Genomic DNA, 55,022 nt, shown 5'->3' on the forward strand with positions numbered 1-55,022 from the left:
AAATGAACTATTAAGAATTTATATAGCGCATATGTCGTTTTTCATCCTTCTGATATTTGAATGGTCAAAGCAAGTGGAGTTGGGCACCAGTAATTTTTTTTTTGCTTTTAATTCAATTTAATTATCGAGAATACAAAATATAGAATCTTTAGTTTAGTGATGGGATTATGGTAACTTGTTGAATCACATGCATTCAAAAATCACAAGATAAGGTAAATGGTCTTCTGAAAAGTTTTAAAATCTTTAAAAGGTAGATTAGTCAAACGAACTAATTCTCTTGGAGAGAAGATGACGTCATACTTTTATAATTTTAATACTGAAACTTTGAAATTTTGGACATGCTTTTAGAATTTAGAATGCTTTATGTCAGTATATACTACATCTATTAAGTCACACAACTTCTTTTTTTACTCCGACTTTGCCAATATCTCTGACTAGTATGAATCATAGCAATTCTTGTATAGTTTCTACGTATATCAATTTTAGTTTTAAAATAAGTAAGAAACGTACTTGAAAATATGGGTTAAGAAGTAGATGTTTTGCCTCACGTGATTTCTGCAATTTTTTAGGACAAGAAAAATACACGAATGTATAGCTAAAAAGATTAATATTACTACTATATTTTCGAGGACATGACACTTGATAGGAACATGTGGAGGTCGAGTATTAAAGTTGTAGGTTAGTAGTTAGTTGGGTCTTGCCTTATGTCATAACTTTGTGGGATTAGTTTGGTAGGGATACTATTTGCTTTTGTTGTGTATCTTTCTTTTGGATTTCATGTTGTTCCTATTTTTCCTATTTTTCTTATTATTTCTGTGGTGTTACTGATTTTGTCTCCTTTTGTCTTTTTGTTCTCTTGAGCTGAGGGTCTTTTGGAAACAACATCTCTACTCCTTCGGAGTAGGGGCAAGGTCTGTATACATACTACCCTCCCCAGACCCCACTAGTGAAATTTCACTGGGTCGTTGTTGTTGTTGTTTCGAGAATTTTACCAAAGCATATATTCTCAATCACAGAGATTGCACATCCATATTTCTCTCCTTTTTATCTATATTTTTTATAATAATTTCAAATATATATATATATATATATATATATATATATATATATATATATATATATACTAAAACAAGAAAGTTACCATATATAATTGACATTATGGTTAAGCCAAGTGGCAAGCTAATAAATGTCAATAGTATATAGTAACTTTATTCTATATTTGACTATTTTAGTTAAATAAAATATAGTATATATATATATATATATATATATATATATATGGAATTTGAATTAAAAGATAATTTTGAATTTATAGGTAAAGTTCTAAAATTTGAATTTAAATTAAAAATTAAATTTAACTTTTTTTATCATGTATCATACTTAATTTGATTAATGATCATATGCAATTATGTTAGGAACTTTTGTTATTTTTTCTAATTATTTAAATACTACTTCACCTCTAGCAAAAAAAAAAACTACTCTATATAACTATAAAACTCTTTCACATTTAAAATCCTATAAGTATAGTTCTTTGAAACACTATAGCTAGATTTGGATAAAACAAAATTCTTTTAAATAAACATAATATATAGGGTATGTCTATGTTTATCTAAATAACAAAAAAAAAGTTTACAAAACCAAATAAAAGTTTACTTACATATATAATAAAGTAAACATACATGCTGGAGAAAGCAACATCATAAAATCGGTTAATATTAAAAAAAATATTTCTTTTTTCTTCTTGAAGAATATTTATTTGAAGAGTCAATTTGCATAAACGGATATCAAACAAATGACAAAACTTTGGCTATACAATTGCTATCATTAATTTCAATTTAGCACACTCAAGGAATTGAAGGATATAAGTTGAAACCCCTTCATTTAGCTGTAGTCAAGCCATATTGCAAGGGTATAATATTTTTTTCGTTGAAGAATATTAGTTTTTGAATCATTAGATTATGTGAAAGATTTTTTTTCAAACTCAACACGAGAAAAATTGCTTTCTAATTGATAGTTTCTATAGCGACTTTTAAGTGTAACAAAGAGTATATATAAAGAAAAAATTAGTATGACGTGATTTTTTTTTAATTTAAATAAATTATTTCGAAAAAACTCTTTACTTTTTTTAATTCAAAGATAATAAAAAGATAAGATATTTTTTAACATTAGTAGAGAGTTTTAAAATTATTATAATAGAAGTTATATCATGTATAAACTCAAAAAACCAAAATCTTATGAAATATTTACATAATACCAGCCATATTTATTGTTTACTTTTTATAGCTAATATAAATAGATGATATACCAACAACACACGATTTTACACATATTATATATGGATTATATATAAATTATACATCATTTAATTTTTAAATTCAAGTGGTCGGGTGATCACCTATTTAGGATGATTAGATAAAGCCAAAAGAAAAATATGAAATAATTTCAACCAAAGAATAAAAATATAATAAAAGTTCATATGTAGACAATTTTTATTAAAACTCATCCTTTTATAGTGAAATAAATTAATTTTTTGTAACAAAAGAAATAATGACATAAAAAATAAGATAAAAGAAAATAAATATTGAAAAAATATTAGAAAGATCTAAAAACGAGAAATAAAATATGAAAACAAATTTCTTTTTATGTTTCATCTTTGTTGAGTATAAAATTTTTTAAAGTTAATCTCATCGATTTCAAATATTTTTTTCAATTCAAATACATAGATTATAAGATAAGAATATCTTAGAATATTTTTTAAAATTTACATTATGTATCGTTTTTAAAAAATCAATATTACTAACAAATTGATATGATATTTGAATTTGAATTGAAATGCAACTTGAGTAGTTTGCATTGAGGTTAAGCCAAGTATGGTGTCGAAAAATAAACTACCTGACAATTTTAAGATAATATATGCAATATTTTATAATAATAATCAATTAATTTAACATTTAATGATTCAAAGAACAATTTTTTTTTTGTATATATAGGGTATTAAAAATTCAAATTCTAGGGCTAGAGATATCGATAAACTTAAAATGGAGTCATACTGAAATAAATCCGGTCAAAGAATCATTTAAATTTTTAGATAGCCGACTAAAGTGAATTTTAAATTAAGGATAATATCTTCACTTGAATCATTATAAAGATAATCATTATTATTATAATATATATATACAGTTTAGAAATTGAAATTTTAAAATAGAAATATTTTTTTAAAGATAAAATCATACCAAATAAGAGTTCAAGTCGTAGTATAAGAGTCACGTCGTAATCAAATAATAGTTTATATCGTGTCAACCTTTTTGCGTTGCCATAAATATGAGTTATTATTTCACTTTGTGACTATTTTTAGGTTCCAATGACACCTATGAGAATAGTGCAAAAATAAAATTATCACTACGAGAATTCAGAAAATGATAGTCTTTTTTCATGTAGTGTTTCTTAATTAATATCTGGCGATTATCTATAATTATTTAGAAAGTTTAAATGTTAAGGTTGCTTACATATAATTCAAATAACTCAGATATTTAACATGATTAATGTCAAATATCAAAATGAAGTAAAAAAATTCACTAGCTAAAGAATTTTTTATATTTTTAGATAACCAAATAAGACGAGTTTTGAATTAAGAATAATATTTTCAATTATATTATTATAAAATAATTTTTATTGAAAAATAATGTCGTAGAAACTGAAATTTTAAGAAAGAAATATTTTTTAAGAGATATCAACACACCATGTAAGAGTATAAATAGTAGTAAAAGAGTTACGTCTTATCCAAAGAGTCATTCATTATCTCAATATTTGATTGTTTGGCCATAAATATGAGTTATTATTTTGCTTCCTGACTATTTTTAGGATCCAATGACACCGACAAGAATGGTATCAAAAAAGAAAAACAGAAGAAATGGTTAATTTTTTTCATGTAGTTAATATCCAATGATTATCTATATCTACAGAAAGTGTAAATTTTAATATTATTTACATACAATCAAAATAACTTAAATTTTTGACATGATTAGTGTTCGCGCGTCCGCGCGGGTACTAATACTAGTATATATTAAAGGAATAAAGTTTGCATTTCATTAGGCCAAGTGGCTAGCTATTAAGAAGCCACTTGGCAAACTTAGAACAAAAAGATGATTAATTACTAAAATCAAAATGGAAACAAATTAATTCAAATTTTGATTTACCTTTCTTCCCTTTAATAATTAATGGAAAGAAGGAGGAAAAATAATTAACGCAAGTAATATTTAATCCAAATTCACATCTTTTCTTAAGTAGTTCAAAATCAAGTTTTACACTGTAAAAATAAATGTAATAAATATATTAAATTCAAAGATAAGAAATTTTGAATTAAAATTAAATAATTTGAATCTATATATCTATTAAAGAAATAAAGTTTTGCATTGTGGTTAAGCAAAGTGGCAAGCTATTATAAAGCCATTTGTAATTTAGAACAATATGTATAATAACATTTAATTTAAATTGAAATGTAAGATTTTTTTAAAATTTAAATTGAAATGTAAGATTTTTTTAAAATTTAAATGGAAAGATAGTAAATAAGATTTTTCTAAAGATACGACATGCTGATATCTATTAAAAGAATAGCATGTGCATTGTGGTTAAGTCAAGTGGTAAGCTATTATAAAGCAATTTGACAATTTAGGACAATATGTATAATAACATTTAATTAAAATTGAAAGGTAAGACTTTTTTTAATTTAAATGGGAAGATAGTAAATAAGATTTTTCTAAATATATGACCTACTGCCCTATTTCAACTAATAAATTTTTTAATAAAAAATCGAGTTTAAAGATAAAAATTGCCACACCTTCTTTTTACCTACACCCGCAAGGGCATAATGGAGTTTTTCCAATTAAAGGACAATCGAAACGGGATTTATTATTAAAGATTTAGAGTCGCCACTTGGGAGATTTATGGTGTCCCAAGTCACCGGTTGAATCCCGAATCGAGGAAAAGATTGACTCTGTATTACAGTCCGCGAACCAGAAATCTGAGTAAGGAATTCTGTTAACCCGGGAGAAAGTGTTAGGCATTCCCGAGTTCCGTGGTTCTAGCACGGTCGCTCAACTGTTATATTTGGCTTAAATTATCTGATTTTTTACAATTATGAACCTATGTGCAAATTTTAACCTTAACCGCTTTTATTCATTTTTAAAGAAAATTGCAACGTCATTAAAACAAGTCTTGAACCACGTCACATAAATGCCCCCGTGGTTTTTGGACATACTTTAACATTGTTGGGATTTGGATTTGGGTCACATAAATGCGCACCCGAGTTTAGGGAGGTAATGTTATTAAAATACGCGCCTAAAGAGACTAACGCGTTATTATTTTGGGGAAGGCCGTGAAATTCACTAAACGGCCCGTCCCGAAATCTAAGTATTTTAATATATACAATTATCGAGGACCCCGCAATTTATGTGTTTTGTTTAGCGAGGCTTATCCCGTTTTATTATTTTAAAGTGCAAACCCAGAGCAATCTATAGTTTTCTACTTAATTTATCTCTAAAATAAAAGAAAGGCCCTAATTAATTTGTTACTAGACTGATGCAAACTAAGTAATATTTTTGCACCAACATCCGACCATTGGGCTCCGATGTGAGCCCAGCAGAGGGAATTTAAAACCAGATATACACCATAAAATCGGCCAAAACAGACCTTGGCCCAGGCCTAAATGAGAAAGAGGCCAAAACTGGCCTGGGCCGTGCATCAATTATCCTGAGGCCCAAACGTTTAGGGACTAGCCTGTTAAGCCCTGTCTTTTACACTAAATGAAATTTCAATTTAATTAAGAGCATAAATCTGATGAATCTACTACTAAAATTAACTAGCAAGTAAAATAAATTCAATGCAACATTAAACATAAGTTGGAAAACAACTGATTTCAGATTTCATGACCCACGTAAACTGCCTATGATCACAATTTCAAACATGGTGCATACTAGTTCAAATTTCAAATTCCCTACTATGACTCATTTTTATTAAAATGCTGACTCATGAACTTTGATTAAACACTAACGTGACCACATATGAGAATTGAAACTCGAGAATTAAGGATGCTGGACGAAAATGGATTGCCTAAATTAACCTTACGAATTACATATCTCATATCTACTTTTAACTTTCTGATTTCGAACCCACACACAACCACTCAAACTCAGAATTATAGATTAACTCACATCATCACTACTAAATATAAAGCTCCCATGATCAGAAGAAGTATCACACTACTTTAACAGTCTACAGCCTAATTAATCACAGCTTGATAATACCATTTATATAGATCTAGGAAAATCGGAAATTAACTAAACTAATAGAAACTATTCTGTTAGTCCAGCATGGAATTATTACAACGAATACTCAACTAAACTCATATGCATTTCTAAATATCTAACACACACTTAACGGTTCAAATGCACAAACTTATAATTAACAGTCCATCAGTACGGTTATTACAGTATAATGAAAGCAGTAAATCAACAATAGGCCTCCACTTTAACAACAATAGGCCTCCACTTCATTCATTTTCAACTGGATATTTACATACATCGAGTTTCAGGACATGTACCTGGTATGTAGAACAAAAAAATGGGGTAAGCAATCAGCAACAACAAACAGCAAAATACAGCAGCAGAAATCCCAACACAGTAGCTTCAACACCTCAATCCACAAATCCCAGCAACACGGAGAAAACCAGTAAAAATGGAGAAAAAAAATAGTCCAAAAATCTCTCTTTGTTTTCTCTTTCTAGCTTTGAACTCTCTCTGGTGTTCTTCCGCTCTCAATATTTCAGAAAATTTGGTTCTATCTTTTTTACTCTCTCCAAAATGAATTCTGCCCCTGTATATCCAGTGTATCCAGAGTGTATATTCAGTGTATACCGCTCTCTCCGCCCCCTCTTTTTTTCTTTTCCTCTCTTCTTCTTTTCCTTTTCCTATTTATAGCAAAATTTTCGAGATTTTTTAAAAAAATAAATAAATTAATATTTTATTATTTTTTAATTAAAAGAAATCCCACTTACAAATTGCTTTTATTTTTTTATAAAAAGAAATCTCACCTTTCTTTACTTTTATTTTTTAAATTCCAACTTTAATTACTTTTATCTTATTTAAAATCTCACTTTTTTTACTTTTTAAAAGAGAATTCCACTTTATTTAACTTTTCTTAAAAAACAATCCACTTTCTTTTGCTTTTCTTTTAAAAATGCTACTTTCTTTTACTTTAAATTTTTTTAATTTTCAGATACCTTTATATTTGTTTTTTAATTCCAACTTTCTTTTACTTTTTATTTTTTTAAAATTTCCACAAAACTTTACTTTTATTTTTTTAATTTTCTACTTTCTTTTACTTTTTAAAAGAGAATTCCACCTACTTTTACTTTTATTTTTTTTATTCAATACTTCCCTTTTTCTATTTTTTAAATCACTCCTGAAAATTAAAAAAAAATCGGAATTTTTTTTTATTATTTTAAAATAATATAATATTAATAGTAATAATTCACCTTTTAAATTTTGTATTTTTACCCTATAATAAAAAGTGCAACAAAGCTAAAAATTGTAGGTTTAAACCCCTAAAATATTTACATAGAAGAAGTGATAAAAAAAATTAAATATTATCAAAAATTATGTGCTCACAGCTGCCCCTATTTGTTTTGAAACATGAAGAGTTTTCAAGCAAAGATAAGGTGAGCCATGTGACTAATTTTTGAACATATTATTATTCAAAAGGGAAGAAATAAGGATAAGAAAAAAGAGAAAGGGTGCAACCGAGTCTTGGTTTTGGACAACCTACATATTCCGGGTTATAGGGGAATCAGATTGCGTGTAGTTCAACAAGTTTGGTAGCTGGGACTACCATGAAATTGCAGTTTTACTCTTACTACTGCTGATACTACGTAATGTCCTCCTTATTACACCATGACAAAAATGAAGAAGCTAGACTAAGCTATAATTTATGCTTTACAAAGATTTATTTTCAAACTTGGTCTTGTGACTGTTGTTGCCTTGTTGATTTGCATTTCCCTCAGTCGTTCCTTCGATGCTGACTCGAATTGTATTCTTGAGATGCTCTCTCTCTCTCTCCTTCAGGCGGATATCTGAATTGCCTGTTCCCTTCGTTCTCCATGTGGACGCTTGATTGCTGAACTTGAATCGTATTCCCTTGTTCTCCAGGTGGACGCCTGATTGCGGAATCTTCCATTGCCCTTCCTTGTTCTCTGGGTGGACGCCTGATTGCTTGAGCTTGAATTGCTTCTTCCCTTCGTTTTTCCAGCGGGTTCCTGATTACTTGAAATCTGAATGGTATCCCCTTGTTCTCCAGGTGGGCTCCTGACTACTGCGCTTGAAAGTATTCCCTGCTCTCCAGGCGGGTTCCTGACTTCAAAATAGACAAACCAAGAATTTGAAAGCTAAAACTTAAATTATACTCCCTTGTTCTCCAGGCGGGCTCCTGACTGCTGCGCTTAAATGTGTTCCCATGTTTTCTAGGCGGGCTCCTAATCGCTGAAACTCGAACTGTTACTCCTTGTTCTCTAGGTGGACGCCTGATTGCCAAAACTTGAATTGTATTCCCTTGCTCTCCAGGTAGGCACCTGATTGCTGAAAATTGACTTGCTTCTCCCTGTTCTCCAAGCGGGTCCCTGATTTCAACAAAAATAGACAAAACAAAGAAAATTTTCTGCCCCTGTTTGGTAGCTGGGCGCATATGTGAGTGTTAAACTGAATCATATTACCAAATATTACTAAGAATTTGAAAGCTATATCCCATTATCCAGGGGGGTCTGGACAACTCTTAACTAAACGACAATTTTAAATCTAAGCTATATCTTTTAAAGGTATGACTTTCGCTAAATCTTGTTATCTAAGAGGGTCTTAAACTACTCCCCATTATCCAGGAGGGTCCTGACAACTCTTAACTAAATGTCAATTTTAAATCTAAGTTATATCTTCTAAAGGTGTTACTTTCGCTAAATCTTGTTATCTAAAAGGGTCGGTCTTAAACTATTCCCCATTATCCAGGAGGGTCCTGACAACTCTTAATTAAACGACAATTTTAAAGCTGAATTATATCTACTGAAGGTATGTCTTATGCTAAATCTTGTTATCCAAGTCAGTTTTAAACTACGTCCCATTATCCAGGAGGGTCCTGGCAATCAAAAATTAAGTCTTATCTTAAGAGTGACAATTTTACGGCTAAACTATATTACCCTACAACAGAACTTATGCTAAATCTTGTTATCTAATGGAAATCTTAAAGCTAGGTCCCATTATTCAGGAGGGTCCTGAAAACTCCTAATTGAATCCTATCTTAAACATGCAATCTTTGAAACCAACTTATATTCCTTTGGGGTACATTTATGCTAGATTTTTCTATTTATGATTGTTTCATTTTTTTAAACTAGGTCCAATTTTCTAGGAGGGTCCTGACAACTCCTAGCTGAATTCTATCTACAGAAAAAAAATTTGAAACCAACTTATATTCTTTTGGGGTACATTTATGCTAGATGTTACTACTCATGATTGTTTTGAATTTTAAACTAGGTCCCATTTTCCAGGAGGGTCCTGAAAATTTCAAATTAAATCTCACCTTAAGAGTGACAACTTCAAAGCTAAATCATATTTCCTAAAGGTAAAACTTACACTAAATCTTATTTTCTATGAAGGTCTTAGAACTAAATCTCATTGTCCAGGAGGGTCCTGAACACTTAAAACTAAATCCCATTATCCAGGAGAGTCCTGAAGAGCCGAGAATGAACTTACCTGAGCCATGCTTTCTTTCTGGAGGATGTATGCATGACGAACAAAATTCCTTGCCTCTGAACCATGCTTTTCCTCATGGAGGGTTCCTACAGATCGAACAAATTTTCCTTTCCCCTTCTCAAACCGCCTTTGTGCTGACAAAATTTGGGCATGACATTTGAAAAAAATTCAATCTTCCAAGCTTTGATTTGGACACAATATTTGTCCCTGTTTCAAACAAAGAAAACTTGTGAGTTTATAAATATGGTGGTTGCTTTGTGGCATTGACTTTGAAGGCGATTGCTCCTTCACTTCCCATGATAACTTTGGTTTCAACTTGAAAGACCTTGCCTGTTTATTGACTGACCACTTTCTGTGTCACCCTTATCACAGAAAATACCTCTGATCCGTTCAGACCCAATACCTTCTATCTGTTGCATTGCTCATAAACCGGCATTTACCAAACCTTTGTGTTTCACATGATCCCCACGGTATATTGATTATTACCAACTTTAATGTACACATTGTTCTTTCCCGATTTAAATCACTGGCCTTGGTCTTGAGGTCTATTGCTCCATTGCTTGCCATGATAGCTTTGATTTCTGCATGGAAGATCTTGCTTGTCACTGGTTTACCACCTTTTTTTTCCTTGTATTTCACATGGATCCCAACACATGTTGATTGTTACCAACTCAGTGTATATGCTGTTCTTCCTTGACTTAAACCACTGGCCCTGGCCTTGAGGTCTACTGCTCCCTCGCTTGCCATGATAACTTTGATTTCTGCTTGGAAGACCTCGCTTGCCACTAGTTAACCACTTTTGTCAATCTTAACATAGAAGATACATTTGATCCGTTCAACTAACACCCTCTATTTGTTGCATTGTCTATGGATTGATATGTACCAAAGCTTTGTATTTCACAAGGATCCCAAAGCAAGTTGATTGTTACCAGTTCAGTGCGCTTGTCGTTCTTTACTGACTTATGATGCTTTGATGTGTTAGCCAGATCTCATTTTGTGCACTTGGAAAGCTGGTGGCAAATTTTGAAGTCATTTCTCACTTGTTTGGACCAAACAGACACAGAAAAAGAAAGTAAACACGACAAAAGAAACAGAGTAAAGGACAAGGGAAAAAGATGATTCCTAACAAGAAAACTACAAATGAGAAACCTATCAGATTGGATACCAACTCTAACGACCATGACATGCACCTGTGGCCTATTCTGTCAAGTCTGATGTTCAACTATTGTTGTACCCTCTAAGCCGTGAAACTGGGCTTCAATGCTCCGATTATCCAATCTGATTTACAATCCTTATTCGACTTGTAATGCCCGAAGGGTTTTCACCATCAATCCTCTCTCATCTTGTTCTTTCTCTCAACTTATTGTCGCCTTACGGTGCCCGCGAGGGTTTTCACCACTAAGACTCTCTCATTTTTATTATTTCTCTCAGCTCTCATCGCCTTACGGTGTCCGTGAAGGTTTTCACCAATAAGACTCTCTCATTTTTAACATTTTCCTACTTGGACCAAAGTGTTGCCCCTGATATGCATTACCTCTCATTGCTTTACCTGGCATTTCTCGAAGACTGATCGGAAGGTCTTTCTTTAGACCGTAATGTGGGCTTTTGGATGGGGTTAGAAAGAAAGGGTATCAAAGGCTCAAAACAGTTTGACATGGGTTTAAAATTACAACTTTTAGAATCAGATTTCTTATATCAAACACAACTTCTGCCCCAGTTTCTTTGCTTGGGGACTTTTGGATTTTTATTTTGATGGGACCGAACCGTGAGGCTGCCTACGTATCCTTAAAAGGAATCAGGTCGAACGTAGTTCATGTCATAGAAATTACTTTGTTGTTGTGATTTTTCTTTTCTTTTTCTTCCTCTTCCTCTTCTTTTCTTTTCTTTCTTCCTTTTCTCTTTTTGTTATTTTATTGTTTTTTTTTTCTTTTTTCTTTTTCTTCTCTTTTTTTTTTCCTTTTCTTCTCCTTTTTCTTCTCCTTTTTTCATTCTTTTTCTTTTCTCTTTTTCCTTCACTTATCTTTCATGCTTGCGTTTCTGATCTTTGCTACTGATTCCGAAAGAGGGGTATGAAAGAAAATAAATAAGGCTCAAAGGGGTAACGAAGGATAAAATGTTTAGATAGCAGAATAAAATGCCTTCGTCATTCCAATCTCCAAAACATGTCAAGTGCAAACTACACAATTAAACAAACCAATGAAAACATTTGTATCATCTTTTGATTGCACCAGACTTGATAATCATATCCACGCATTCGCTTTCTACATCTGTTAACTACAAAGTACCATTGGACAACACCCTCACTCTCATTACCATGAACGACCCCTGTCAATTTGGGGCAAACTTGCCGTTGGCTTCAACCTGATGCGGCAAGATGCATTTCAATAGGGTTTCTCTATGTTCTATTTGCCCCAATTTCACGCAATTCGGGCTTGAAATGATCTCAAAATGCCTTTACTTATTTCCCTCAAATGTCCATATCATCTATAAAATTGTTTCATTGCTTTATGACTAAACTGACTCTTTTTTTTAAGACCAGGCTGAGAATTACGCATGCATGTCATGTCACTAGAGTCAACAAGGAAAGAACTGTAAAAAGAAAAGAGAACTAAACAAAATGACCATAAATAACAGAAAACGGAAACTTGCATTAGATAGATGGTGAAGTCTTTTGAACAACAAAACAAGCCCTAAACTGGGTTACAAACCTGGAACAACCTAGACAGCACTAAAGGAGTTACTACGACTAAACAAACCAGACAAAAATAAAAGGATATAAGGGTTTGAGTCACAAGACCATATCCGGATTACAACCCTTGGAATAATCCGGATAACAGAAATGAAAACAAAATAAACCACCAAACTCCTCCCTGGCTAACCAAGAAAAGAGCGTCTTTCCAATCACCAAACTCAACATCTTAGCCACTGACTTCTGCATCAACAATACTAGGACCTTCACAAGTCTCCATCACATTGTTCTTAGCAAATTTCTTTTGGGTTCCCTTTGCCTGCTCTTTCTTAGGATCAACCTCTAATAGCGCTGAAAGCTTTGTAGCATGTGGACCTCCGAGGTTCTCAGAAGAATTCTCATATTCCTTTTCAAAATAAATCATACCCATCATATGCGTCTCATTATGCATAGGCGATGGACTTTGGCTAGTGTCTGCTGCATCTGGATTTTGCACAACAATGTCGCATGCATCAATAAGCTTCTGAATTGCTTTCTTCAGATTCCAACACTTCTCTATGTCATGCCCCGGGGCATCTGAGCAATATGCGCACCTTTGAGAAAAATCAAACTTCTTTGGAAGAGGGTTTGGCATTTTTATCTGGATCGGCTTCAACATGTCCAATTGCTTCAACTTTTGGAACAAACTGGCATATGATACTCCCAATGGGGTGAAAGCCTTTTCTTTTTTCAGCAACCTCTCATTCTTAAATGCTTGATTGGGCCGAAAACCTGATCTAGGGTGTTTTTGATAGGCTCGTGGGGGTGGATAGGCATTTTGTGGAGCTGGGTACTGAGAGAGTGATGTACGATTTTAGGAGTTCCGTAGAGAGAAGTGGCATTGGGGAGGATCACCAGATACATAAAGATATCCATGGGGACGATGTTGAGGCTGGAAGTGTTGATCGAGAAAGCCCATCGGATCATCTTTTCTGTTTCTCTTTCTTCCACCCAAGCTTACTGAGATGTTCTGAATGTCTTTCGAACAACTCATGATTTTGCCTGACTTGATTCTCTCTTCTACTAGGTCCCCTATTTTTAACACATCTTTGAAAGGCTTTCCCAAGGCCGGGATCAAATGACTGAAGTAGGTGGGCCCTTGGGCTCGTAGGAAAAGCTCAACCATTTCTTCTTCACCAATCGGGGTATTGACTCGAGAAGCCTGTTCCCTCCATCTGAGCCCAAACTCTCTAAAGCTTTCCTCCGGCTTCTTTTCCATTTTAGATAGGGAGGAGCAGTCTGGGGTAACGCCTGATCTATACTGAAAGTATCGAACAAAATCTTGAGTCATGTCTCCCAATGTAGGCCACTTACCAACATCTTGACGAATATGTCAGTCCAAAGCTGCCCCAATTAGGCTCTTATTGAAATATGCCCTCAACAGGACATCTTTCTCTCCAACGCTTCTCATTTCACTGCAATAGACCCTCAGGTGGGCTACCGGATCTCCACACCCATCATACAAGTTAAATTTTGGCACTTTGAACCCCGCGGGCAGGCGAACGTCAGGGGACACAAACAGTTCTTTGTAAGCCATGCTACCCTGGTCTTCCCTTCCTTGTTTGTTCTTCAAGGATTTTTCTATGCCTTTCAGCCTCCTGGGTATCCCTTCTTTCCCTTCTTTTCCTGTGAACCTTTCATTTTCAACATGAAGCTTATCCCGAGGGCTCTTCTTGTATGAGTCAGGAACCTTGTAGGCAACCTCTACGGGGTAGTTTTGGTCATGAGCTTTAAGTGGATATTCATTGTTGGGAATAGTGGATATGATAGGAGGGAACTTTTGGGAAAGATAATTGGAGGACGAGTGATGGAGCTACTAGGGTGGTTGGGAAAGTTATGATAAGCGGGTAGATCTGGAGAGTATGGATGATCATCTGACATTGTGACCGGAGTTTGGGTAAGGGCAACATCTAGGAAGCTAGGTGGTGGCGGGGGTGATGCCTTCCCAGTCATCCAAGCCTGATATATGTCCGCCATGTGTTGTCTTAACATCTCTACCTCTTCAACCAACCCATTGTCCTGTTCAACCAACTGCTTTTGGGCACCGGTATCAACCAACTCAGTTCTGTTGTTGTCTGTCATTGCCTTTTGACTTTGTGTTGTAGAGAAGAGTTACCACTTTAAAAACCACAAACCAACCACCCTTCTGCTATGAATATAACAAAATGAGGCCATCACGTTAGTGTTAGAGCATTTAACAACAAAAATATCATATTGCGTGCAATGCACCTAGCCACAATTAACGGTTCTAGAATGACTTCGAGGGTCATAAGGTCACTTGGCATCATCCCAATTTGTTCATTTCAACCTCCCTTTTCTTTGCTTTTCTAGAACTTGCTTGATCATTTTCCTTCCTCTTTTTTTTTCTAATTATCACTCTTTTCTTTCCTCTCATTTCTCACGTCCCATAATTTCACCATTTTTTTCTTTTCTTTTTCCCCTTTTTTTTTCCTTCTTTTAAAAAAATAAAATGATTCGATCGAACCCTATGTAGGTTACCTACGTATCATGACGCCGCATGAATCAAATCTTTACGTAGTTCTGGAAGAACGGGAATAAAGTAAATAAACTGACATTCTCCTTTTTTTTTTACCTCCACAACTACTCTGATGAGAAAAGATAAATAAAACTAGCAAATCCTTTTTTTTTAATTTCTAGACTTAACGTTCTATGACCTATTCTAAACTCAAGCTTAACGGGCATGTTTTTTTTTATCCTTTTGAAACAAGTATTCTATTAAGGAAATACCCTAGAAGAGAAAAATATTTTTTTTTGATTCTTTTTTTTAGGAAGAAAATCTAAAGAATAAACCACAGAAAATTATTTTGAATTTTCCTTTGATATCTTGACGCAAGATTTTGAAACAAGCAAAAAAAATATTTTTGGGTTTCAATTTTGATTGCTTAAAAGAGAAACTCTGAAAATAAATCAAAGATAAAGTATGTTGTTGTTTTTTTTCTTCTGTGCACAATATCCTAAAGTTCTAATGAAAAGAATTTTTTTTCATTTTTTACTAATTTCCCAAAGAAACTTCTCAAAAGAAAATCTTTTTGGATTTTGAATTAACACCTTAAATAAGGCTTTTAAAGAAATACTAAAAGAAAATTCTTTTTTTTTTTTGAATTTTAGTTCTACTATACTTAAAGGAAACATAAAAACAATTCATTTTAAGTCCTAGATATTTATTGTCTAAAGGAAAAACAACCTCAGAATTTTTTTTTCATTTCTAGAATTAGTAATCTAAAGAAAACTTATAACGGAAATATAAAATGCAATATCTCTTTTCTTTTGGATTTTTGAGTTACAACACATTTTTTTCAAATATAAAGAAGAAAATACAATAACAAAAGACTTGACATTACTGTACAAAACTAGAAAGTAAAAGACGACATAAAATGAAGAACGGACTCAAAACATAAAAATAAAACAAATCTCCTTAAGCAACTCCTGATTGAGCGATCCTGACTAGATGGTCACGAGGTATCTGTCATGCTTAAACTCCGGTAAATAAATCCACACCTTTATGAGAAAATTTTAAACCAACACTATGTGAGACAATAACACTCCCTACTGGACACATGCAAGACATGATTGAGGCTATTTTTGCAAAATGGCTTATTTGGCCAAAAGGTGGCTAGAAGTGAAAAATTTGGCTAAGACCCCGCAAAGCCAAGAACATAATATTTACTAGTAAGACCGGACCCTATGTGGGTTGCCTACGTATCCCGCCCCGAGAGACGAGAATCAGGTTCGCGTAGTTCGGGCTGATAAGATACGAGCGAGAAGTAAAAATAACAACTAATTTAGAGAAAATATGTTTTTTTTTCTTTCTCTTTGTTTTTTTGAAAAAATGATGAAACATGTAAACTCTTTTTTTTATTTTTTATTTTTCCCTTTTTTTGATTTTAGATTTTTGAAAAATGATGAAAAGTATAAAAATCTTTTGAATTTTCCAAGCTCTTTTTTTTTCTTTTCTCTTAACAAAATGTAACAGAAAACATAATTAGGCCCCACTCGCTTTATCTTCACACTTCACTCTCTTTTTTTTTTCATTTGCCTTCAACTATCATTAGTCCGCCAAATGACCCTTTTACCCTCGAAGAAATGCAACATGTAGCACATAGGATACATCAAGATGGTCTGTTATTTTGGGTACACCTGTCCTAGATGGACCCCAACCCCTGTGTTGAGTCCCCAAAGTCAAAATGCACATGATGCAAACAAGCGTTCCTACTAAGGATTCGACATGAGGTATTGTTATACTAGGTTTAAAACCTAGGTTTATTTGTTCTAGACCTGGATTACCCGAGCGGACAACTCGAGCCGAGGGGGGGCTGCGTACCGGTAACCAAAAGATCATCCGGTTTTGCAACTTGTCCGAACCTCGTTCTATTTGAAATAGGACACTAACAGAAAGAAGTCACGACCAGCGTGCACTCCTCAAGATAGAGAAAAGAGGGATTTCGTAGCAGTTTATATATACAGTTCAGATAATATCAAAGCGGTAAAAGCAACATTTAGCACATTAGGCCCATACATATAATAAAATCAGATAATAAACAAAGCCAGATATAACAATTATTATAAGCTCGAATTCTGAACCCTGAACCAAAAGTTCTGGGTTCTTGGTCCCCAGCAGAGTCGCAGAGCTGTCATACCTCCTTTTTACCTACACCCGCAAGGGCATAAGAGAGTTTTTCCAATTAAAGGACAATCGAAACGGGATTTATTATTAAAGATTTAGAGTCGCAACTTGGGAGATTTATGGTGTCCCAAGTCACCGGTTGAATCCCGAATCGAGGAAAAGATTGACTCTGTATTACAGTCCGCGAACCAGAAATCTGAGTAAGGAATTCTGTTAACCCGGGAGAAAGTGTTAGGCATTCCCGAGTTCCGTGGTTCTAGCACGGTCGCTCAACTGTTATATTTGGCTTAAATTATCTGATTTTTTACAATTATGAACCTATGTGCAAATTTTAACCTTAACCACTTTTATTCATTTTTAAAGAAAATTGCAACGTCATTAAAACAAGTCTTGAACCACGTCACATAAATGCCCCCGTGGTTTTTGGACATACTTTAACATTGTTGAGATTTGGATTTGGGTCACATAAATGCGCACCCGAGTTTAGAGAGGTAATGTTATTAAAATACGCGCCTAAAGAGACTAACGCGTTATTATTTTGGGGAAGGCCGTGAAATTCGCTAAACGGCCCGTCCCGAAATCTAAGTATTTTAATATATACAATTATCGAGGACCCCGCAATTTATGTGTTTTGTTTAGCGAGGCTCATCCCGTTTTATTATTTTAAAGTGCAAACCCAGAGCAATCTATAGTTTTCTACTTAATTTATCTCTAAAATAAAAGAAAGGCCCTAATTAATTTGTTACTAGACTGATGCAAACTAAGTAATATTTTTGCACCAACATCCGACCATTGGGCTCCGATGTGAGCCCAACAGAGGGAATTTAAAATCAGATATACACCATAAATCGGCCAAAACAGACCTTGGCCCAGGCCAAAATGAGAAAGGGGCCAAAACTGGCCTGGGCCGTGCATCAATTATCCTGAGGCCCAAACGTTTAGGGACTAGCGTGTTAAGCCCTGTCTTTTATACTAAATGGAATTTCAATTTAATTAAGAACACAAATTTGATGAATCTACTACTAAAATTAACTAGCCAGTAAAATAAATTCAATGCAACATTAAACATGAGTTGGAAAGCAACTGATTTCAGATTTCATGACCCACGTAAACTGCCTATGATCACAATTTTAAACATGGTGCATACTAGTTCAAATTTCAAATTTCCTACTATGACTCATTTTTATTAAAATGCTGGCTCATGAACTTTGATTAAACACTAACGTGACCACATATGAGAATTGAAACTCGAGAATTAAGGATGCTGGACGAAAATGGATTGTCTAAATTAACCTTACGAATTACATATCTCATATCTACTTTTAACTTTCTCATTTCGAACCCACACACAATCACTCAAACTCAGAATTATAGATTAACTCACATCATCACTACTAAATATAAAGCTCCCATGATCAGAAGAAGTATCACACTACTTTAACAGTCTACAACCTAATTAATCACAACTTGATAATACCATTTATATAGATCTAGGAAAATCGGAAATTAACTAAACTAATAGAAACTATTCTGTTAGTCCAGCATGGAATTATTACAACGAATACTCAACTAAACTCATATGCATTTCTAAATATCTAACACACACTTAACGGTTCAAATGCACAAACTTATAATTAACAGTCCATCAGTACGGTTATTACAGTATAATGAAAGCAGTAAATCAACAATAGGCCTCCACTTCAACAACAATAGGCCTCCACTTCATTCATTTTCAACTGGATATTTACATACATCGAGTTTCAGGACATGTACCTGGTATGTAGAACAAAAAAATGGGGTAAGCAATCAGCAACAACAAACAGCAAAATACAGCAGCAGAAATCCCAACACAGTAGCTTCAATACCTCAATCAAGAAATCCCAGCAACACGGAGAAAACCAGTAAAAATGGAGAAGAAAAATAGTCCGAAAATCTCTCTTTGTTTTCTCTTTCTAGCTTTGAACTCTCTATGGTGTTCTTCCGCTCTCAATATTTCAGAAAATTTGGTTCTATCTTTTTTACTCTCTCCAAAATGAATTCTGCCCCTGTATATCCAGTGTATCCATAGTGTATATCGAGTGTATATCGCTCTCTCCGCCCTCTCTTTTTTTCTTTTCCTCTCTTCTTCTTTTCCTTTTCCTATTTATAGCAACATTTTCGAGATTTTTCAGATTTTTTCTAAAAAAAATATTTTATTATTTTATTATTTTTTAATTAAAAGATATCCCACTTACAAATTGCTTTTATTTTTTTATAAAAAGAAATCACACCTTTCTTTACTTTTATTTTTTAAATTCCAACTTTAATTACTTTTATCTTATTTAAAATCTCACTTTTTTTACTTTTTAAAAGAGAATTCCACTTTATTTAACTTTTCTTAAAAAACAATCCACTTTCTTTTGCTTTTCTTTTAAAAATGCTACTTTCTTTTACTTTAATTTTTTTAATTTTCAGATACCTTTATATTTGTTTTTTAATTCCAACTTTCTTTTACTTTTTATTTTTTTAAAATTTCCACAAAACTTTACTTTTATTTTTTTAATTTTCTACTTTCTTTTACTTTTTAAAAGAGAATTCCACCTACTTTTACTTTTATTTTTTTATTCAATACTTCCCTTTTTCTTATTTTTTAAATCACTCCCGAAAATTAAAAAAAAATTAATATTTTTTCGGAATTGTTTTTATTATTTTAAAATAAAAATAAAAATAAAATAATATTAATAGTAATAATTCACCTTTTAAATTTTGTATTTTTACCCTATAACAAAAAGTGTAATAAAGCTAAAAATTGTAGGTTATAACCCCTAAAATATTTACATAGAAGAAGTAATTAAAAAAATTAAATATTATCAAAAATTAGGTGCTCACAAAAATAATACCCCTATTTCAACTTATTTTAAATATAAAGATGTAAGTATTATAAGCCCCCTCCTTAAGTCAAGTGGCAGCCTACAAAAAAGCCACATGGCATAAAAAGTTAATAACTGGTTATTTAGTTATTGATTATTGTTTTTAAATTTAAATATCTATAAAATATTTAATAATAAAAAACATCTCTCTCTCTCTCTCTCTATATATATATATATATATATATATATATATTAAAGGAATAAAGTTTGCATTGTGATTAAGCCAAGTGGCTAGCTATTAAGAAGTCACTTGGCAAACTTAGAACAAAAAGATGATTAATTACTAAAATCAAAATGGAAACAAATTAATTCAAATTTTGATTTATTTTTCTTCCCTTTAATAATTAATGGAAAGAAGGAGGAAAAATAATTAATGCAAGTAATCTTTAATCCAAATCCACGTCTTTTCTTAAGTAGTTCAAAATCAGGTTTTACACTGTATAAATAAATGTAATAAATATATTAAATTCAAAGATAAGAAATTGTGAATTAAAATTAAATAATTTAAATCTATATATCTATTAAAAAAATAAAGTTTGCATTGTGGTTAAGCAAAGTGACAAACTATTATAAAGCCATTAGGCAATTTAGGACAATATGTATAATAACATTTAATTTAAATTGAAATGTTATATTTTTTTTAAAATTTAAATGGAAAGATAGTAAATAAGATTTTTCTAAAGATACGACCTACTGATATCTATTAAAGGAATAACGTGTGCATTGTGGTTAAATCTAGTGGCAAGATATTATAAAGCAATTTGACAATTTAGGACAATATGTATAATAACATTTAATTTAAATTGAAAGGTAAGATTTTTTTAATTTAAATGGGAAAATAGTAAATAAGTTTTTTCTAAAGATACGACCTACTGCCCTATTTCAACTAATAATTTTTTTAATAAAAAATCGAGTTTAAAGATAAAAATAATACCCCTATTTCAACTTATTTTAAAGATAAAGATGTAAGTATTATAATCTCTCTCCTTAAGTCAAGTGACAGCCTACAAAAAAGCCGCATGGCATAAAAAGTTAATAATTAGTTATTTAATTATTGATTATTATTTTTAAGTTTAAATATCTATAAAATAATAAAATAAAATATTTAATAATAAAAAACATAAATTTTAAAAACTGTCCATTCAAATCTATATCTATACATAAGATAAGCATATTATGTATATAAAATAAATTAATAATTCTTAAAAATATTGGTAGGTTTTTTATACAAATAATAAAAGGCTTACCTCTTTATAATTTTGATGAATTTAAAATTTTAATTTAGTAAAAAAAAATTACATTATTTAAATTATCAGTAACTTACGAATTGAGAAATTAATAAAGTATTATAGTATAAAAAAAAGGATGAAAAGAGGGGGATAAGGATAATTTTAATTATATTTTGAATTAATTAAAAAATAAAAGATAAATAAATAACTCTCAAAAATATTATTGATAAATTTAGACAATTGGAGAATTTTGAACGGTATAACGTAAGTTTTAAGAATAAAAATATTTCTAGAGTAAGAAAATATATATTCATGTTATATTAAAAGAGAAGTAGTATCAAAATATTAAGTCGATTGGCAAGATTATGAAAATCACATTAGTAAATAGATAATACTAAATACTTGCTAATTTAATAAAAAAAAATAAGGGACAATAATTTATTTGATTACTGTATGATGTGTATCCTTTGATTTTGTATAGATTTGTTATATTTCTGCATACTACATTAAATAAGAAAATAAAAACTAATATTTATTAAAATAATAAAATATATTAGTTCGTAATTTTATAAGATTAATATTCTATCAAATCATCCGCGCATCGTGCGGGTACTGACACTAATTAATACTAATATGCAACCATTTTTGCTATATAGTGTTGCTTTTAACGTGATCTAAGGAGAGACGGATTTACGTAGAGAGGGATGGGGTACATGCACCCATGCTCCCCTCCCTAGACTATGTATAAAATACTAATTTTTTTAATTATGTGGTTAAATATGTTTGTGGCCACCCATGCTCAAGTGATTGGTTTGGTGCATTGATGACTAAGCGCCCCTCTTATCTCTTTTTTGACCCCAAGGCGAGGGGTTCGATCCCCATACAATTCTTTTTGATTAATTCCTTTTATTATTATTTACAGTAAATAAATTTCCAATTTCCCACACCCTTTTCAATTAACAACATAATTCTATGCCCTTTTTTTTTTTTTTCAATTAACAAACAAATACATTTTTTTACTTCTTTAAAAAGAAAATACCTTTTTGCCTATGTCTTTTTTATTTTCTTCTCTTAATCATTCTTTTAAGTACAAAACTTTGAAATCCCTAAAAACAAAGTACTCATGACTCGTCTCTCTTTCGGCTCTGAGGCTCTCAGTGGATTCAAAGCAGGAAAACCCCGCCTCAATATTAAGCGCCGCTTTTAAAATCTTTTTTGAATGATTGTTTAGTTTGCTTTATAGAGTGTGAGATATTTAAAACTGTAAGTAATGATGTTATTATTGACCATTTTCAATAAAAACTCGTCGATGACAATTATAAAGTGAATGATATTTTTTGCGAATATAGTATTAATATAGTTTGCTCGTCAACTTGCCACCATCATAAAATTTTATATAATGGAACCAAATATCTATATTAAAGATAATAGTGCACCCATATTATTAAACTAAATACGCCTCGTGTATCTACGCTCAAAACCCGTCCTACATGCCGCAAGCACCTAAAACAACTCCAAACTAGAATTTTGAAAAATGGCGGGATCACATTCACTTTCATGGCCAGCAACAGCGGCCGCAGAGCAGTCGGAGCTGCCGCCGTCGTCAATGTCAATCGCCACCGTAACAAACCAGTGGGAAGCTGAATACGCTCGGTTCATCCTCTATCCTCCAGCTTCTCCTCATCCCTCTCATCCGTCTCTCGTCCCTCTTAGACGAAAGCACTGTACAGGCGGCAAATGGATCTCCTCTTCCTCCCTCGTTTCTCTCAAACTCCGCACTGATAGATCCGATCCTAATCGCGGTTTCATCCTCGTCCTCGCTTTCCGTCACACGATCCTCGTGAGCGCTCTCTGCTTCCCTCTGTTTTTACAACTATTTCGACTATTGAGAAATTCTAAATGCTCCAGAAAAAGGAAAAAAAAAGAAGAAATAACTGCTTTACTTTCGTTATATATTTTTTCTGGATCGTTATATTTATTTGCTATTTTCCCAAGGTGAAATTGAATTAGAAAATGAACAATTTGAATGTTAATTTCCTTTGTGACTTTTTTGATGAATTTTTTGTTTCAATTTGATGTGGCTTTGATTTCATAGGTAAGTTTACTTGGATTTGTTGATACTCGATTTTATAATTTGATCTCTTTATTCTTGCTGTTCCATCCTTTTCTTCACTCTGCGCTCACAGAGTCCTCGTGAGATATACTGCTTCTTTCTGTTTTCCCGCTATTTTACCTTTTTGAAAAATAATATGTAACTGCTTTGGTTTTGTTTTCGTTTTTCCTATTTGGATTGATATATTTGTTTGCAGACTCGCTCAAGGATGAGTTGAAATAGAAAAGGACAATGCATAACTTTTTGAATTTGATTGTTAGTTGTCACTAATTGTGAATTTATGATGTAATCTTATTTTACTGAGAGCTCTCAATTGTATAGTGTAGTTAATTTTAGTTTGAATTTGTTGATACTCGATCTTATGATATGCTTTCTCTTCTTGTCGTGGTTTCATCCTTCTGCTCGATCTAGCTCACAGAGCCACTATAAGCGTCTATTGCTTCTTTCCGTTTTACCGTTGTGTCTTGTCTTCTTTCTTTTTCTTTTGTATTGAACTTCTGTTTGCTGAATTTCTGAAGGATCTAGTTGAATTCGAAATGTATTCTGAAATTTATGATATAGTAATTGTCTTTTTTAAACTTAAATGTAACTTTGAGTTTTAGAGTCAATTTTTGCTTGAACTTGTTGATACTCGATCTTCTGATTCGATTTCACTTTTTCTGTGTTGGAGAGCTGGTATTCATTCTGTTGAATGCAAACGTTGTGTTGTGGAATTGTTTAAAATAGGCCGAGATAATCACAACAATGCTTCAGCGGAAGCAATTTCTTCGTGCCATTCTGGGCAAACAATAATGCTGTCTTTTCCCAGAGGGTAAATTACATAGCTGATCGTAAAAATGTCATGGGTACAGGGAAATCCATAGGTAATATGAATAGGTCAAGCGCACTGTTGAAAACTGTTGCAGGAGGGCCTATGCCAGTTTTTTCGTTGAGTACTGGGGACGCAGTGTACTCTTGATGTATTAGTTCTCTGTTTGGTAGCATAGTGGCACCTTTCTTACCCTTTGTTTGTGAGATAAACTTGTCTTACACAGCTTGAAGAGATTACACAGCTAAGCGCACGAGCATTAGTCTTGTGCATTATCAGTTCTGATTTTTAGTAGCTGTCTCATAGTTCTGCAAACAATGGATATCACTTGCTGTTGTTCATAAGCTCTTAGACAATGCTACAGTTATCAAGTTTTCTGCATGGAGAGGCTAACAGAATAGTTTCGTTTTTCTGACCTTTTTTGGTTTCATTATTTACTTCTTGCAGGAAGAGCATTACGTTTCGAGGCTGATGTTCTCATGGCCTCAGGTCTCATGTGTATCAGGTTTTCCAACAAGGGGAACTAGAGCTGTCTTTGTGAGCTATAGGGATTCTGTTGGCCAGGTGAGCTCATTAATTAGTCTTTGTGAAGTCATTAGTGAATTTCCTATAACTGTGATTATAACCTCATGCTCTCTTTAAACCCCCATTGTTTTCAGCTGAAACTTCTTCTTTCCAGGAAAACTATTGTGTAGAGAAGTAACGAGATTAAGAATCAGATTAAAATGAAAGTAGCTCTAGGGACAGGCAAGCCTCCCTCACGCTTCAAATATCCAATGTAAAGAGGCGAATGGAGCATTAAATGAAGTTAAAATAAGAACGAAAAGTTGCATGGAAGAAACTTGAAGTAGCTAGTTTTTCGGAGATACACGTGTATTATATGTAGTAAGCTAATTGTTCTGAACAAGTTCTTTTAGGTGTATAACTTGAAGTTTCAATACTATGACGTGGGAGTGATGACATCCTTTTCTTTAAGACTTTGAAGCATCTGAGACTCGGCTCTCTAACTTGACTACTGCATTTTATCCAAGCTCTGTACCATCTGGTACTTAAGAGTTAAGATAATAGACAGTCCTTCTGAGAGCATATATCATGGGTAACTCACTTCACAGAACTGCTACACGCGTTGAATCATTCACTCAAGCTTCCTAGTTGTAATGTTTGCTTTAGCTTTCACACTTAGGACATTATTCTATTGAGGCTTTGTCATATAAAGGGCACACTGAAAGAACTCAAAGTGGAATATATGATGGCCTGAGGCTTCTTTTCTGCTAATCCTGATACAGAGAACTATGTGGAAAGGTCCTATGATAAAACCACTAATGTTGGACTTCAATTTTCCTGTTATTTTTGCAGATTCAGAAATTCGTCCTGCGGTTCTTGACAATCTACGAGATAGAGAATTTCATGAATGTTTTAAAGGTGCATAATTCTCTATGATGCTCTCTACGAGTTCACTTACAATATACAACTTTCTTCCTTCACGTGCTTTTCGTATGTGAAATTCTTAGGGAAAGTTGGACAGCGCAAGTCCTCCTGCTCTTCCGTGTCTTGAATTTGATTCAGTGATATCTTCTCAATCTGAGTTTATTCCTTTCGGTGGAGCTTCACAAAGGTGAGATACTGATTACTGCAGTTGCTTTGACACATCCTCCTGTGAGTTTAGCAAATAAAGATATTAAAGTATAATTTACATAAGGTTTGATTTTCTCAGGTGTTTAACCAAAAAATGAAATTTTAGTCAAAGCTAGAATTTAGAAGAACACGGGTTACTGATAATCAAAAGAATGTATAAAAGGAAGTAATTTAGGTAGCAAGAGAGTAATCAAGAGAAAAACAAGTAAACCAAAGTTTATTCCAATAGTGTTTCGTGTCCTTATAATTGATCAGATATCTCCCTTTTATAGATATCTTGGAGATATACGTTTTGTCCAAATCATAATAAGGCTATTATGAGTAATTAAAGACATTGAATGCTACGTTACATAATCATTACATTCAATACAAATTCTCTAACGTATTCCACATTTAATGCATATTAAATGCCGTATCTGCACTCTTTTCTATTGTCAGATTCATTCCTTTTGATTCTCGGACATAAACGACTTAGATAGATACGGGCGCTAAGTTATTTGAATAACTGCCCGTGCCTCTTCCTCTGCCATTTGCTCGTATCTGTTGCAACTCGTGCCTCTTAGCTAGTTGTAATTCTTTGACCATTTGACCAGTTTACGTGTCTCGACACGTCACCTTTACATTTAAATACAAATTTTCCCAATACAGATAGTCCCCCCACTTTCCATTTATTCATCAGTTGAATATTTGGGAAGTGGATTTCATTAAAAGAGAATTTTTGTCACCATTAATACTAGGACAAAATTGACGCTTCAATTGTCGCTTCCATTTAATGCTCCGTACACTTGTCATTTTTCCATTGGTTCTGCAGTTTTGCAGCCCTTTTCAAGGCTTTTCTACGGCTCCACTATTCACGAAGTGCCAGTTATCATTATTATGGTCCTTCCATCACTGCACTTTTAACTTTGGCGGTTGCTTATTAATATAAATATAACTTCTTTCCTTGTCTTTTACCACATAAAGCTTATTGAACACTTAATTTCTCAGATCTCAGTTCACTTCTTCCTCACATTATTCTTCTTCGCCATGTCTTCACCAAACCCTAACCCTAGGAGAGTTCCCATTGTTGATACCTTCCCCAATGCCCCCATTAGTCATAGAAGGGGAGGTAGACTTCGTAGCTTAGGGTCTACTCGTGGTGGTGGTTCGTCTATACCTTCTCCTAGTTCTGGTCCTTCTTCTAGAACCAGAGGTTCCCTTTCTCACAAATCTTCTTCTAGTGGTAAAGAACCTTCTGAACCATTACGTGAGCCTTTAGTAGAGGAGATAGTCCCTACAGAACTATCTTTTTACCATGATAGGGAATCTCTTAGACACCAGGTTTCCGCTTAAGATCGTGCTGATGCTTACCCCACTCAAATTACAGAAGTTTTGACTCCTGTAGTTCGCAAAGACTATCATTGGAGTAATGATTTTTCCATTATTATCCCTAATCCAAATCATAGAATTACTTCTTACTTGACTGTGTTCTCTTTTGTTTATACATACCCTTTCACTTTAGGGTCCAAACTAGTTATTGACCCAGTCATTATTGAATTTTGCCGTTTCTTTAATGTCTGTTTGGGTCAAATTGGCCTAATCATATGGAGGGTTGTTGCCTGTTTGAGGCATTTAACCAATATGGCTGACGTTTCCTTTACTTTCCCTCACCTGATTCATCTTTACTCCCCTAGGCTTTTCCGTAATGACGTTTTTACCCCAGTGGCCAGGAGTAAGAGGGTTTTGGTGAGCCCTGAAAATGACAAGGACCGTGGCTGATATGCCCGGTTTGTTGTTGTCCCGACTGTTGGCTTAGTGGGTGAGGATAACGTTCCCTTCCCTAAGAAGCGGAATTTTGCACGTAAGTCTTTTATCCTTCTCGTGCCTTTTTTCTTCAAGTTTATCAACTTCTCTAATTTTGCCCTTTTTTTAGCAACCATGGAAGTTGTGGAGGATATTCCCAATTTCCGTGGTTGGGTAGATAAATTGCTGAAGACCGCACCAATAGATGGTAGGTCTTGGAGAACACTTTCTAACCGTTACGGTTGGAAAGTAAAGACTCATGGTAAGAGTTTTTATTTCATCTTTCACGCATATATATATTTTTCTTTATTGCTCTAACTCTCATCCTTCTTTTTATCAGGATTTGCTATTCGAGGAGTTACTGCTGAAGCAGTTGCGGCCTCTCGTGTCTCTTCGGGAACCCGTACTCCTTCGGGGACCCGTATCTCTTTAGAAAGAGCTCGAGAAATAGTCTTGGGTTCTTCTTCTGCGAAAAGGAAAACTGTTGAAGAGGAAGACTCTGAAGAAGAGGAAGATGGGGGCTCCCTGGTGACGAGACCACGAGCTAGGAGACGCATCGTCTCTGATGACGAAGCTGAAGTTTCCCCTCGTCTTTCTGTTTCTCTTACCGAACCTGTTGAAACCCCAGTAATAATTCCTGACGATGACGTCACTCCTCATGATACCCGTGAGTCTATTGATCAACTTTTCATCAGTGGTTTTGGTAGTGGAAGTTTAGGGCCTGTTTTAGATGATATACCCTTATCTTCTTTTTCAACTCCCGTGCCTGTGATTCCTTCCTTACTAGCCCCAGCTGTTTCTGTTCCTTCTTCTACTGTTTTCACTTCTTCTACCGCTCCTTCTTTGACAATTCCCCCTCCTATCGTTCATCATACGGAAGTGGGATCTTCAAGTAGAAGTGACGCTATGAGGAGGGTAACTATTGAAGTTCCTGCTGATAGCAGCCTTTTGAGGAAGTCAGGTCAGACAGATATATGGCTGGAGCCTTTAATTGGCCCAATTGAAAAAGCAAAGCTGGAGAGCCATAGTTTCCTGACTCTAATGAATGATATCGTGCATGCCACTTTGAAGGTATTTTCCTTCTCTCCCTTCTTTACTTTGTAAAATTTTTTTATCTTTGGGATTCTTATTTCCCTTCCTTTTTTTAGGCCAATCTTATCGGCACAGAAATGATGAACTGAATCCTTCAATTGGAGAAGGTAGCACGTGATTCAGAGAAGATAGCACGTGATTCTCAGTTGGAGGCGATCAATTGGAAGGAACAATTTGAGAGTGCACAAATTGATATAGAAGATTTACAAGAGAGCAAGAGTACCTTAGAGCAGTAGGTGCGGGATTTAACTTCAGAGTTAGCGGTTGTAAAAACTTCCTCAAGCCAAGCAGAAAAAGAAAAAGAACGTCTCGAATCCTCCTTCTCAGAGCAACTATCTAAGGCCAGTGAAGAGAACAAAGAGTTGAAGGATCTTTTGAGTCAAAAAGAAGTTTACGCTGGGGAGCTCCTGCAAAACTTAACTCAAGCACAAGAAGACCTTCGAGTCTTTGCTGATAAGGTGCGTGCTTTAAAGAGCTCCCATGCCTCTCTTCAAGCTTCTTATAACTCCGCCTTGGCTGAAATGAAGAGCTAAAGAATGAGATTGCTGATTGGGAAAAAGATTATGAGATCCTTGAAGAAAAATCTGCTGTTGAGGTAAGTTGGGCATTTTTGAATTCACGTCGTGATACCCTAATTGAAGCTGGCCAAAAAACTTCAATCTGGAGTCGGAGTTAGCTAAGATCAATGAAACCATTGAAAAAGCTCAGCAAACTCAGGACTTCCCTTCTCCCGTGGTTGAAGCTCCCGTGAATGTTGAAGCTGATACGGGTATCCCAACTCTTTCAAGCCCAATCGAGCCTGTTGCTGCAAGCCAAGTTGAAACCACATCTGTTGATGCACCTGCCCAACTTGAGCCCGCTACTATTGATGCTCCTGCTTTAGTTCCACAAACTTCTCAGTGACCAATTTTAATCATTTGAATGATTTTGTTTTTATTTTGGAAAATTGTAATCAAACCCTTAGCTTCATTTGAGGGTTGGTTTTGGAAATGCAAGTCCCCAAGTCTTTTATGGGGCAATTTGTATACAATTTCATAGTTTTATGACTAAGTTCGTACTTAGTCTTCAGTTTTTAAGTATTAAGAAGTTTTTCATGTTATTATCTTAAACTTCTGTCTGCTTTATTCTTGCCTTTATTTTTAAGGACTTATAGAAGAATTTGCATTTTTGTTTTTCGAAAATGCTTCTGTTAATCTCATGACTAACTAATTTAAACATGAGTTTTATAAAAGAGGACCCTTTTATATTTCGACACTTAATGAAAAAGACGTCTCAACTTCATAATGGTGTTATCATACAATAAAAGAAATAGGAACACACATGTTTGTTTGAAATAACTTTGACAAGTTTTGAATAATACTTTACATGTATTTGAATTACATCTATAACTTTCTCGTAACTGTTTTTCTTGTAATAGATTTTTACAAAAGAAGAATAATAGACACGGGGTTTTTCCTTATAACCCGTTTTAGTACATAGCCTTTACCCTAACTATAGTAAGGTTTTTCTTTGACCTTAGCTCGTGGCTTCATCTCGTGACTTTGTGACTTTTACTCTGCACTTGACTCTTTTAGGCTTGATTTTTCCTCAATCTTCCTTGCCTTCTTTATACACATGTCTGTGTATATTATGTAGTCCCCCAAGTGTTTGAGTGTTGAAGTATGAAACCTCGAGCACTTGATAGTTTCTCTCATTTGGTCCTTTTCCTGAAAAGGAAAAACATACGGGACTTGGAGGTGCAATTATAGATGAAGACTGCTTAACCCATTTGAATTTCTATCAGAATAATTGTAACCCTAGGCCAGGAATTTTAGGTTATTCCGTGTGCCTTACAGGTCGTGACTCATCATTTAGTGCGGGTTAGCTTTTTGCCTATCATCTAAAATCGTTAGTAAAATATTAACAATTCAAAAATTAAATTTAAAATGGTGATACCTGACCGTGGGTATTCCTTAGAAATAGTATCTCTTCAAATGAGCAGCATTCCAATGTGAAGGTAGTATCTTGCCATCCATTGTCTCCAATTCATATGCTCCCTTTCCTGCAATATCACGAACTTTATAGGGTCCTTCCCATGTTGGACTTAATTTACCTGCGTTAGCTGCCTTTGTAGATTGAAAAACCTTTTTAAGCACGAAGTCCCCCACTTTGAAGAATCTGAGGCGTGCTTTTCGGTTGTAATATCGTTCTATGACTTGCTTTTGTGCTGCCATTCTTATTAATGCAGCTTCTCTCCTCCCTCGAGTAAATCTAGATTGACCCGCATCTCCTCGTCATTAGATTCTTGTGTCGCCTGTGTGAACCGTGTACTTGGTTCCCCTATCTCAACCGGAATTAAAGCCTCAGCTCCATAAACCAATAAAAACGGTGTTTCTCCTGTACTTGTTTTTGCAGTTGTGCGATATGCCTATAAAACTCCAGGTAACACTTCAGGCCAGTTACCTTTTGATTCCTCTAATCGTTTCTTTAAATTATTGATAATAACCTTGTTCGTTGATTCTGCTTGCCCATTACCCACCGGATGATAAGGTGTAGACGTAATCGTTTTAATTTGCCAACTTTGAAAGAATTCCGTGATTTGAGCTCCAATAAATTGAGGGCCATTATCACACATGATCTCCTTTGGTACACCGAATCGGCATATGATATTCCGCCAAATAAAATCTTTGACTTCCTTTTCTCGCACCTGTTTAAATGCCCCTACCTCCACCCATTTAGTAAAATAATCAGTGAGTACGAGCAGAAACTTTACCTGTCCTTTTGCTTGTGGTAATGGACCCACGATATCCATTCCCCATTTCATAAATGGCCATGGCGCAATGACTGGATGTAATAACTCCGCAGGTCTATGCATATTGTTACCGTACCTTTGACATTTATCACATTTGGCCACGAAACTTTCTGCTTCTTCTTCCATTTTAGGCTAGTAATAACCTGCCCTAATTAAGGTTCTTACCAATGACCTTCCTCCTGCGTGATTCCCGCAATGTCCCTTGTGTATTTCTTTCATTACATACTCCGTTTGCGAAGGTTCGAGGCATCTTGCTAAGGGACCACCGAACATTTTACGATATAAATTGCCTTGCTTTAAGCAGTACCGAGCAGCCTTCTTTCGAAGCGCATGGGCTTTTTTCTTATCATCAGGGATGATACCATACTGCAAAAAAGCAACAATCTCGTTCCTCCAATCCCAAGTTAAATTATTAAAATTTACCTCATTCTTATCAGGATCGAGAACTGAATGAAATAAATGTATAACTGAGGCGTTTGCATCGCTTGCCACATCAGCTGTAGATGCGAGATTAGCTAGGGCGTCCGCTTCAATATTTTCATCCCTTGGTATTTGTATAACTTTCCAGGTTTGAAATTGCTTTATCAATTCCCGTACCTTTTCTAAGTATTGTTGCATCCTTGCTTCCCTAGCTGTATAAGTCCCCAACATTTGATTAACCACGAGTTGTGAATCACTCATGATTATAATCTGATTTATGCCAAGCTCTCGCGCCAATTCTAGACCTTCAATCACAGCCTCATACTCCGCTTCATTGTTAGTTATGGAGTGACATTTAATAGCTTGTTGAATGGTTTCACCCGTAGGTGGTACCAAGACAATCCCTAAACCTGCACCTTTTACATTAGATGAGCCATCAGTGAATAAAGTCCAAGTTCCCGGGTTAGCTCCATTGAATACCTGTAATTCTTTTTCTGCTTTTGATTGCATCCCCTAGCTAAAATCAGCCACGAAATCAGCTAACACTTGTGATTTTATAGCAGTTCTAGGTTGGTATGTGATTTCGTATTCACTTAACTCTATTGCCCACTTAGCTAACCAACCTGATAACTCATGCTTATGTAATATATTACGTAAAGTGTAGGCAGTTACTACAGCGATAGGATGACACTGAAAGTAAGGTCTTAACTTTCTAAATGTCATGATTAATGCAAGTGCAAGTTTTTCTAACTGAGGATATCGCGTCTCCGCATCTAACAAAGATTTACTAACATAATAGATAGGGGATTGTTTACCTTGTTCTTCTCTGATCAAAACAGCGCTTACCGCAACTTCCGAAACAACAAGGTAAATGAGTAGTCTTTCCCCAACCTTTGGTTTTGCCAGCAAAGGTGGATTTGATAAGTACGTTTTCAAATTCCTGAGTGCCTGTTGACATTCCTCATTCCATTCAAAATGATCATGCTTCTTAAGGGCTGTGAAGAATTTAAAACACTTCTCTGATTATTTAGAAATGAATCTTCCCAAGGCTGCAATTCTCCCTGTTAGTCTTTGAACTTTTTTCTTGTTTGAAAGTATATCAGGGATTTCTTCAATGGCCTTAAGTTGTGCAGGATTCACTTCAATACCACGGTTAGAAACAAGAAAACCCAAAAACTTACCTGATGCAATGCCAAATGCACATTTTTTGGGATTTAACTTCATATTAAATTTGCGCAAAATTGAAAATGTGTCAGATAAGTGTGATATGTGATCTTTTGAATACTGAGTTTTAACAAGCATATCATCTATATATACCTCCATAGTCTTTCATAAATGCTCTTGAAACATTTTGGTAACTAACCTCTTATACGTTGCACCTGCATTTTTTAGACCAAAGGGCATTACTTTATAACAGTAAGTTCCCCTATCTGTTATGAATGAAGTTTTTTCTTCATCTCCCGGATCCATTTTAATCTGATTATAACTTGAATGTGCATCTAAAAAACTTAATAGTTCGTGACCTGCAGTTACATCAATCAATTGATCTATGTGTGGTAGTGGAAAAGAATCTTTAGGGCAGGCTTTATTAAGATCTGTGTAATCTACACAAACCCGCCACTTACCGTTCTTCTTTGGAACTACAACAGTGTTAGCTAACCAGTTAGGATACTTTACCTCACGAATGGAACCAATTTTTAGCAATTTTTGGACTTCTTCTTGAATCACCTGATTCTTGAAAGTTCCTTGCTTTCTTTTCTTTTGCTTGACAGGAGGGTATGATGGATCTTCATTTAGTTTATGAGTCATCACCTCCGGTGGTATTCCTGTCATGTCAGAGTGGGACCAAGCAAAGCAGTCCACGTTAGTTTTCAAAAATTCAATTAACTTACCTCTCATACCTTGGCTAAGATTGGCTCCAACATAGACTTTTTTATCAAGCCATTGAGCAAATAACACGATAGACTCTAATTCCTCTATTGTTGTTTTGATATTTTCATTCTCTTCTGGCTCTTGAATGGTATCAGGCCTTGAATCTATATCTGTTTGCCCTTATTCAGTTGAGGTTTGTGTTGTGGTGTCCTCAACTGCCTTCTGTGATTGCTATTTACCTTCATTTCTCGTGCTTGTATCCGCAACAGAGTTGATAGCCCTGGCTGTATGTTGATCTCCACGAATTTGACAGATTCCCCATGGCGATGGAAATTTAATAACTTGATGCAAGGTTGAAGGAACAACATCCATTTCGTGGATCCATGGTCTCCCAAGAATCATGTTGTAAGCCATCTCCATATCTACCACCTGGAACTTTGTATCTTTGACGACTCCTTCAGCGAATGTGGTTAGTGTTACCTCTCCTTTCGTGAGGACACTAGAATTATCAAATCCAGATAGAGTATGCGCATTTGGTATCACTTTATCTTCAGCTTGCATCTCACGTAATACTCTTAGCAAAATAATATTCACGGAACTACCTGGATCAATCAAAACTCGTTTCACATTAGTATCATATACAATTAAAGATATTACCAGTGCGTCGTTATGAGGGGTTAATACGCCATCTGCATCTACGTTATTGAATGTAATGTTGTCTTCCTCTAAAACATGCCGCACCCGTTTCCCTTGGGTAATTGTTACTTTGGAAATTTTGTTAGCTGTAATATGTGATATACCATTGACGTCTTCACCCCCACTTATAATGTTGACAGTTCTTTTGGGAGAAGGTGGTTTTGGAGGTTCTTTCCTGTTCTTCATGTAAGCTTGCTTGCCTTTCTCACTGAACAACTCAGTAAGATATCCTTGTTTTAATAAATGATCAACTTCACTTTGTAAAAATCTGCAATCTGCTGTTTTATGTCCGTGGTCATTATGAAACTCGCACCAATGGTCAGGGTTGCGCCTGTTTGGATTCGATCTCATTTCCTTTGGCCATCGAACATTATCTTCCATGCTTCTCAAAACAGCTGCGAGCTCGGAGGTGCTGACGTTGAAGTTATAACCACCGAATCTTGCTTTTAAATTTCTATCATCATCTCGTGACTCATAGTTGTTTCGCTCGTTCCTGAATCTTGATGAAGAACCTGATTCTCTGTTTCTTGATCTGTGATCGTACCTTTGATTATCCTGCTTTGACCGTGAGTCCTTTCCCGCAGGTCCTATGTGCTCGCACCTGTTTTTACCGGATCTTTTTTCGGTCTCCGCACGTCTCGAACTTACCTTTTCTTCTTTTTGAAATCGTGGAACAGTATCTTCCTCAATCCTCAGCTTCGTGTTATACCTGTTATAAACATCATTCCACGTTGTAGCTGGGAATTCTCGAAGGCTTTCCTTGAGTGTCTTCGTAGCTTCCGAGCTTTTTTCATTCAAATTACTTGTGAAAGCTATAGCTGCCCATTTGTCAGGTACACGTGGCAATGTCATTCTTTCACGTTGAAATTTGTCCACGAATTCTCTAAGCAGTTCTGAGTCCCCTTGCTTGATTTTGAAAATATCCTCCATTCTTTTCTCTACTTTTTGAGCTCCCGAGTGTGCTTTGATGAAAGAATCTGCAAGCTCAGCAAAAGAATTTATAGAATTTTCGGGTAAAAGAGAATACCATGTTAGCGCTCCTTTGGTGAGTGTTTCACCAAATTTTTTGACTAATACTGATTCAATCTCCTGCTTAGTCAAATCGTTGCCTTTTACGCCCGTTGTGAATGCATTCACGTGATCTCGTGGGTCTGTTGTTCCATCATATTTTGGAATATCAGGCATTTTGAACTTTTTTGGAATTGGGAGTGGAGCAGCACTTGGCTTCCAGGGTTGTTGCGAATATCTATCCATATCTACCCCTTTGATTATGGGCGGCACCCCGGGTATCTGCTCCATGCGCTCACTTTGCTCCTTGAGCTGTTTCTGCAAGGTTAGTAGTAAATTTTGTAAATCAGAATTAATTACATTACCTGATTCTCTCTCGTGTGATTCACTGGGAGTTCCACCGCTGCCTGAGTTAACAAGCCCAGAACAATGGTTTTCCAAAGTGTTATTATTTGGAGTAGGTGTGGGTGTTGCAACATGTAACTGGTTAACAAGTGCCTCAACAGCTTTGTTGACCTGAGCAACAATTAATTTCTGCAAAGCTTCATCAACAGCTTCAACATTTTCAAATTGAGCATGCTCGTTTATTTGAGACCCATCAGGAGTACCCTCATAAGATTGCCGTGGAGAGTCTCGTGGAGTAGGAACTTGAGTGTTAATATTCTGTGGATCTCCCTGATTTTGTTGGTTCTCTTGGTTTCCTTGAGTGTTGTCATTGTTGTTCGACATAATTGATGCAACAAGGAAAGTTAAGTGAAAAGAAAATAGATTATCAGCTTCCCGGTAACGGAACCAATTTGTTTAACCAAAAAATAAATTTTAGTCAAAGCTAGAATTTAGAAGAACACGGGTTACTAATAATCAAAAGAATGTATAAAAGGAAGTAATTTAGATAGCAAGAGAGTAATCAAGAGAAAAACAAGTAAACCAAAGCTTATTCCAATAGTGTTTCGTGTCCTTATAATTGATCAGATATCTCCCTTTTATAGATATCTTGGAGATATACGTTTTGTCCAAATCATAATAAGGCTATTATGAGTAATTAAAGACATTGAATGCTACGTTACATAATCATTACATTCAATACAAATTCTCTAACGTATTCCACATTTAATGCCTATTAAATGCCGTATCTGCACTTTTTTCTATTGTCAGATTCATTCCTTTGATTCTCGGACATAAATGACTTAGATAGGTACGGGTGCTGAGTTATTTGAATAACTGCCCGTGCCTCTTCCTCTGCCATTTGCTCGTATCTGTTGCAACTCGTGCATCTTGGCTAGTTGTAATTCTTTGACCATTTGACCAGTCTACGTGTCTCGATACGTCACCTTTATATTTAAATACAATTTTTCCCAATATATCAGGGACAATGAAGGATGGATATATACAGCTTCAGGTGACTCTAGTTCCCATCATATGCCAGTGACCTGGGCGCCTGGATTTTCTCAAGGTTCACATACAGAGGAAATGAGACTAAATCGCGAAGCTGAGGAGATTCTTTCAGCTTTTCCTCCCAGTTTCACGTCCTTCTTGATGAACTGCGGCCCTGAAGCTGATCAAGGTGGTTCTCATCAGTCGACTTTTCATGAAGTTCCCCACTTTTTGATTCAAAACTAAACACCGAAAATAATTGTTAACTGAATGCAGTTGCTGCACAGTCAAGTACGACGAAGGAGGTTGACCTTAAAGACCAAATTGCGGTATTGTTTCTGTCTATATCTTTTATAGAGATCAACTAACATTCTGCTTCGCTGAAATTTTTTAGCTGGACGGCTCATAATTTTGTTCCATTTGTATGATCCACCTGCTTATTCTTTTGCAGAAATATCTAGAAGATTCTTCATTCCAAGGTATGTCTTTAAATACTAATGCCCCTTTTCCAGGTTTTGGTCGATGGAGCATGCACATTACTTCATATTCCTAATGCCCCTTTTTGTTTTTAAAATTTATTTACTTTTTCCTTTTAATGGATGGAAAAGCCTTAAAGTCACTGTTCTTGAAGTTGATTACTATTCAAACCATGGTAAAATAAAGCGTTGCTAAGTAATATCTACGAGTTGTAAAAAAATCACTCACTGTTAAAAAAAGCAGCTACATGCAGATGCTGATTTGACTGGTTTAGAGTACTAATTTGCTGAATTGCTGATATTGATAGATATGCTGGTCAAAGTTGAGGAAGTCATCCGTGAATTGGGAGATAATACAGTGCTGTAGCTGCACCAGAGCTGATGCAAAAAAAAATCATAGCTGATTACCTATTAATTCTTCAAACATGGGAGGTTTTTTTCATTTTCTTTCCCAATTTGCTTATAGAACACATCAAAACAAGCAAGCAGTTGTACAAGATAATTTTTTCCGTGCATTGTCTGTTGAAGCAATTACATTAGCTATCTTAAGTAGAACTTGGAAGTACAAAATTGTGATCTCATTTTAGACAAGGACTTGCTTTGCACGTTTAATTTGTTGTAGATGAGCAAGTCTCATCTATCATGCACCATTTGTGTGTTTGTTATATTGGTCCTATGAGCTACTAAGTAAAAGTTGGTTAAAACAAAAAAGAGAGGAACCAGTTCTGTTTTGATGCATGTTAGAGCCTTATATCCAGCTTTTCAGTTAACAGCCCTGCACTGTTTCCTGATCTGCCCCTGGTCACCAGTGAGCACTTGCATTGAAGCCAACTTGTTCATGGCCTTGCCCAACTTGTTGAACCATCCCGATTGGTCATCACCAAACTTTTGGATATAGTCCTTTGTTCTGGGATCTTCACTCAAAAGCACATCTGATTCAAGTAGTCCTCTTTTTTCAGCCAGCTGCTTGTAGTAAATAGAATCCATCTTGTACTGTGTGGTGGTATCAAAAGCCAAAGTATTCATTTGGTTGGTACATGTGAATCTCATAACTCCAGCGAGCCTTGGATCTACCATGGCCGCCTTCTGAGGATTATCCAATCGGTAAAGGAAGCTGAAACAGTGTGCTACTCCAATGGAGTGGGCACCAATTAAAACTGCCAAATCCTCTTCATTCAGGCCTTTCCTTTTGAAGAGGTCAATCAACGTATCCACTGTATTATCAGGAAGTGGGAGGTTGCCATGAACATTTGCTTCAAGGGATTCCATTCCATCACGACGTCCACCAGGCACGTCATAGTGAGGGACACCGGATACAACAAAGGCATCCCTTGATAAATATACCAAAAGATCTGTGCACGAGACTACGCGGGGGCATTCTGCCTCAAGCTCAGCCTTGATCTGGTCAATGAGATCAAATCCCCTAACTGTTGGTCCATTGGAGTTGGCGAGCTTCTCTACCCTTGCCCCACTTGGTGTCTGGTCTAGCAATAGTGATGCATCACATCCCTATGCATTAGATAAATGAATTTTCATTAGACTTTAATGTTATTTTTGGTTATCAAGAAAGCACAGGAAAGCCTGTTTCCTGCGAAAGAAAGTGGACGAAAAGGAAAGTTGAAATGTTTGGTCAATAGAGTAAAATTTGCAAATGTGTAGAAGTTAGTTTGGGCTTGTTCTGTTTTCCTTTAAGTTTTGCAAGAATAGTAAAATTTGCTGTCATTGCCAGTTGTGGAGCCAAAAATTCTACTAAGAGGATTAAGAAAATGCGAGACTGCCACACCCTGGATTCCAACCTGTGGCCTAATGCAATTCTCAAACCATCTTTCCACTTTATTAGAAGTTTTCCTTATGTCAAGAGGATTTAACAATTCATATGTATAAAAGAACAATTTGTTTTGATTTTCGATGATGGTAATTCAATTGAAACCCCTTTGCAAAACGTGGGAAGTGTAGGATCAGCTGATCAAGTACATATTCTCCCCAAATTTCCACATAATGAAACTGGCCCAAAGGATCTTAACCACCAAAATAAAGATCGATTCAGTCATTTTGAATTCATTAAATGAGCAGCTACATATCAAATGCAATCCAAAAGATTCGAAAATATGTTTCTTACTGAATATCCTGAGAACATCATCATAGAATCTACATATTGAGGTAAGGATTGAAGTCTTACATTGACAAAGCAATCATGCAATAGAAGGCGGGGAATCGCAGCAGCAATGCTGGAATCATTCCCAAAAGCCCTGATCATGCCATCCTTAATAATCTTCTCAGCTTTTGGGCAAATTTCATCGTAAAATCCCACTTTCAATCTAGCATGTTTACGTAGCTCTTTAATTTCTTCTGGTGTTGGATGTTTTTGCCCTGGAGCTGGCTGTACAGGCACAGGTGTTTGTGTGGCTGATGGATTAGGTGTTTGAGGTGCACCCCCATATCCTATTGTCACAGGTGGTAGAGTTGCTCCTGGATATCCTGCAGGCACATTCGTAGGTGTTGGATTAACGGTCACGGGATTAGGCGTTGGATTAATAGGCACAGGATTAGGTGTTGGATCAACAGGTACGGGTGTTGGGGTTGGATTGACAGGCACAGGTGTTGGAGTTACAGGTGCAGCATCTTCTTCAGGTTGGCTTTCTTCAATGATGTCATGATCAAGAATTTTTTCCCACAGATCATGCTGTTTTTGTGCCCTTTTCTTCAATGCCCTTTTCAGTTTTTTCCCCTTTTTACCATCTAGTTCAAAAATTGTGTCATCGTCGTCGCTGACATGAGCAACATTATTAACATGGATTGGCACATCAATATTTTTATCAGAATTGTTCGCTAGGAGAACTTCAGGAAGATGATCTGCAAATGCTGAGGACAGAGAAGGGAGAATCGTGCAAATAAGAAAAAGACCTGCAAAAATTCTTGCCTTCGCTGCCATTTTTCTAAAGCATGATGGTTGTTGATAACAAATATTTGGCATTTATAAGCCTATAAACTGTTGAGAGGGAAGAACTTGAGGCTACCATTGTTAAGTTTTTAGGTAGTTATTTAATTTTGGTTGGACTAATAATCTCACCCCTCAAAATAAGGGGGTCCTTTCTAACCTATCTAACAACATTTCTTTCTCTTCTCTTTTTTCTAGTTGCTAGGAGTAGGAGAGCAGGTCATATGACTTTTGCTATGTGGCCTGGTTGCGTTAATTTTGATGTATATAGGTTTTATATATGTAGCCTGCATAATGCAGCCAAAGAATTGTACAATAACTAGGTACTTATATTGCATTGTAAAAATTATGCACACCCCTTTTCCTAATCCCTAGCTATATATAGAGAGAGATATAACTTCTTATTCTTCAATATCTCACAAGAAAGACATCAAAGCAATAGCTATGTTTTCTCGGTACGCATTACTAGTTTTACTCTTTCCTCAATTCTTTACATCGTTAAGAAATTTTGCGCTTGGCGCCCCAACTCAGTTGTCTCAAATTTACCCTTCCCTTGCTCGGATCAAATCAAGAGCTGTAGCTCTCTACTTTACCAGCACAATGGTCTCAACGAAGACCAAATCACGATATTCTACTCTGTCAATAAATCACAGATCATGCCAATTAGTCGCGCAGGAGGGAAACAAGACTACCTAGTCACAGTACCTTGTTATTGACAAGATGTTAATGGTACTATTGGATACTTCTATAATACAGTTTACAAGTTGCAGCCTGGTGACACATTTGCTAATATTTCGAAACAAATTTATACTGGGGAAGCTTGGAAGGTTGGAGGAGAAGAGAGAAGTTATATAGTTGGAGAAGAAGTAACCATTCATCTCTTGTGTGGATGTGGAGAAAAGGCTGATTCTCAGCCTGTAGTTACATATACAGTACAAGAATATGATACTTTACCAGTTATTGCAAAAACTTTTTCTTCTAAAGTTGGTGATATAGTAAAGCTAAATCCTTATTTGGGTCAACTTCCACAGTTCCTTGATGTGGGTTGGTTGTTGTATGTCCCCATGGAAAGAAGTTGAAGTCTTATATGCCAAATTCATGGAATTTGGTGTCATTTCCTTTGAGAGTTTTCTCACATTTTGTTGGTGATTTACGGTAAAAGTTTTTACCATTATTGAAGTTCAAAGTTGTGCCTAGACATCTCTTTGTCATATTATATTCCTGAAACAAAACTTACCAATGATCAAATTGTGTTATTTAGCTACATAGGTTCCATTATAGGATTTAATTTAAGGATTAAACGAAAAGAAAAAAGATAGCAAACGCTATCTTCTTGGAGTAAATTATAAGTACTACTTAGAGAGTGGCTCTAGAAGGGAGGGACAAGAAGATCTTGATCGAAAATTTAACAGTTCCTGCGTATCGCTTATTTCACTTTTAGCCTGCGCCAAAAACTATTTACATTTGGTAGCCAAAAATGTATTTAAAAATTTGTATAATTTTTGTATGACATACAGAATGTATATATATACAAAAAGTATATTTTTTTGGCTATTATTTTAAGAGCGTCTATACAGTGTCATTTTTCCTATATATATCGAATCAACGAGAATCTGCTCAAGTGACTCATTCAAGGATTGAACAAAAGTGTGAACCGAAACCTTAAGCAGTAGCCAATACGGACCTTAGGTTCTAAACGCTTCCATGACATATAGAGAAGCATATTAGTATGTTATTAGATAATTCATCTTAAGCTTGACCAAAATTCTTAATCATTTTAAAAGACAAACTATTGTATAGTAAATGAAGCTGGCATAAATGAACAAAATGGATATTGAGGATTCATGTTACCCGTTCTAACTAATTTGGAACAGAGATTTAGTAGTTATTGTTGTCTTGCTGCATATCCTGGATAGAACATTAATAAATTAATGTCATATCATTTTTATTTTATTTTACATGCTCGTGAAATTTAGTAGGAAGTGCACAAATAGCCGATTTCAGGGCACATCATTTAAAGCATAGGTAGTTCTAAAAAACTATTTAAAGTTTAGTTACATTTGTATAAGTAATATTTGGATAAAAATTTGCCTAGCCGAAACCCAAAAGGTTGAAGTTTGCTGTCTACGAAACTGACTGGATGCAGTTTAATAAACTTCAAAGTTGTAGATACACATCAAGAAGTCTTTCAGGATTGCTCCCATAACACAAATTCTGTAACCGTAACTTCATTTTATATGCAGTTGAATACTTCTACTGTTACATCCCGTACTTTGATATTAGGATGAGTCATAGTAATACATATGAGCTTTAAGGAATTAGGATTATTCATGAAATTATAAAAATTTGTGACTATGTTAGTAAGACCCTGTAAGTTTAACAACACTAATACCGTTATATACATTTGATATGGTATTTTGAGTGGAATACTTCTAATAAAAGTTTGAAACAAAATATGATTTTTATATAGTTATTAATATTGCTACTTTCAAATATGCTTTAAATTAGACCCATAACACAAATTCTGTAACCGTACAGGTTGAGATTCTGTAACCACCAAAGGATGTGGTGCAATGGATGAGACTACTCTTCCCTTCCCCAGAGGTCTCGGGTTCGAGCCCTGGATATGAAAAAATCTTTGGTAGGGAGCGTTTCCCCCCGAATGGGCCCTACGCGGCGCGAATCCAGATATAGTCGGGCTCCAATGCGGGTACCGAATACTGAGTGAGAAACCAAAAAAAAGAAGATATACAACTATGGATAATACTATATTATCTATTATGTATACCAACAAGCATTCCAACCACATGTAGGGTGTTCTCCAGGCTTATATCCTTAAATAAATTTACCTTCCAAATTCACCATAACTTCATATATTAAGTTCAAAAGGTCTGAAGTTTACCTCTAGCTGAGTCCAACTTCCTCCCGAAGATCCGAAGTTGTGGTTTTAAGTTTAGTGCTTTGAACTTTAGCTTTTTGTGTCTAAAGTAGCCTTTGGCAGAGCTTAACTTAAGACCCAAATGATATGAAGTTTCTCGTGTTAAATTTAGCGGGATTTTTGTCCCAATTTATTTATTTATTACAAACAACTTAATTTAGAATAGTGTTTGAAAATTGGCCATGCCTTAAATGGTGCTATCACAAGTGGCTATCTGGTGCATTTCTACTGAAATTTATTTCCACAGAGGGCACAGTAAAAAGCCCAACAACAATGGGCTTCAAATTGGTAGGAATAACATCAGTAGCCACTTGTGATGGCACCATTTAAGATATAATTAATTTTGAAAAACTATTTTAAAATCTAGTCAGGGTTGACAAACTTCAGACCTACGTTACTGTTTGTTTGAGCAAATAAATACTAAACCAATTAGTAGTGACTTAATGGAGTAAATCTCAGTTGAATTCAATAAATCCTAGACCAAATAGAACAAAACTCTTGGATAACGAATAGAGTTTAGGAGCACTAAATAGTAAGCTTAATATGCTATGATTGACAAAATATATAATTTCATAACTATGTAATAAATGCAAGAAATGACAAGGGTTATAGTGTAAAGGAATTGTCCCTTAATGATTGTGTGATTGGGTACTTCCTTTTCTGACGACATGAAAAGTAAGCAGTCAATGTGTGTATGAGATCTTGAGATTTATGAATAAAGGTTGAACAACATGTGCTTGAATAAAATGAATAAGACAACTCTTTCGTATATTCTTCTCTTAGCTTTACAATATCTCTTAGTTTTCAAAAAGGCAGATCCCCTGTTTGTTCACCATCTTCTCCTATTTATAAGGAACATTCCCCAAAGAACCCTAAAAAGTACAACATAAAGAATATCCAAAGGAATATTCTTTCTGTCTCTTTCTAAGTTTAGGTTACCATTATTATTCTATCTTAGCTGCCCACTTCTAGTCGTCGACCTTCATTTGGGTGACCGTCAGTCGCTGTGTCGTGGTCGACCCCATCCAATGTCTTGCTTATCCGTTACCGTGGTTACCAAATTTGGATTTATACAGTTAGTCCCTCCGCTTGTTGAGGTCGTAGCCCTGTACGTCCTCAATAAGCATACATCATTCGTTTCCGTTGTGGGAGAATTTGGCTATTAAATTACGCTGCGTTGACTGAGGTCGAGAGAACGACACAACCTGCGAAATCCTGATTGAATGTGGTTATCAAGATATGACGTCACTGCCACGCATGTCATCACTACGCATCTTCTCGAGACAACATCGGTGTGCTTGTTGCTTTGGTTTTAGCGCCATTGACAGTCCTCTGCTTCGATTCTCGTTCCACCTAGCCCTATAAATAGGTGAGGGTTTCGTTTTTCAGAAATTTTCGCTATTTTCTTCCTTGTGTGTACATTATTCTCCTTTGATCATCTTTCTCAGTTCTTAGCTCCGTTTCTGTGATTTTGCTTTCCATCTTCCCGTTTAGTCACCGTCTCTCCCTTCAGGTTTACTAGCACATCCTCTGTTATCGAGATGTCCCGAACCTTTCGTGCACACGATGAAGTTTCCGATGCCACTCCATTGTCAATGGCCCCTCCTTCCGGTGGGGAGGACATCGCGACTGAGGAGGGTGATAGTTTCCCTACTGTAGAAGAGATACTCCTCATAAACCCTTTGTCCAGGAACGATTTCCATAAGGAACCTGCTCCTTTTCCCGTTCTGGTGATCTGTGAAACCGGGCCATCTCAAATAGATGAACTCCGGTCTACATACCATATTCCTCCTCACATCGAGATGGTTCCAGCTGTGGGGGACATCGTAGAGGTCCACAGACCTAGATATTGTGCTTTTTATATGTATCCTTTCGTGATAGGTCATACCCTCCCTCTTCTTCCACTGGCGGAGGAGTTTTGTCAGTTTTACAAATTCTACCCGGCACAGCTGTCTCCGTACTTGTATAAAATCTTTCTAATGCTGACAAAGTATGCGGAGTTGGCTAGGTGTGAGGTTGACATCCACCACCTTTTACATTTATTTTCCCCGAGCTTTCATAGAGGTACCATGATACATCTGCAACATCGCGGGACCAAGGGGTTGGTGGTTGGAATGGATGACAGGGCGAGCCGGACATTTTGGCACAAGTATTTTTTCATCAAAACGGAGCACTTAGTGTCGGACCCTGCTGGGTTTCCAAAGTAGTGGAATCATAACCGTAGGTGTCGTTGATGTACGCTTGTTATCTACTTTCGTTCTTTCTGATTTTTATTCATCTGTGATTTTTCTGTACAACTGAGAGGGATGCACCCTTCCCCGTTGTCGACATTGAGGATTGGGTAGCTCGCGTGCTACCTCACATGGTGGGGATTCTAGACTGGGCCGCTTTCTTCAAATGCTTTGGGCCGAAGGTTCAATCTGGTAAGTGTTACTTTTGCTCCGACCTTCAGTTGTTTGCTATCGTTTATTGATACAATCTCTTTGTGGTGGCAGGCCGACGGGTTTCCAAAAATAAGGCTCCAGTCCCGGCATTTTGCCAGGCCATTGTATTGGCGGGGATGCAATTTACTTAGTCGAGTTCGTCCGCGGAGGTCGTGCTCAAACTTTGCCAATAAGGGACCCTCCTCAGGATGTCGCCGTACGGGGCAAGATCTCTTCCCGGCCTACCTACTACTTCGTAGATGAGTCTTCCAACAGAGATGAATAGCCGTCGAGAAAGAGGAGGAGGGTGGACCTTAGGAAGGTCGTCGCCACCGATGTTGAAAAGATGAACGTCGTTGCTTCGAGAGTGGCATCTTCGCTAGGTCAAGCACAAGGGCTTTTTTATGGTGGATGCCATTTTGGCAGGGAGGTCCCCTAGGGACAAAAAGGCATGTCAAGGCGGGGGACCTGTACGATCTGCTAAAGGTGGCGCACCGTCTGCTGCCGGAGGGGATGGAGCGGTGCTTGTGGAGGATGTGGTTCAGGCTCGGACATCGATCCCGAAGATGTGCGAGCCTTCTTGGAGAGAAATACCCACGTGGAAGTGAGGACGGAGGGTCCTAACTGACACATAATCATTCCCGTCGATTACGACCTTTTGGCGAACTCTGAGTAGGCAGTGTCGGCATTTTCCCCTTTGTGTGCTGCTTCCGAGAACATGGCGCTTCAGGCGATAAGTGATGCGGAGCTATCACGGAGTATTTCCAGCATGGCTTTGCAGGTAAGTGTTTTCTCTTTTTTTTTTTGTTTTTGGATTTGTTTTGTATGCGTAACCTACTTAAGCTGACTTTCTTTCCTCTATATGTCAGACTCTCATCATGGAGATTGAGCGCGATCGAGGGAAGAACGAAGGACGGCCGTTTTTAGGAAGGTTGCCTCTAAGTACAAAGCGTACCATACCAAGCACCATGCATTGCCCGATATCTTCACTCAAGATAGCAATTTTTAGTTGTTTTTCGATGGGCTTAAGTAGAAAGAGGAAGAGTTGGCGCAGAAGGTCGAAGAGCTGAAAGAGCAGGATGACGAGCTGATGAGGGCCATTGGTCGATGCAGTGAGCTTGAGGCGGCCCTTAAGTCCAAGGATGATGAGCTCGAGGTGAGCAAGGGGGTGATGGCCTAGAACGCCGACCTTCAGGCACGAATGACCACCTTGACTGCCGAGTTTGGGCGAAGAGAGGCGGAGGCTGTCGATTTGAGGGGTGAATTGAGCGCTAAGGCTGATGAATTATCTCGTGCTAAAAAGGGTAGAGTGACTGTCGTATTTGAAGTAGCGACTCTAGAAGATGCCCTCCCTATTTGTAGGTCTGAATAGGATAATGAGGCGGAGACGTCGGCGCTCAAGGTATAGAGATTAGAAGAACAGATCCAAGATCTGGAGGCAGAGTTGTCCGTATTGAACGAACAGGTTGTTGCTTTGAAGGCGGAGGAGGTGTGACTACAGTCACAACCCTCGATGTTTCATACCTCAGTTGATCCCGTCGTGCTGCGGGAGTTGTATGAGATATGGGTCCATGTCGATGCTCAGCTTGACGTGTATGAGTCCCTGTATGCTAATGGGGAGGTTTCTGAGGCAGAATTCGAGGGTGTTTGTGTTAAAGCACGTGCAGCCCGTGAAGCCTGCAGTTATGATCCTGGTACGCCTGGCGGGGATGATGTCGATGATGATGATGCAGACAGGCTCGCCTCCGATTCTTGGTATAATGAGGAGTATGCCGCGGAGGATGACGCGACGTAGGGATATTGTATTTATTTTGTTTTGCTTTGTTCTTTTGGTGAGGGCGTCTTCGATCCCTTTGTAAAAAGTTTTTGTAATACAACAAGTGTAATGGAATGATTACCTTTTTTTTATGTACTTCCGAATTGTTATTTATTTGTTGTAAGGGGGTCACCGACTTTTCCGCCGCTTGTGTATAACATTTTGGCGTAGTCGATTGTAGATCCTGGTAACTTAAGCGAGGTCGAATATTAAGTAATTCGAGCGAGGTTGAACGTTAGGTGATTCGAGCGATGTCGAATGTTAAAGTGATTCGAGCGAGGTCGAATATTAAGTGATTCGAGCGAGGTCGAATATTTTCTTTTGGCGATGGCCTTTGGCCGTAGGGGCATTATTTCGAGTTAAGGTCAAAATGTTAACCCGTTGTAATTTGAGCGAGGTCGAATGTTTTCTTTTGGAGATGTCCTTTGGCCGTAGGGGTGTTATTTCGAGTTAAGGTCAAAATGTTAACTCGTTGTAATTTGAGGGAGGTCGAATGTTTTCTTTTAGAGATGACCTTTGGACGTAGGGGTGTTATTTCGAGTTAAGGTCGAAATGTTAACCCATTGTAATTTGAGCAAGTCGAATATTTTCTTTTGGAGATGGGCTTTGGCTGTAGGGGTGTTATTTCGAGTTAAGGTCGAAATGTTAACCCGTTGTAATTCGAGCGAGGTCGAATGTTTTTTTTGGAGATGGCCTTTGGCCGTAGGGGTGTTATTTCGAGTTAAGGTCGAAATGTTAACCCGTTGTAATTCGAGCGAGGTCGAATATTTTCATTTGGAGATGGCCTTTGGCCATAGGGGTTTTCTTTCGAGTTAAGGTTGAAATGTTAACCCGTTGTAATTCGAGCAAGGTCGAATATTTTCTTTTGGAGATGGACTTTGGTCGTAGGGGTGTTATTTCAAGTTAAGGTCGAAATGTTAACCCATTGTAATTCGAGCGAGGTCGAATGTTTTCTTTTGGAGATGGCCTTTGGCCGTAGGGGTTTTATTTCGAGTTAAGGTCGAAATGTTAACCCGTTGTTATTCGAGCGAGGTCAAATGTTATTTCACTTCTTTGGAGAATATCTTGGAGGAGTACAAAATGCTGCCTTATTCCATTCACTGGAGTATTATACATGTCTGTTTCATATATATATTGGAGAAGTTTCCATGTATCTAGTCCCTTCATCGTTTGTCCTGGAGAGGTTATCGGCAGGCGGGGCGATGAATTATACTTTGAATTTCGAGACGTACCCCTCGCCGCCTCGTTAAAAACCTCCACGAGAAAACATAATTGGGACAAAACTCGGGTGAGGGAAAAAAAGTACGACTTGAGGGGCGTCCTTTTTCAGAAGTTGAAGTATTTGAGGTGGGCGACATTCCAGTTGTTTTGTAGTAGTTTTCCTTCCATTGTTTCTAGTTGGAATGCTCTTTTGCTTGCTGCTGCTGTGATTTTGTACGGACCATCCCAATTGGTTCCTAGTTTTCCTTCTTTTGGGTCTTTAGTCGCTTATGTTTTGGCCTTGAGAACATAGTCTCCGACTTTGAGTGGTCGTAATTTGGCCTTCTTATTGTAGTACCTTTCTGCTTGTTGTTTTTGGGCTACCATCCATACATAAGCCAGGTCTTTTCGTTCTTCTGCCTCGTCGAGGTCTTGTTTTCTGTTCTCGTCGTTGTTTGGTCCGCTTTCATTAGAGTATCTCAGGCTAGGCTCTCCGACCTCGACAGGTATCATGATGTTAGTCCCGTAGACTAATGAATATGGCGTTTCGCATGTGCTTATTTTTGGGTGGTGCGGTAGGCCCATAATACCTCTGGTAGCAACTCCAGCCATAGCCCTTTGGCGTCCTCAAGCTTTTTCTTTAAGATATTCAATATTGTTTTGTGGGAGGATTCAACTTGGACGTTGCCAGCAGGGTGATATGGCATGGAGAGTATTCACTTGATGCTCCATTTTTCGAAGAAATCAATCGTCTTTTTCTCGATGAACTGGGGCCCATTATCGCAGCTGATTTCTTTAGGGATGCCGAAGCGGCATATGATGTTTTTCCATATGAAATTGATGACTTCCTGTTCGAGTATTTGGGTGACCGCACCTGCTTCTACCCATTGGAAAAGTAGTCAGTTAAAACTAAAAGGAAATGTGTCTTACCTCGCCCTATTGGGAGGGGTCCGACGATGTCCATTCCCCATTTGATGAACGGCCATGGCGAAGTGACAGAGTGGAGGAGCTCGCCCGCTTGGTGTATCATAGGCGTGTACTTTTGGCACTGCTCGCACCTTTTGACATAATCTGCGACTTTTTTTTCATAGTGGGCTAGTAATACCCTACCCGAATGAGGCATTTAATGAGGGCTCGGTTGCCTGTATGGATGCCATAGTGACCCTCATGTACTTCTTCGAGCAAGTGCCTTGTTTGACTCAGCCCTAGGCATTTTGCCAAGGCCCCCCTGAACGTTCTCTTGTACAGGTTGTGATTTTTGGGGTTGTACCTGACCGCCTGCATTCGAAGCTTTTTAGTTTCCTTTTTGTCTTGTGGGAGTGTTCCCTCCTGCAAATATGTCATGATGCGGTTGCGCCAGTCCCAAGTCAAATTTATGTAATGTACCTCGAGTTGGTCTATTGACGAGTGGAAGAGGGTGACCACATTTTCTTTAGTGATATTTTTGGTAGTGGTTGCTAGTTTGGCGAGGCCATCCACCTCGATGTTTTGATCTCGATGTATCTGGTCGAGTTGGCATTCATTAAATTCTGGTAGTAGTTTGTGAATTTTTGCCTGGTACTTTTGTAGCCTTTGCTCTTTGATTTGGAAAGTCCCTATAACTTGGTTGAAGACAAGTTGTGAGTCGCATCTAAGGACGATTCGTCTTGCTCTATATTTGAGAGCTAGCTTTAACCCTGCAATTACGGCCTCATAGCCTCATTGTTAGTCATTTCGGGGAACCATATAGATTGGCAGATAACTTCCCCTGTTGAGACCTCGAGTACGAGTCCCAGTCCAGACCCCGACGCGTTCGATGCGTCGTCGGGGTAAAGGACCCAGAGGTCTGGTTGCCCAAAGGAAGTATGAGAAGCTTCCTACTCGACCTCGAGCATTATTTTGGCACTGAAATCGGCGACGAAGTCGTCGAGTACCTACGATTTTATCACCGTCCGCGGTTGATAAGTTATATCACGCTTGCTCAGTTCTATGGCCCACTTGGCCAATCTTTCCGACAGTTTGGGTTTATGTAGGATGCTCTGCAGAGGGGAGATCATCACTACCGATATGGGGTGGCACTGAAAATAGGGTCTAAGCTTTCGTGAAGTTATAACCAATGTTAAGGCTAATTTTTCGAGGTAGGGGTACCTCATTTCGGCGTCGACCAGGGATTTGCTAATATAATAAATTGGGGATTGCGTACCTTTATTCTCACGAACTAGCACCACACTTACCGTGACTTCTGAGATGGCCAGATATACCAGGAGGCGCTCGCTAGCCTCTGCTTTGGCAAGTAGTAGGGGCGAGGACAGGTACGCTTTTAGTTTTTTCAAGGCATCGATGCATTCTGAGTTCCACTAGAGCCCGTTGTCTTTTTTCAGTATGTTGAAGAATTTATGGCATCTGTCGGATGACCGCGAGATGAATCTTGACAAAGCGGCTATACGACAAGTTAGTTTTTGCACCTATTTTTTAATGGTCAACACCTCAGGTATCCTTTCAATGGCTTTGATTTGATTCGGATTGACCTCGATGCCTCTTTGTGATACCAAGAAACTGAGAAATTTTCCCGAGGTTACGCTGAAGGCGCATTTTTCGGGATTTAGTTTCATGTCGTACCGTTTCAGTATACCGAAGGCCTCTTTCAGGTGATCGATGTGGTCTTCTTTTCTTTTTTATTTAACCAACATGTCTTTGATGCAAAATTTCATTGTTTTGCCGAGTTGATCTTTGAACATCCTGGTGACCAACCTTTGGTACGTTTCCCCCGCATTCTTCAACCCCAATGGCATAACTCTATAGCAGTACGTTCCCTGATGACTGATGAAAGTAGTTTTCTCTTGGTCCTCTTCCTCCATGAGAATTTGGTTGTAACCCGAGTAGGCATCCAATAAGCTTAGTAACTCGTGTCCTGTTGTTGCGTCGATGAGCTGGTGGATGTGCGGAAATGGGAAGGAGTCTTTTGGGCATGCCTTGTTTAGGTCTGTGAAATCTCTGCACATCCACCATTTCCCGTTTTTCTTTTTTACCATGACCACGTTGGCGACCCATTGGGGGTATTTTGATTCTCGGATGGAATCATTCGCGAGGAGCTTATCCACTTCGTCACTTACGACCTCGTTGATTGCAACGTTGAATTTCTTTCTTATTTGTCGTATTGGCGGATAGAGTGGGTCAACGTTTGACTTATGCGTGGCCACATCTTTCGGGATACCCGACATATCTACATGGGAGAAAGCAAACATATTTTGTTAATTAAAACTTGTGAAATTTACCTGGTTCTGAGAGTTTATGCCCGATGTAAGCCTTTTTGCTGCTGTCGCTGTTGTTCAGTTGGATGGGATCGAGATCTTCTATCATTGATTCGGCCGCTTCTACGATGTCGGGGTCCCTAATGACATCTCTTTGTACGTCGAGTCTGATCCCTGACTGTGGTAATTGCTATGCCTCTGCATCCGTTCCCTTCATCTGTTGGGTGTACGCGCAATCCTGGGCGATACGATAGCATTCTTGGGCAGTGCGTTGTTCGCCCCAGATACTGAGTATTCCCCATAGAGTAGGGAACTTGATTAATTGATAGAGGCTCGATGGGATGGCCCTTATGGCATGTATCCATGGCCGTCCTATGATGGCATTGTAAGCTATGTCTTGGTTCATGACACAGAACGTTATTTCCAGGGTGACGCCCCCGACCAGAACAGGTAGCGTTATCTCTCTAGAGGTTCGCTCAACTACATTGTTAAAACCTGTTAGTGTTATGCAACATGGTATTATCTTGTCCTCGAGTCTTATTTGTGCGAGGACTTGAGGATAGATAATACATGTGCCGCTTCCGTCATCTACCTTTATTCTTCTTACATTAGTGTCTAAAATACGTAAAGTAATAACAAGAGCATCGAAATAAGGGAAAGTCAAACCGTCGGTATACGACTTATCGAAGATGATACTGTCTCCTAGATCATCGTACCGTTCGTGGGTGATCGACCGTTTCAGTTTGTGCGTGGTGGTGAACTTCACTTGGTTGATCGTTGCTTCATCGCCTCCACCGACGATCATTTGGATGGTGCGAGCGGGAGAGGGTGGATTTGGAGGTCCCCGGTGTTCCACGATCGCTCATCAGTTCCTCATGTGCCCTTGGTTTAACATCCTCACTACCTCTTGTCACAGACCTATGCAATCCTCGATTTTGTGTCCCCGTTCCTGGTAAAATTCACAGAGGACGTTCGACTTTCGAGTATTTGGGCCGGACTTCTTCTTTTGTGGCCATTTCACCTTCATGCTGAGCTTCTCCAGTGCGTACACTATTTCTGAAGGAGAAATACAAAAATTGTGAGCCGATAAGAGTGGAGGCATACCTCTTTTGTTTCGTTGAGTCCCTGTGTGCGGCCTAGACGGCCCTTCTATATGTCGAGGAGGTGGCGGGACGATTGTTTTGACGTGGGGTTGATGTCTTTCTCGGTTGAGGTGGGGGCCTGACTGATCCTTTCGACCGTTGTTACGATGATCTTTCCTTGATTCTGCTTAAACTGTCATCAGCCGTTGGATTGGACTGTTAAGGTCGTCCTCGTCGGCTCTCACCTCAGTGAAATAGTCATTGTGGATTTCTTCCCAAGTGGTGGGAGGGTATTTCATGAGCTTGCTTAATAGTTTTCTGGTTGCTCTCGACCCGTTCCTGCTCAACCCATTTTGGAAGGCCGCTACTGCCATCCCTTCTCCCTTCTGATACATTTGGTAGGATCATTCTCACCCTGTTAAACCGGGCGAGGATGTTACTGAGTCCCTCGCTAGGCGATTGCCTAACGACGAATATGTCATTCACCCTGGCTTCTGCCTTCTTAGCCCCTGCATGGGCAGTGACAAACTTGTCGACCATTTCCTCGAACGTTGCTATTGACCGCGCCGTTAGTTGTGAATACCAGGTTAGGGCTCCCCCTGTCAGGGTTTTGCCGAACTTTTTCAGTAGCAGCGATGGTACTTGCTCATTCAAAAGATCGTTGCCCTTCATCGATGTAGCATAGTGGACGATATGATCTTCTGGGTCTATAGTACTGTCGTATATCTTCAAGTACGGTGGTATTTTGAAGGTTTTGGGAATGGCGTGCGGAGCCGCTTCTTCTCTCTACGGTTGTTCGACGAATCGACCAACGTCTCGTTTTGGTAGTAACTTTGGGGTGCCTGGTATTTTGTCGACCCTTTCTTGGTGTTCTTTCATCTGGTCGCGGAGCACTTTGTTTTCTTTTTCCATTTCTTCCATTTTTTTAGGATGGCTGCAAGCGCATCGTTACCTGCATCCACAGTGGGGTAAACATTACCTGTTTGAGGAAAGGGTTGCTCACCAGTAGTTGTTACGATATCTGCTTGCGCAGCGTTTCCGTTCTCCCTTTGAGCAGGTCTGTCGAATATATTATTTAGAGTGCTTGTCAGCCACTCTTCTAGTAGTTTTTTCACTGCCGGTGGTGCTTCTTCAGTTGTGGATGTAGAGGCTCCCCTTTCGCGTGAAACCGTCACACTTTCGTAAGGGGAGATGAAACACTTCGCCTGGACGTAGCGTTTGGTGTCACATTCTCGTCGTCTCCCCTGCCATCTTCGTTGATGGTGTTCAAAATATTGGTAGTGACGCTTGCTATTGCTTTCAGTCTCGCATCTCCTTTTTCTGCCATCGTTAGTTTGTGCAAACATGGAAGAGATGTTTTTATTATGATCTAGAAAGAACTATAGTTTCAACTAAAACTTCTCCACAGACGGTGCCAAATTATTTGAGCAAATAAATGCTAAACCAATTAGTAATGAGTTAATGGGGTGAATCTCAGTTGAACTCAATAAATCCTAGACCAAATAGAACAAAACTCTTGGATAACGAGTAGAGTTTAGGAGCAGTAAATAGTGAGCTTAATATGCTATGATTGACAAAATATATAATATTATAACTATGTAATAAATGCAAGAAATGACAAGGGTTATAGCGTGAAAGAATTGTCACCCAATGATTGTGTGATTGGGTATTTCCTTTTCTGACGACGTGAAAAGTAAACAGTCAATGTGTGTATCGGATCTTGAGATTTATGAATAAAGGTGGAACAACATGTGCTTGAATAAAATGAATAAGACAACTCTTTCGTATATTCTTCTCTCAACTTTACAATATTTCTTAGTTTTAAAAAAGGCAGATCCCCTGTTTATTCACCATCTTCTCCTATTTATAAGGAACATTCCCCAAAAAAACCTAAAAAGTACAACATAAAGAATATCCAAATGAATATTCTTCCTGTCTCTTTCTGAGTTTAGGTTACCGTTATTATTCTATTTTAGTTGCCCGCTTTTAGTCGTCGACCTTCATTTGGGCGACCGTCAGTCACTGTGTT

At 37.0% G+C, this 55,022-nt stretch overlaps 2 protein-coding genes across 2 annotated transcripts; one reads left to right on the forward strand and one right to left on the reverse strand.

The window, feature by feature from the left end:
- Positions 1 to 22,793: 22,793 nt before the first annotated feature.
- Positions 22,794 to 37,763, forward strand: LOC104228214 (protein POOR HOMOLOGOUS SYNAPSIS 1). Its single transcript, XM_070160829.1, has 8 exons — positions 22,794 to 23,139; positions 24,668 to 24,784; positions 25,577 to 25,642; positions 25,732 to 25,835; positions 36,884 to 37,080; positions 37,167 to 37,219; positions 37,342 to 37,369; positions 37,675 to 37,763. The coding sequence occupies exons 1-8, from the start codon at positions 22,834 to 22,836 to the stop codon at positions 37,731 to 37,733; spliced, it is 930 nt and encodes a 309-aa protein (XP_070016930.1). The 5' UTR covers positions 22,794 to 22,833; the 3' UTR covers positions 37,734 to 37,763.
- A 92-nt stretch (positions 37,764 to 37,855) lies between these two features.
- LOC104224698 (peroxidase 57-like) lies at positions 37,856 to 40,335 on the reverse strand. Its single transcript, XM_009776383.2, has 2 exons — positions 39,546 to 40,335; positions 37,856 to 38,875 (listed from the first exon to the last, which is right to left on the reverse strand). Exons 1-2 carry the CDS (start codon positions 40,296 to 40,298, stop codon positions 38,129 to 38,131), a joined length of 1,500 nt encoding a protein of 499 aa, XP_009774685.1. The 5' UTR covers positions 40,299 to 40,335; the 3' UTR covers positions 37,856 to 38,128.
- Positions 40,336 to 55,022: the final 14,687 nt, after the last annotated feature.

The sequence above is a fragment of the Nicotiana sylvestris genome, chromosome 10 (genome assembly GCF_000393655.2).
Source record: "Nicotiana sylvestris chromosome 10, ASM39365v2, whole genome shotgun sequence".
Taxonomy (NCBI): Eukaryota; Viridiplantae; Streptophyta; class Magnoliopsida; order Solanales; family Solanaceae; genus Nicotiana; species Nicotiana sylvestris.

What these genes read in the sequence shown, in the direction of transcription:
- LOC104228214 (XM_070160829.1), top strand. Translation starts at nt 22,834, where the DNA reads ATGGCGGGATCACATTCACTTTCATGGCCAGCAACAGCGGCCGCAGAG. An exon ending in CTTTCCGTCACACGATCCTC is followed by an intron (nt 23,140 to 24,667) that starts GTGAGCGCTCTC and finishes TACTTCTTGCAG; the next exon opens with GAAGAGCATTACGTTTCGAG. An exon ending in ATAGGGATTCTGTTGGCCAG is followed by an intron (nt 24,785 to 25,576) that starts GTGAGCTCATTA and finishes TTATTTTTGCAG; the next exon opens with ATTCAGAAATTCGTCCTGCG.
- LOC104224698 (XM_009776383.2), bottom strand. Translation starts at nt 40,298, where the DNA reads ATGGCAGCGAAGGCAAGAATTTTTGCAGGTCTTTTTCTTATTTGCACG. An exon ending in TGCATGATTGCTTTGTCAAT is followed by an intron (nt 38,876 to 39,545) that starts GTAAGACTTCAA and finishes TCTAATGCATAG; the next exon opens with GGATGTGATGCATCACTATT.